This window comes from Pogona vitticeps, chromosome 3 (assembly GCF_051106095.1).
Source record: "Pogona vitticeps strain Pit_001003342236 chromosome 3, PviZW2.1, whole genome shotgun sequence".
In the NCBI taxonomy this organism is placed as follows: Eukaryota; Metazoa; Chordata; class Lepidosauria; order Squamata; family Agamidae; genus Pogona; species Pogona vitticeps.
In genome coordinates this window covers 96,841,569-96,913,657 of record NC_135785.1, presented here as the reverse complement: position 1 = coordinate 96,913,657, position 72,089 = coordinate 96,841,569, and the positions used below count along the sequence as shown (strand labels likewise).

The 72,089-nt window shown below is 41.7% G+C and overlaps 1 long non-coding RNA gene across 1 annotated transcript; it reads left to right on the top strand.

The window, feature by feature from the left end:
* The first annotated feature begins 35,699 nt into the window (after positions 1–35,699).
* On the top strand, positions 35,700–66,308 carry LOC144588314 (uncharacterized). Its single transcript, XR_013543819.1, has 2 exons — positions 35,700–38,194; positions 64,627–66,308. It is a non-coding gene; the product is annotated as an uncharacterized LOC144588314 (long non-coding RNA).
* The last annotated feature ends 5,781 nt before the right edge of the window (positions 66,309–72,089 follow it).

Below are 72,089 nucleotides of genomic sequence, written 5' to 3'. Positions count from 1 at the left end.
AGCTTTCCTTGTGACTTGAAAATCCCACAGCCCTTATTACTCTTAATTCTCTCTTGCAGATGGAATTACACTCCAGAATCTCTCAAAAGCCAATAACACCAAATTTGGTATTGAATATTTTCATTTCTTCTAATGTCTCTCTAAACACGTATCAAAGATAAAAAGAAAAATGACACATTTTACCATATTTAAGTGGGGAAATAATGAAGAGTTTTGTGGTTCCTGTGAAAATTAACAGCTGTGTTATGGCCTAACTATTTGTGGATTACAGCCTAATTCTTCAGATACATGAAATGTTACAGAAAAATTAAAGTATATATTGTATGCATTTTGGAGGCCACTCATTCCTATGGTTGCTATAAGTCAGAAGTGATTTAATTGCACATAAAAATAACACGTACCTTATTTTTCCATGTATAACACCCCCCTATGTATAAGACCCCCCCTTTTCTAACTCATATTTTTTTCATTGCGAGAAAGTGAAGGGGGAATGCAGGGATCAAAGCGCTTTGATTCCTGCTTTCCCTCTCCACTTTCTTGCGAGGAAAGTGCTTTCCCCCTCCACTTTTTCAAACGAAAGTGTAGGGGGAAAGCGATTCATGCTTTCCCCCTACACTTTTGTTGCAAAAAGCTGCTTTCCCCTTCCATAAGCTGTAGGGGTAAAGCAGCTTTTTGCAACAAAAGTGTAGGGGGAAAGCAGGAATAATTAAATTAGGTTAAATTAGAAGGAATTAAATACAGAAAGCAATGGCAGTGACAGTTCCATTATTTTACTACCTCAATGAGATTTTCCATGAGACTGAGGGTGTGGCTATATTGGAGAGCTGAATCGGAACAATTCAGCTTTGCTGCTCTTTGATTCACAGCTTGTCTTATATCTGAAATTACAGATATTGCCCACGCAGTGGCTGCAGATTGATTCAGGACTTCCCAGTTCATGCCGGTTGCAATGCAAGTTGCATTCTAGCCCACAGCACCCCTGTTCCTTCCTTCTTTCCTGGTCCTGCCTCTGCTTATCCTTTCATGGTTTGCCAAGGAGTCCTGTACCCTAGAGTGGCGGGAGTTGCAGCTGAGAGCCAAGGAAAATGTTACCTCCAAAGGGACACCCACACAGGACAGTGAGATTTTGCCCAAGGGTTGGGGTGAAGTACTTGAAAAACAAACTGAAATGTTTCAGAAATCCCCCAGATAGGATATAATTCCTATATGTGCAACCAGGGAAGAGCCACAGGAGGGTTGGTGGATATGTTGGCTGAATTCCAGGATGCTGAGATATAGTTAGGGTTAGAGTTAAGGTTAGAGTGTCCTCTGATATGGTTCAGGAGAGAGGGGATCAGTACCAGCAGAAATGTACCAGGCATTGTTTGCAGACAAGACAGATAGAACTTAACTGACTCTCAGACAAGTATTTTCTCTAGGGATCCTCCCTACTCAGACTTCAGACTACTACATTTCTGAAAAACCTTTTTACAGAAATAAAAAAATAACATGGAAAATGTACTTCATAGCCTCAGAATACGGAACATAAAAAGTTAGAATAGTAATTTGCAAATACATCATGATTCACAACTCAGAATCATTCCATTCAAGATCACTTCCTTCTCATCACTCATCAGTTGCTACCTTCACTTACTTTCAAGTAACACATGCAGGAAGTACTGTACTGATCTCTGGTGATACAGTATATAGTTTTAAGCTAGTGTAAATGAGTGTCAGAGGCTTGCTATAACATCATATGATGGAAACATCATGTTTCACTGCTGCCCCTGCTCTCCTTATTTTGTTACCCAGCAATAGTCTGCATGCTCACCTACATTGTAGGTTCTACATTGTATCAACATGCTGGACTAAAACAAAGAAAAAGGTGCTGCAGTTTGGGCTTGTACCACAAGTTAGATTACACCCATTTGCCACTAAACCCAGCCATTATGCTTTCCCTGATTTATTGCAATAGTATAATTTCAGCTAAAGTTGTGATTAGTGCTCAGAAAAGTTGCTTTCTTGGATTGTACTTATTTATATGTCCCAGCCAGCATGGTCAGTGATCAACCCAACTCCAAGAAACCATAAACCTACACTGCATTGAAGGGAAAATCCATTTACAATACAGTGGGGTCTCGACTTACGAACGGCTCGACATACGAACGTTTCGACTTACGAATCGCTCTCATAGGAATATATGGATTCGACTTGCAAACTTAGATTCGAGTTACGAACTCTTTTTTTCCCTTTTTTTTAAAGCTAAGTCATCTTAGGTTAAAAGGAAAAAAGAAAAAAAATATCCCCCTCTAGTGGCAGAAGGCGGAATAGCAGCTTCCCATTAGTTTCTATGGACAAAAAGAGCAGATATGGATTAAATGGTTTTCAATGCATTCCTATGGGAAATGAAGATTCGACTTACGAACTTTTCAACCTGAGAACTGCCTTCCAATACAGATTAAGTTCGTAAGTCGAGACCCCACTGTAAGATGAAAGAGCCTGAAAAACCCACAGAAGGGCATGCTCGTTATGCCTTGATTGGTCACAATAAAATATGCTCATTGCTGACCCCCAACTTTCCGTAACTGAAAATGCTTTGGAACCAAACCCATTTTAGTTCTTGCACTTCAAGCACGTATATAGCACTTCAAGCACTCTAGATTTAATTTTCCTGGTTTTCACAATCATGGAGAGCCACTATTTTTTCATGGGATTATTTTGGATATTATGTCAGGATAAATGTAACAAAGGCAAACAAATCGGTTTTAAATCAAAATAAGCCTGAACTATCTCTGGAGGCAAAAATGTTGAAACGGAAGCTGCCATACTTTGGGCACATCAAGAGAAGGGAGGATTCTCTGGAAAAGACAATAATGCTGGCAAATGCTGAAGGCAGCAGGAAGGTCAAATATAACATGGATTGACTCCTTAAAGGAATCAAAGGCTTGAGTTTGCAAGAGCTGAGCAGGGCTGCTGAGGACAGGACATTTTGGAGACCATTCATTTATGGGTTGCCATTTGTTGAGGGTGATTTGATGGTACATAGCAACAATAACATGTCAGGATAAGATGTGCATCATTACAATGGGGAAAGATCAGGTGGTGTAGCCCTGGAAGGCAGCCCATCTAGGAGAAGGAAAATTCTGATTTCAAACCCCCACTGAGGCAACGTCATCGTCCTCCATGCCATGAGGGAACAGGCTGGGTAGGTGGGACTCGTTCAGCCCTGGAAGGTAGCCCAACTAGGAGAAGGAAAACTCTGATTTCAACCCCCCACTGAGGCGCTGTCATCATCCTCCATGCCATGAGGGAACAGGCCGGGTAGGTGGGACTCATCAGACCTGGAAGGCAGCCCATCTAGGAGAAGGAAAACTCTGACTTCAAACCTCCACTACCTTGTGGCTATATCCACCGATGGAAAAGGCTTCAGGAGTCAACCTAGAGGCAAAATCCAGAGCCGGAGTCCCGGAGGCAGTTTGTGTCATTCTGTCAACTCCTGCGACATCGCTGAAACCAGTTGTATTGACTCTTGCCTTTCCATTGGACTATTTCAGTGATGTGGAGAGGTGGGATTTGCTGTTGCTTGGATAACAGCCTATCCTCCATATTATTTTACCCAGGCTTTGTGCCCTGGAGAGGACACTCCAGCTCCACGTACAGCATCGAAACGCTAGACGCTGTTCCAAGTCCTCCATAAAGAGCACGTTACCATAATCTCTCAAGACTGAAGGATCCCTATTACTGTTCTGTTTCTATACACAAAATTTAAATATGATGAAACACCCATCTAGTTTTCTGTCTGTTACTGGTTACTTGACTCTGGATCAAGACTAGAGATGGGCGTATTCGTATACAAATACAAATAACCCTGCACAGGTGGACATAACGAGGGTCCAGCCCCCTGAGGCCAGACCATTCACTTACCTTCCGCTGTTGCCATGGGCTCCATGCTTCCTTCCTATTGCTCTGGAGTTCGTGGTCTGCAAGCCAATCTTCAACCTTGCCGCGAGGCTTGTCCTCCCGCATCTTGCCAGGAGTGGCTCGCAGATCATGAACTCCAGAGTGATAGGAAGGGAGCGCAGCGCCTATGGCAACAGTGGAATGTGAATGGACAGTCCGGTCCCAGGAGGCTGGACCCTTGTTATGTCCACCGGTGCGGGGCTATTCGTATACAAATATGAAACCCCCCCATCTCTGATCAAGACTACTAGGAGACAGGAACATAATAGCATCTTTTAATATGGTAGGGAGATATTGGGATATTTTGGATTCCACATTTCTGTATGGGTTGGGTACAGAGAGGTATGACTGAGGGAATAGAGCATAGCACTACCGGGAAGAAAGCTGAAACATTTTGTGCCTGCCCTCCTTTCTGACTCTTCTTCCAGCCAAGGCATCTTGGTTGTGATAGATACCTCTGCCTCTGAAAGCTTTGTTGCTTAATGCTAAAAGTACTATCCTCCAGCGTGTAATCCTGTTTGGGTGGGCTGCTCTGTCATGCATCCTAGAGACCTGAGCTTAATTTATAATTAAAGAATGAAAATGAAAATTTATAGGTGTTTTAATTAATTAGAAAGAATCTGAGCAGCCACGATAAGGAGCAGAGGTAGAGTACAAATTATACTCAGGATAACTGGTCTCTGCATATAGACATGTGTCTTGCTACTAATGAATACCATGAAAGTTGATTCTGAGTGGGTGAGGAGACAGAGGATAGACTTATTCAGTTGTGCAGAAAAAGTTCTGTGTATGTTCAGAAGCACTCAAAATATTTCTGATTAAGATTTCTCCACTCTCAATGTACAATCCTTGAAAACACTTATTGTTGCACTGGCTCAGCATTCTCTGACTAAATATATAATCCTTCATTGAACCCTTTCAGTCCAGACATACAATCCATGGTGTTTAAAGGGTAGGTATGGGATGGAATGGAAAGAGGGAACAGAGATGCAGATCAGTAACAAAGCTTAATTGAACGGGTTCTTAGATCAATGTTTAAGGAAAGCAGGCTCCAACCTGGTGCTTTCCTGATGTGCTTTAATGAATATTGTACCATTGTCAATCAGCAAGTGAATTGTAAGATTTGTGGTCTGAGGCATTTGGAAAGGACCTGGTTGGGGAAACCAACTAAACCCTAACATTGCCTTCCACTGAAAGGGCCAGTTGTGCTCAAAATTTTTTATATGATTTTTAAAAAATGAACTCAAATATTGCCTACTTGGCATATGACAGAAAGTGTCACTTTAACATTGCCGGGGAGTTCTGATGTTCTCCCAGATGGACTCATCTTCATCTTTTAGGGCTGGGGAGGGCAAAACCCTGCCTCCTCCATCAAGCCCAACACCCCTCTCAGGTGTGCAAAGCATGAAATGTTGCAGTATGGATGTTGAATACAAGCTAGTAGACTACCTTCACTTGAGTAGCTTCAGCACTCTCCCTACCAGGTCCTGGATGCTCCTCTGAGGTTGTGGGTGCAGCCATGACCTGATGCACGTCCTCTAAGATATGCCCAAAGGCCAGCCAGACCCAGAAGCCTCGGTCTATCAACGTGGTGGTGGTGGTGGAGGTCAAGCCCATGGGTTCCTTTGTTGGAGTCTGACACTGGGAAAGGGCATACCTCGAGTTGTTTCTGCCAGTGGCATCCCTGACGTTTATTTCCCCAACTCCTCACCTCTCATCGCCTCGCCCACTGCACCCTGGCAGCCTCCTCTGAGGGAACACAGAACTCCACCCAATGACCAGAGTCTGCGTCCTGATGGTAGATTGTCTCCCAGCCCTCTTTGGAGTGTCCGGCCATTGTGATTTCCTCCTGGACCTCAGGTGCAGCAAGAGCATCCACCCAAAAGTCATCCTCCTCTGATTCTGTCTCCCCCTTAAATTTCTCTGCCCTGGTGCTCACCTGCAAACTCTCATGGGCGTCACTGGTTTCTCCAGATGAGAGCTGCAGGTGTATAGGCATGCGCTGGCTTGTGCAGTGGTTGACAACTTACACTCCTCAGCAGCGACAGAGCTATCAGGCTCCCAACCATAAAAACAGCCCATTTGAAGGAGTGGATAACAAAACGCCAGTAGGGAGAACAGCGTCAACACATGCCTTTTTCTCTTTGGGTTTTCTTTACGTTTATAAGCTTATTGTTTAATTTTATCTGTTCCTTAATTACACATTTCACCTGCAAATGTTAATCGATATTAAGTTAGGTTTTTGCATGCTTTTACTAAAATCTTAATCAGTGAATCCTTTGTATAAATTTTCAAAGCTGTGTTAGAGACCGATTCAGACAGAGCAGAAGGGGTCAACGTGTCTGTTCCTGGTGTAGTAGCCAGTTGCTTTAACCAAGAGGACTAGAGAAGTGGGCTTAGAGTAGTCGTTCACACCAGCTCCTTGTTTGTGGATTGACGGTTTATGCACAAATAATTTGGGGAAAGTGTCTGCTTCAATGTAAGCAGAAGGCAAAAATTATTTCTAAGAATTTATTTGGCAAATTCCGAATAATAACATTCAACAATCTGTCAACTGCTAAACAACAAATTCTGCCAACAGTCCAAAGCGATAAATTCATCAGATGAATTAGTCCCTATAAATTATTTACACAGCTCTGTTAAATATATAGCTTCCCTCCTCTCCACGTTTATTAACTTCTTTACAGCGGCTGTGTTCAAAATGCCAGCAACCGGTACACAATAAATATTAATGGTCCATAAATTAAGGCATTACTCTTCCTGACACCCTACCATTTCTTTAGGGTTCAGTGAAAAAGGCACAGGAGGTTGCTTATCAAATAAGAAAGAATGATCTGCACACAAAAATGGGGGGGGGGAGAGAAAGAAAAAACAACACTTAAAATGTTTGATGTATCAAGATTTATCAAATGACATGTTCATGAACCATGTTTCCACAAAGGGCAAAGAATATGCATGTTAATGTGATTTTTAGATACATTTATTGGTCAAAATTCCTCATATACTGTAGCCGTACAAAATTAAAAAAATGTTTGTGTGAATTTCTTAAGCTGCTCTGGGACAACATGGCATGGAATGTTTATTATTTAACACAGAATTCACAAACTGAAACAAAAGGTACCCTATATTAAAATACCTCAACACTAAGCAGATCTTTGCAATGCTAGCTAACAAATCCTCTTAGATTTGCTCCTAAATTAGCATTTGCCTCATTGGACCTGCAGCAGTGGATGACTCATGTGGCAGCCCCGTCCCAAATCAATTTACCCCAATTTCCTGAGGGGCAGAACAGGCCATGTGAGATGTTTCCATATGCAGCAGGTCATTTCCCATCATCCCACTGGCACAGGAACGAGAGTCCCTGCAGTGCTCTCGTGCTATCCCCTGTCTAAGACTGTAACCTGCAATACAAGTCTACACTAATGAAGGAGAGTATGTGCGTGTGCCCTTTTGCATGTCCTTGTGTGTCCACTTTAGCTCCAAGATAATGTAGACATCTAAAATTCAGCATGGATACTAAGTCAACCCTAAAGATGTGCAGTTTAGTGTTTTTCAATTTTTTTTTCAAATAGCTACTAAAACCCTGTCTGTAACCAGCAGTGCCATCTTTACTCACTAGCTGAGAGATGTCCCCAGCTGGCTAAAAGAGAGGAAGTTGCAGTCAAGTCTGGCATATTCATCTCTGCAGAGGAGCTACATGTGGACCAGAGATGTGGTAAAGAAAAAAAAAATATCTGGACACAACTTTTTCTTCTCTCTCCAAGATCCCAAACTCTTCAAAAAGTTAAGAGGTAAAGAAAGATAGCCTTTTGTTTCTGATCATGGGGCATTCTTGGCAAAGATACTGGAGTGGCATTGCCAGTTCCTACTCCAGGTGGATTGCGTTTAGTCGGAACTCTCCACTATGTCCTGTCCGTCTTGGGTGTCCCTGCACGGCATAGCCCATAGCTATGCCGTGCAGGGACACGAAGATAGGAGGGCCTGGCGTGCTCTGGTCCATGGGGTCACGAAGAGTTGGACACGACTAAACGACTAAACGACGACGAAAGAAAGATAGAATGTTCTATCAATAACTAAAATTTAGGAGAGGCATTTTTGGAATGCCCACCAAAGATATCCTCCTGCATAGGAATTGTTTATGTTCATGGTATAATTTATTTCCTTGAGAACTGGTAGTTTTAACAAAATGCTATTGGGTTTTCATTTTGGTACTTTTGATCTTATCTGGCTTTGGCTGTTGGGCTAAATCTTCAGTTCAAGGGCAAAATTGTGATATAACAAATAACGTTGTTTGATAATTAGCTAATTAAAAAAAGCAAAGTAACACCAAAAAGAAAAGAAAGAATGTTCTGCTGCTTATAAGAGGAGGGTAAGAGACTCAGCAGATGGAAAGGCTGAATGAGCATTGGGATGGAGAAGAAAAGAATGTAAGAACAGGGCAGGAGAAAGAAGTGGAGGACAGCAGAGAAAGAGCAAAAGGAATAGGAAGAGAATAGGGGGAGGGAACGGTGACCTGGATGTGGCTGGATTATAGGCAAGAAAGAACACCTGGATGAGAAAGGAGAGAGAAATCTCATTTATCTCTCTAGAAGATAATGGCTGAAATCCTATTGCTCAACACACAGTAAGTTGCAACTAGCATGGGCTCATTAAATCAGTGGCAACTTGGTGAGTCAACTCCTTCATAAGTTCCATTGATTCAATGGGCTAATGCAACTTGGTACACTAAGCCACTGGTTCTTAACCTTGGGTTACTCAGGAGTTTTGGATTGCAACTCCCAGAAGCCTTCACCACCAGCTGTCCTGACTGGGGTTTCTGGGAGTTGCAGTTCAAAAGCATCCGAGTAACAAAGGTTAAGAACCACTGCACTAAGCAACAGGATTTCAGCCAAATGTATACCAGGATGAGTGGAGATTGATATTGTAAAGATGGATGGGTGATTGAGAGGAGAAATGTGAACACCGGGATAGGGTGTGGTCTCTAGGAAGTACAGAAGGTGCTAGTGCATTGCCCACCCGCTCTGCCCAACAGCTACAAAGCAACTGTTGAGCAAAGAAAGGTTGCTGGCAATAATAACACTTATAGTAAAAAATCACAGCCCACTTGTTTGGCCACCTGGTCACATCTTGTCTGATTACTGTCAATAGCCAGAAGAGATTTTTTTTTTTCCTCCCTCTGTCTCCACCGTCCTGGAAGTCTGTGTCTTTCACATTAGGGGTTGGTTTTAGAAACGCTGTATGATCCATTCATAAATGCCAAGTTCTGGGTTAGGCCATACCACTCATTGTATCACAAGAAGGTTGCAAAAAGTTCTCCAGACCTCCTCGTTATTAGGCAAAAGTGGTATAAAACTTGGGATTCATGCAGAAGGTCCCGAAACTGAAGAAGATGTGATGACCATGGCTTCTGCAATCAGACAGCCAAGAAGGCAAAACACAGCTTGAGATTCTATATGAGACAGTAGTCTCAGCAGTATCAGTTTGCAGGCTTTCCGTCTCAAGACAAAAGCTTAGCTTGGCTCATCCAAGATCTGCTAGCTGTCTTTGGTAGCACATTTGGAGCAGAAAAATATGGACCTTTGTACCAGCAAAACAAGAGAACAAATGTAAATTTCATACTAGGTTAAAAAGTCCCCAGAGCCTAGTTTGTTGAGTACACAAGCTAGGGCTTTCTGTCCAACAGCACCCAAAGGGTAAGGACTAAGCAAACTTAACACTGGATGTTTTAAAATACTGTAAGTTGCAGCTTGACTGTCAACACACAAAACTGTATGGAGAAGTGGAGTTCATCCAAGCCAGAGCTAGGCAGGTGTAATTCTGTTTTTTCTCTCCATCCTTATTACTGGGCAATGGTATCAGATAGCGTGGTCTCCTGTGGGAAGACTGGTCCTGCATATCTTTGAGGAACAAGAATAAAGAGAGTGAGTGGGTGAGCAAAAATGAACAGATATAGCTTTCCTAGCAATTGACAGCAACATTGAAATCATAGCCACACAAGTCAAATTCCCTAGTCCTGGCAGCATCTCTATTATAAGATGTTTTACCAAAGATGGTCAGGCTGCCTCTGTCCTGATTGAATTTCTGCAGTACTCCATTTGTCCTTTAGCTTTATTGGCTGAAATCCAGTAGTATGTTGCAACTAGAGGAGGCCCATTGATTCAGTGGAGATTTTTTTTGAGCCAAGGCCTTTTAAAATTCCATCCATTCAATGAGCATATTCTAGTTGTGATTGACTGCTGGATTTCAGTCACTGGTTTTTAAATTATTTAAATCTGTTTTAAAAAATTAAAAATATTTTTTGTACATTACTTTGTGGGTCCTGGTGATTGAAAGGTGGCTGAGGAATATTATTTTGCTTACATTGTAGGAAGAAAGGGAAAGATATTTCAACTATTCACTGGCAATGCTATATTTATTTTAATGAATTACTTTTTGTCATGTGACTAGTTAAGGGGAACATCATTTGTAATAATGGGGGAGGGGTCCACAGTGAAAAGCATTAGCTGCAGTTTATGGCTTTGAGTTATGAGGGAAAATATGAAGATTAACAAAAGGGGAGGAGGTCAAGCCATCCAATATACAGGGCGTATTTCTGTTCTTCCAGCATTTATCACCAGATGCTAGCCCTCAAATAAATCTTGCTCTGAGAAATGGTTTTTAAGGCCAGCTTAGATCTGACAGCTGTAAATGTCCCTTGTGAACGATGAAAAAGCAATCTCAATCCAGCTGGTAGTGTTTAGGGCAACACAAATGAAAAGTGCTGTAAATGACACAGTCTTTTCTTGTTTTTTTTTTCCTTTTCCTAATAGGTTTGACAAACAGCAGAGCTGAGTGGGCAAATGATGGGTACTTTTTCTGTTATTGATTTGCCAGCAGGAAGTGTGTGTGTGTGTGTGTGTGTGTGTGTGTGTGTGTGTGTGTGTGTGTGTGTGTGTGTGTGTGTGTGTGTGTGTGTGTGTGTGTGTGTTTAATGGTGGAAGTTAGACACAGTGAATAGTAGCAACACAAGTAGTGCAAATAGGTAAGCAGGGCTTGAAAATGTTTAGAATGGCTCACCAGTCAGTCAAAAATTTCACCAGTCAGCACGACCGGACTATAGCCTTACAATTTATTGGGACTGGGAATCACTGATTTATACCCTCAGATTTGGGTTGCTTTGTTTGTTACCTGCGTGCTTGTGGGGTCATGAAGCTTGTATTTTGAATGCCTTTCTTTTGAATGTCTCCAGCAAAAATAAAACTGAAAGCAAAAGCGCCCAGCCTCTTAAGGAGCCATGGTTCCCTCCCACCCCAGGATGTGTCCTCGTTCGGTTGAAATTGGGAGCAGGGAATCTCCATATTCTCCAGCATGGGGCTACTTTACCTTCTCCTGCAGAGCTATATCATGAGAAGATAGCAGTTTTCCTTTTTCAATGTGAGGATGGAGGTGAGGACTGCAGGATTAGAGAGAGAGAGAGAGAGAGAGAGAGAGAGAGAGTTGGAGGGGAAGGAGGCAGGCAGGAAGGGGGCTCATTGAGCAGTATTTTTCACCCGTCAAAGTTGAGTGGACGAGTGCATTTTTCTAGCCCTGTAGATAAGTAATTATACATATATTTATAGAATAGTAATACAGTATATATTCTATATTATATATAGAATAGAATAGTAGTAGTGATATAGCCAATATATATTGGATAACCAAACAATTCAGAGAGGGACTACAATTAAAGGCAGAGAACTAGATGCCACAGAACATCACTTTTTCCTCATGGTCTCTGTGCACCCATACAAGTGCTGCCCCGTAAGGTGGACCTTCCTAGATACTATAGTGAGTTTGAGTAGTATTCCCCACTTTCCTACCTAAGTTGATAGGCTGCCTCTTAGTTCCTTTTATCTGCCACTGCACCCACACTTAGTGGGACACCAGAGGCAGAGCTTTCAATCAATTTGTGGTTTTGTTCTGTTTCTGTAGGGAGTAATTTAAACTAAGAAGGAATACTGAAGTCAGGATGGCAGACGTGGGTGAAACATCTAGATCAGAAGTGGACAGATGGCAGCCCTACATATGCTCTTACACTGCCAATGCCCATAATTTCTCACCATGGCCTATGCTCACTATAGCTGACAGGAGTTACAACCCAACATTTGGAGGATCATACTTTGTCCCCCCTCCCATTTCCTCCCCTGCCAGCTTTTCAGGAGGAACCAAGAGCATCACCTACATGTTCTGCTTACACTCCGTGGTTCTTTTGACATATTTCTCACTGCAGAGGGCAAGGAACTGATGGTTCTGTCTCCATATTGAAAGCTTGGAGTTACAACATTCTCTCCCTTTAGCTTACTCGGAGCCTGCATGTCTATGTTTTCTAGAGATTAAAAAAATTAACTGATCCTTATGTCTTCTAAAATGGCCTGTTCATCCATGCTGTGATATGAAAGGGTTATCTACCCTACCAACCTAACACTAGACGCTGCTGCTGTCTGATCCTATGAAATCTAGTTCAACAAAACAGCCTAAAATGGGAGAAGTTAGGTTTTTTTTGCGAAAACCTCCAGAATCTCCTAGCTGCTGGTCACAATGACTGAAAAATTATGCGATTTATAAAAATAAATGCCTTCTTCAGCTCTACTACTATGGGGTAGGGGGCTGGGAGGCCAAAGTATGGGTGCATGTTATGCTTAACAGGACTTTTGGGGAGAAAATATATATATGAACTTATTCCTAAGAAGTTTAATTTGGAGGGCATGAAACAGACAAGATGGCACAACTCCTTCAGAAATAGTTCTAAAAGGAAGGTTTTACCACCAGTTTTGTTTCTACCACAAATCATTAGATCAGTGATGGCAGGGTTAACACAGATCTTTTGCAATCTGACGTGGGCTGTGGGCTTACCTTTTGAAATGGGTAAATGACAAATACCCAGATAAGTGGTAATAATTACGCAGCATGAACCTTTGCTAGAGTGTCTTGACATTTTTAGATGCATATCGTTTCAGCTAGTTTGGGAAGTAAATAAGAAGCATCAGCCTTAATGACGTATTGCCTCTTGTGCTGGTTTTGTACTATGGCTTTTAAAACATATTTATTGCATCCCTCCTCCTTCCATGCTGACTTGAACTTTGCAATAAGTCTGAACAGAAGACAGAAAGGGAAAAATATTGGGTGAGAGTATAATTACCTGGTCAAGCCATTGACAGAAAAAAAAAAAAGTACCAGGTTGGCCTGTGTTTCCATCAACAAGTCCGAAAAATAAAACAAAACCACTGTAGATTATTTCTTTGGTCTGTCAGGGACAAAAGTTAGACTGCGGGATTCAGACTTTATGACAGATTATGGATGGCATTTTGATGGTTTGTTTAGTTATTCAGGAACATTTGGCAATGTACTCCAATACACTGCCTTGCCCTCATCTCTAAAGAGTTACTGCTGCATGCTAACACAGTCACGTACAGTCATGCAACAGTTTTGAGAAGTGTCTCACAGAAAACACTGAATCATCTCTTGCCTTCTGGGGCAAAAAGGTCAATGTGACATTGGAAGCATGCAAGATCATTTAGCATTTACCTGTAGTGCTTGTCTCCACATGGGGATGATAAAAAAAAATTCAACTGGACAGTGGAAGTTAGCATGTTGATCACACTAAATGATGTTTTACAAATCTATGACATTTTTATTTTCTGTTTGTGAGTGTGCCAGAACATGTTTTTTCTGCATGGTATTTCATCAGCTCATCCTTTGTGATGTTATGAAGCAGTAACACATTCACTGTGAAATTAGAAACATTTGTGTAGTTAATGGCTTTAGACTTGGACAGGTGTAATCCTGAAGATCCAGTGCATTCAATAGAAGACCTGATGGCAATGTTAAAAAACTTTGGTGATATGGCAGGAATGAGAATAAACCAAAAGAAAACAAAAATACTTACTAAAAACATAAGAGAACAAGAACGGCAGAAGTTAATAGAGAAGACGAATTTCCAAGAGGAAAAGAGAATTCGATATTTAGGGATCCAAATTACAAAGAAGATGAGAACACTATTTAAAGATAATTACATGAAATTGATGAAGGAGATACAGAACAATTTGGAGAAATGGGATAAATTACAATTATCGTTGTTGGGAAGGATTGCGACGATTAAAATGAGTGTCTTGCCAAAAATCCTATTCTTATTTCAGACAGTTCCTATCATATTAAAACAGTCCCTTTCCCAAGAACTTAATAAGATAATCATGAGATTTATATGGCAAGGTAAAAAACCAAGAATTAAAATCAAGGCAATGCAAGATGCTAAACAGAGGGCTGGCTTTGGTCTTCCAGATTGGGTTCTGTATTATACTGTAGATCCTGTATTTTAGATTGGATAAAAAAATGGATAACTTTGGAAAATGATAGATTGCTTAACTTGGAAGGACATGATTTACAATAAGGCTGGCACGCTTATCTATGGTATAAAAAGGATAAAGAGCAAAAACATTTTAATTTACATGTGATAAGAAGAGCTTTATTGGGAATGTGGAGAAAGATTATACAACAAATTTATCACAGAACACCTGCATGAGTGTCACCTATAGAAGCCTTTACACAACCTAATCTCATGACAAAAGCAAAACTTTTAAGATACCAAGATTTCTTTAAAAAAGGATGGTGAACTAAGGTCTAAAGAAGAGCTAGAGACACAGAATATCTGTATAGACTGGTGGTCCAGAGCACAGGTGAAATCTAGATATACAAAAGACAAAATAGAAGGTTTCTACTCAGAACAAACGATGTTTGATAAGCTTTTATTAGGTTCAAAAGATAAAGAAAATGTTAAGAAAATGTATAACTATTTGTTAGAAATTAAAATGCAAGATGAAATGGTTAAAGAATGTATGATTAAGTGGGCACAAAACATAGGGCATAATATTGATATTGATCAATGGTTGAAAATATGGCAAAATAATATAAAGCTCAGAAGATCGGTTAATTTTAAGGAGAATATATATAAGATGTTTTATAGGTGGCATATGACTCCAGAAAAACTGTCGAAGATGTATACAGATGTATCAAATGTGTGTTGGAAATGTGAAGCACAAGTGGGAAACTGTTATCACATGTGGTGGTCATGTAGAGTAGCGAAACAGTATTGGAAAAGAGTACATGCTGTGTTGCAACAAATATTGCTTTGTAAGGTGCCATTAACCCCAGAACTGTTTTTATTGAGTATGATACCTGATAACATAGATAAGACAAAAGAATATATAGTTATATACATAGTTACTGCAGCCAGAATTCTCTATGCCAAAAATTGGAAAAGTCCGACGGTACCGAAACAAGAAGACCTTATAGAGAAGATACGGGAAACAGCAGAAATGGACATTTTATCAGAAGTGATGAAGGACTGTCCTTTACAAAAGGCAACAGAAAGATGGGACTTATTCTACAAATGGACTGAATCAACAGGCAGCGTATGAAGAGCATATATTGAAATGAGAACTTAAACCTGGAAGGCAGAAAATAGTAAAAAGAATAATTTGGAATTTTTTGATATGGCTATAGGTATAGAATGGACGTTAGCATGTTATTGTTTCTCCTCTTCCCTATTAACCTCAATTCCCCTTTTCCTTTTTGTCATCCCCTTGTTAAAAAAAAACTTGGACAGGTGTAATCCTGTGGAGTCTTTTTTTTCTGCTAGTGCGACTTCATCCTGCTACAGTATTTCCTCTGCAGCTTCAAAATGGAATGTAAGGCAAAATCTTGACAGGTGAAACAGTTCCTGCTTTTTCAAGAGCTGCTGACTCCTTTGTAACATCGATGACTACTGTGTTGAATACTCTCTATTAGTGGAATAAAGTACTATGAATATTCTCAGGATATGTCTACAGCATGCAAAAAAACATGCTTGTTTGATGTCTTTCTACTGCAATGCTGCAATTGAGCAATGATTGTAGTATGGGAGAATATGTTCTCCCCAATTGTCTTACTAGAGGTGTGTGTGTGGCTGCAGTGAGTGGGGAGGTGGGCAGCAAGCATGATATCCTTGTTGTTGTTGTTGTTGTTGTTGTTGTTGTTGTTGTTGTTGTTGTTGAGCCTTTAAGTCATGTCCCACTCTTCATGACCCCATGGACCAGAGCATGCCAGGACCTCCTGTCTTCTGCTTCCCGGAATTTGGGCAATTCACGTTGGTAGCTTTGATGACACTTTCCAAACATCTTGTCCTCTGTCGTCCCCTTCTCCTCTTGCCTTCACATTTTCCCAACATCAGGGTCTTTTCCAGGGAGTCTTCTCTTCTCATGAGATGGCCAAAGTATTGGAGCCTCAGCATCAGGATCTGTCCTTCCAGTGAGCAATCAGGGTTGATTTCCTTAAAAATGGATAGGCTTGACCTCCTTGCAGTCCAGGGGACTCTCAAGAGTCCCCTACAGCACCACAATTCAAAAGCATCAATTCTTCGGCGGTCAGCCCTCTTTATGGTCCAGCTCTCACTTCCATACATCACTACTGGAAAAACCATAGCTTTGACTACGCGGGACTTTGTCAGCAAGGTGATGTCTCTGCTTTTTAAGATGCTGTCTAGCTTTGTCATCGCTTTCCTCCCAAGAAGCAGGCATCTCTTAATTTCGTGGCTGCTGTCACCATCTGCATTGATCATGGAGCTCAAGAAGTAATATCTGTCACTGCCTCCATATCTTCCCCTTCTATTTGCCAAGAGGAGATGGGACCAGTGGCCATCATCTTAATTTTTTTGATGTTTAGCTTCAGACTATTTTTTTGCGCTCTCCTCTTTCACCCTCACTAAGAGGTTCTTTAATTCCTCCTCACTTTCTGCCATCAGAGTGGTATCATCTGCATATCGGAGGTTGTTGATATTTCTTCTGGCAATCTTAATTCTAGTTTGAGATTCATCCAGTCCTGCCTTTCACATGATGTATTCTGCATATAAGTTAAATAAACAGGGAGACAATATACAGCCTTGTCGTACTCCTTTCCCAATTTTGAACCAATCAGTAGTTCCATATCCAGTTCTAACTGTTGCTTCCTGTCCCACATATAGATTTCTCATGCGATAGATAAGGTGGTCAGGCACTCCCATTTCTTTAAGAATTTGTCATAGTTTGCTGTGGTCCATGTAGTTAAAGGCTTTTGCATAGTCAATAAAGCAGAAGTAGATGTTTTTCTGGAACTCTCTGGCTTTCTCCATAATCCAGTGTATGTTATCAATTCAGTCCCTAGTTCCTCTGCCCCTTCAAAATCCAGCTTGTACTTCTGGGGGTTCCCGGTCCACATACTGCTGAAGCCTGCCTTGGAGGATTTTGAGCATAACCTTGCTAGCGTGTGAAATGAGTACAATTGTACAGTAGTTGGAGCATTCTTTGGCATTGCGCTTCTTTGGGATTGGGATGTAGACTGATCTTTTCCAATCCTTTGGCCACTGCTGGGTTTTCCAAACTTGCTGGCATATTGACCTTAACAGTGTCATATTTTAAGATTTTAAATAGTTCAAGTGGAATGCCATCACCTCCACTGGCCTTGTTGTTAGCCAGGCTTTCTAAGGCCCACTTCACTTCACTCTCCAGGATGTCTGGCTCAAGGTCAGCAACCACACTATCTGGGTTGTCCGGGATATCCAGATCTTTCTGATATAATTCCTCTGTGTATTCTTGCCACCTCTTCTTGATGTCTTCTGCTTCTGTTAGGTCCCTACCATTTTTGTCCTTTATCATGTCCATCTTTGCACAAAATGTTCCTCTAATATCTCCAATTTTCCTGAACAGATCTCTGGTTTTTCCCTTTCTATTATTTTCCTCTATTTCTTTGCACTGTTCATTTAAGAAGGCCCTATTGTCTCTCCTTGCTGTTCTTTAGAAGTCTGCATTCAATTTTCTGTAACCTTCCCTATCTCCCTTGCATTTTGTTTCCCTTTCTCTTCTCTGCTATTTGTAAGGCCTCACTGGACAGCCACTTTGCTTTCTTGCATTTCCTTTTCTTTGGGATGGTTTTTGTTGCTGCCTCCTGTACAACAGTTCTCTAGTAGAAGGCAAAAATTCCAAAGACTGACTAATCCAGTAGTTTTTTTCTGAATAAAGAGGAATCTCTTGTTTCATAACCAAGAAAGAACGGTTTGGAGCATTTTGCAAGATGAGGAGAGAGCTGTTATAGTGTGTCATGTCCTGTAGATAACTTTCTGTAGAACAATGAAGTTAAATTAAATTGCATGCCTCTGGAGTGACACTGCTCTCAGCAGCTCGATGGGGGGAGAAAAGCTTTTTGCCTCCCTTGAGGAAGGAGGCAGGACCTAACAGCAGAACTAGCAGTGCTGAGTTACCCACAGTGGGGATGGGGATAGCACCATCTCAAAGCCTTGCCCCACCACAACGTAGTGTGGCTTTAACAGAAGTCTTAATTTCTGTTGTATTCCTATCACCCACCTGCCCTGTGTATCCACCGTGAGGTTGTCTGGTTGCTTTGGGGAACTTAAGACATTTTTGGCCTGGTTTCCTGATTGATGTAGTGGAAGCAGATAGGAGCCATTTCATTAGGAGTCATATAGTTGGGGAAGAAAGGCAAGGTGTTTTGTCATAGGTAGCAAGCCACACATGTGAACAGGAACAGGAAATAATACAGAAGGGGAAAAGCTGCTTTACAATTGAGTGTCTGACTTTGTTGGAGTCTGCTTAGAAGTAATTTTTAGCAGATTATAAACTGTTTTCTTTTAGATAAGGAGGCACTGCTTCCTCGGCTTAACTAAATGGGAATTAAAAGACCATGTCAGCACCCAAGGGGGTGGTGGGGAGATCCTCACTTGGAGTGGTTCTGCTTGGTAGCTGCCTGGACAATAAGCTACCTTTCCAGAAACCTTATATTTGGTATCCACTTCTACAGTATGTCGATTTGTGTTGGAAATGGACCCAGGAAAGCCTCCCCAGGTATTGCTACCTAGCACTAGGCTGAAATTTACAGCAGGGCAAGAGGACAGGGGTTTACCCTGGTTTGTTGGGAGAGGAGAACAAGATTGAACCCTGCTCCTTGACATAGGTTATGCACTACTAGGTGTCTCCACTGTAGGTCAGGGGAAGCTGAGGAGTCAATAAAATGGTGGCACTTTTACCTCAGCATTTATGTCTCATGTCTCTATTTCTTAGTGGGGAAACATTTTGATCTATCATTGCTAGTACAGTACTGCATAGGAGTAGAGAGCACAGCCAATTTAATATGGGTTTCACTTGAATTTCAGACTGCAAAGAGTAGCAGTTTGTCCTTCTATACCCTGTTGTCCAGCCACTGTTTCTTCAGGAGGCAAAAAAAGTACTGGTTAGGGCTAAATAAAAAGAATGGACTCTTTCCATCTGGAATTGACTTCCACAGCACTAGGTCCATTTGTTATCTGAGGCTGTTTTCAGCGAAAGCAAGATCTCATGTAATAATGGATTGTAAGATGAAGACACATGAAACAAGGAATTGAAAGGAACAGTAATACAAAATAGTCTGGGTTAGCAGAGCACTTCCAGCTATTATTCCCTGTAGAGTTTGAGTTTAATACAGAAGTGAGGAGAAAATATACATTGAATTCTCATAGCCTTTTCTTATTGCTCCTCTCCACATGATTTAGAAATATAAAAAGTTTCTATTCTTAATATATTTTTCCATTTATCCATAGTTTAGTGGAAGGAAGTCTATTAGTCTTGTTTTACACAACATTACTTTGTTTTAGGCTGGTTTTGAAATGAGAAAAGTATTATTTTGAAATGCCCAACCAAGATTTCTAGGATGAAGCATGAAATCAAATGGTCATCTTAAGTTAGGCTGTGACTACATGTTGATGTGATCTGATTTACAGGCTGTATTAAGGCTGAATTTGCAGTCGGTGATCACAAGGGGCTGCGGACTGATTCGGGAGTTTAGTGTTCACACTCAGTGTGATGTGATTCATATTACAGTCCATGCAGCTCCCTTTCCTTCCTTCCTTCTTCTGTTTCCACCTTTCCTGATCCTTTTATGGTCGCTGCCAAGCCACTTGGTTTTTAAAGGGTTGCACAGGGTTAGAAAAAAGACCAGTTTCCCAAAGTTCTATATACCATAAACAGAAGGACACACCACAGAAATATATGCAGTCTTCTCTATTTTGTTGTTATTTCTATTTCATTCATTCATAGATAGATAGATAGATAGATAGATAGATAGACAGACAGACAGACAGACAGACAGACAGACAGACAGACAGACAGACTGACTGACTGACTGACTGACTGATTGATTGATTGATTGATTGATTGATTGATTGATTGATTGATTGATTGATTGATTGATGTGGAGGTGATCTAGTGCTAAACTGGTGTATCAGTGCAGTGACTCAGTATGATACTCATTTATTTAAAAACAAACAGACAAGGATAACTTGGGACATGCTGGTGGTTGGGTGTACTTGAGGTCCCTAAACATCTCACTCTAACTTCCTACATCACCACAACACCACCCACAGACATGCTCTCCCCCAATCCTTTTGCAGAAAGTAACAACTGATCACCCAGAGAAAGACTGCTCCGCGAGGTGTGGAGCTGCTAAAGCCGAGACCCTTTGCCTGCCCACTCGGAAATGGCAAGCGCAGGCTGATGATGTCAGCGCTGATGAAGGGGCCGAGCAAGCCAGCCTTCTAAAGGCTGAGCCTCCCTTCTTTGGCCTCTCTTCTGCTGTTGATCGCACAGCCTGCTCGCCCACCCTTGAGTGCTAAGAATGAGAATAGCTGGTCACTTCAGAGCCTTATAGGAATTTTTGACCTGTTCCCAAGGTTGACCATATAGGGAGCAGCTGTGTTCTTGCCCATCCCATTCTTACTCTCTAGGGCAGGGGTGGGCAATTAATTTCTATAGGGGGCCACATGAAAAATCTGAACTGTGTTCGGGGGCCGAACCAACTTTTCTTAAAAATAAAATGAAACAGTGATGTTATGATTTTGTTTTTATTTTAATCTTGTTAATTTTCACAAATACTAAAGAGGTTTTTTGCGGTATGTTAAAGATAAACAACTGATCAACTTGATTTATAGCTATCAACAATAAGTTATAAATGGTTTTGATGTTCAAAACTGTCTGGGGGCCAGACAGGAAGTCAGAAAGGCTGCTCATTTTCTGAAGTTTAAATTCCTGTTCCAAGAAGTGAACAGAGAAGAGTGGTCCTGTATGTATGTGTTCCAGTGCCCCCCCCCCCCCGGTAGGGAAAGGAACAGGAGAAGAATCAGCATAGCACACTGGAATTCTGCACAGAGCATCTTTTGAACTAAGAACAGTAGCCTGTATTAGACTCATGCATTTGTCCTATCAACATTATGTAAACATTAAAATGCTTAATTCCAGAGTGCGTGCACATGAACTACAGCAATACTGGTGAAAGAAATCAAGAACGTAATTTCTCTCTTTCATACTAGTGGATGTGTCTTTAGTCGTTACTGATGTCATGCAAATCTTGAACTCTTTCTCTGCCTACTCTCACTTTGGGGGCTTTCATTGTTGAATAGTCACCAACAATGGCCCTTGTCTGGGAGCAAAATTAGCCTCTGTATTATATTTCTCCATTTCACGACTTCACACTGGAAATTCTTCAAGCAGCCTTGTACAATCTGAGTGACTGATTGAGAACACAACAGGGATTTATTTTCTTTGGCTCAGACAGTCTGTGGGAAGCTATGAAGTGCGTTTTGAACTTTTTCAGGCAACAAATAGCCATTTGTAATGGGGGCAACAATCAAAAGACTTAGACGCTGGGATCTGATTAAATATTTCAGCTGTGGCACAGTTCATGCTGCTCAAAGTGCAGAGACAGAAGAACTGGTATCTAAGAAAAGTAGAGAGAAGCTAGTCTTAATGAGAACCTTCAGAATGCCCCTCCACCCCATCTTCCACTGGTGAGTTATTAAACCCTGAGGGTTTAATAGTAGGTGATATCCACTGCTATTGGTTGCCATTAGTTTCCATTGGTCAGATCAAGCCACTCACTGCAACACAATTGCTCAATCTTTGTTGTTGTTGTTTAGTTGTTAAGTCATGTCTGACTCTTCGTGACCCCATGGACCAGAGCACATCAGGCCCTCTTGTCTTCCACTGCCTCCCGGAGTTTGGTCAAATTCATTTTGGTAGCTTCGATGCCACTGTCCAACCATCTTGTTCTCTGTTGTCCCCTTCTCCTCTTGCCCTCACTCTTTCCCAACATCAGGGTCTTTTCCAGGGAGTCTTCTCTTCTCATGAGATGGCCAAAGTGTTGGAGCCTCAGCTTCAGGATCTTTGCTGGATCTACCCCAGGGTTAATGCAGGAACATTACAGGGAAAAGAGGGTGAAGGAGATAAACCCAAGAGAGGAAGGTGAGCATATATGGTCCAGAACACACAAAAATGGATTGTGTTTTTCAAGTTTAGTTTAAAGATGGGGCCAAGACATGGAAGGTCCAAAACTGAGCATTGCATACAGCATCTAAGAGGCCTGGATAGAATCTAGAAAAGATAGCTGTAATGGACATCTCCAAGGTTTTGATATAATTGCAAAAAACATACCTAGAGTGTAAATAGCTTTAGAAAATGTAATGAAATGAAAGGAGAGAGAAATCGGACCAGCCACAGCCTGTTTAATTTTTCAAGAAAGCAAGCTGGCATTGTGAGATCCTAAATTAAAGTAAAATATATTATTAGTCTCCCTCTCCATAGATGTCTTTAGATTCAGCACACAATTCAGCAGGCAGCAAAAATATATTCAATTCTCTGTTTTCCAAGTTTACTATTTTGTTGCTTGTCTGTGATTTACTTGTTTATACTAATGGTGTTATTTTGGATTGCTCCTTAGTAAAGCGAATTTTAACCATTTTCATTTGCCAATATAGGTTATTGAATAAATATATACATTGAAGTAAAATGTTTTGGAAACAAGTGTTAATAAATTAAAAGTGCTAATATAAGACATCTTTATTGCAGCTCTGTACATCTGAGGTGTATTGGATAAATGCTGAATGTGTCTAGATGTTCAAATTTCTGTAACTATATTAATAGTGTGGAATAATCAATGACACATTTGAAGGAAATAAAACAGTTTTTTGCCACTTGTCAAAGGTAATGGGATGAAAGAACAAGGGTAATCGGATTCAGCGAAGGAACTAACAAGGGAAAATAAGAGTAGGCTGGGTTGAAAGCAGAACACAATTTATCTTAATTAAAGTGTCTAGAGTTTCGGTATGTGGAAAGGAAAGAAAATGAGGGTCAAGCTAGATAAGAGGCTGGAAGATCCATGATTTTTATCTCCCACTTAGTCCAAAGTAGCTTTGTAGAATAATGGGGACGGGGACAGGGAACTGCAGTCAGGGTAGACACTGACAATGTAAGAAAGTAGTTTAATTTTTTTTCTTTGTCATGTTTCCATTTAAGATTATCCTCCAAAGCTGCTATTTAACCCACAAAGGTAATATACAAGTACTGTACAGTGGTGCCTTGACTTACGAACGCCCTGACCTACAAACGTTTTGAGTTACGAACAGCTCTGGATGTGAAATATTGCTTTGAGTTATGAACAGTGTCTTGACTTATGGATGAAAAAAACACTTTCCTGCCCTTATTTTTTGCCCTAAGTTCATCTTAGGTCAAAAGAAGAAAAAAGAAAACAATTCTCCCCCTAGTGGTAGAGTACGGATTGACTTAAGAACCATGCCTTGACATAAGGACAAAAAACAGCCGGAACGGATTAATCGGTTTCCAATGCATTCCTATGGGAAATGCTGCTTTGACTTAAGAAAGTTTTGACTTTGAGCCACCATTCCAATACGGATTAAGTTCTTAAGTCAAGGCACCACTGTATGTTAATGGAGCTTGTAGGTTTTCCTCCTTCACTTCAGAGTGAATAGCTATTTTGAAAGTATGATTTAGATCAAGAAGCAGCTGGTAGGTATGGGTGTGGGAAGAGTTAAACAGTCCAACTTTTTGGATTAGAATTTATGTTCTAAGTATTTTTTGTAACCTAAACAACTAGCTTGGTCCTTGAAACCACACCCATTTTTGCAGGGGTGGGGTGCCTAGAAAGAGGATGCACACAGACACAAAAACCACATGACTACTACGTGGCCTTAGACTGCATTTAAAAACCCCAATCCATTATCCATTCATTGGTCTAACTGTGAAAAAAATTGCTGTTGTCAAATTACAGTCCTATGTAAGAAAAAGCGTGCTGGTTATATACCGCCCTACATCGCTTGAAGCACTCTTTGGGTGGTTTACAAGTTAATTATGCAGGGTACACATTGAAAAAAAGAGAGCCCTACCTTCGCCAAAAATAGATAGCCAGGAAGACTCCTGTGATGGGTTTCAGAGATTAACCACACACTCTTGAAATCACTGTCTAAGAGGGAGCCCACTGATCTGGATTAGTTAAGCAAACCCATTGATGTTACATCAGATTTGAATAAATCCCTCCCTCCTTTCCTTCTGTTTTGGGATTCCCCCCCTCCCTCAACTTGGGAATTGAGGTGCATTTTGAAGTAGAGTTGATTTCAGATTTGTTATCTCCATCTGGTTCCTTGACTCAAATCATCCTGGATTCTGTGGGGGTGTGTACAGTTAGAGTGCCTCCAAAATCATCTATGATGTCAGCTATGGGGCTGGTCTCCCCAACAAGGAGAAGACTGGAAGGAAGAAGGCAGGAGGGTTTATTGCCTCTCACCCTCTGCTTGATGCCTGGCAGGATCAATATACCTGGCAGGTTCAAGGATGTTTTATCTTTCAAGATAAAAAAGAGTTAACAGCTCTGGGGAAAGTTTGTTAGGTAGGCAAGCATACCTCCTCCTTCACAAAAAATTAGAAGCTTCCACTCCCAAATAGGGGAAGAAAGGGAGAAAAGAAACAAGGGGGGGGGACACAGAGTGGAGAAAGGGGATAACAGGAGTGGGGAAGGAGGAAGGTGGGAGATGTGTCATTTGGAAACTCAACTCAGAAGAAGCTGGCTTATACACAAGAAACAAATAAAGCAGCTATAGATGATTGGACTGAGTGATTCTGAACATATGGGGGTCATTCCAACCCACTTGAATCTGAGCTACACATCCTCTTCTGGATAGGCCCTCAGTCAAATATGTCACTTAGTCTGTCTCAGCAGAAGAACAGGTGTGATACTGAGTGTAGAGCATAGATCACTGTTGTGTGTGTGTTTGTGTGTATGAGAGAGAATGGTTTTTCTTGTCTGCCAGTGGAGTCTATTAACATTGCACTGAAAATATTTTACTTCCTTGTCAGTGAACCAAAGTTATAATATTTGCTTGTGATAAAATTGGTCTGTTCATGTCTGTTTTTCATAGCATGCAGTCTCCCTAATGTACTTTATCTTACAGTTAGCATGATTCATTTTGTGATTGGTCACTGGAAGGTAAAAACAGGCTTAATTTGAGGTCTGAGGCCACAATAGGTCTTCCACTTGGATATTTATTGTGAATGTGCTGCTGAATTATTTAGTGTGACACTATCACTATGGAACTGTCATAAAGTAAAGCTGGATAGTCACTGTTTGGAATTAGACAATGGATCATTAATGGTTCCAGATGGGTGGCTGATGTTTCCTCAGTGCAAACGTATGATTGGACTAATGGTAAGAAATATCTCTTGCATGTTTTTAATGGGAGAGGCCAAGAGGAGGAGTCTGACAGAGGGTTTGTATGTGAAAGAACAACATAATAGCACCTTAAAGCAAAAAAGTAGGAAAATCAGTAGGCAGACATTGAACAAGGGGGCCAGCTTAGATCTACTGGGAACAGAGACAAATAGTGCATGGGAGTGCAGGGCTATAAAAGGTAACCAGACAGCTTGCTGGACCATTCATTTCACCCCAGAGGCACACAATTTTGTTTATAATGTAATATAACAACGAGAAGAGGGAAGTTGTTCCTCAGAATTTCTGGCAGATTTAAAAATGAAAAACAAAAACTTGGGTCTTGGACTTCTGCTCTGAGACGCTTTTTGTGTTTAGTCATTTCAACATAGTGGTTTGAAAAGCAGGGATGGATTATTGATGACATATTTTTATTTTGCTTTGGTACATGTGCCATCACTTGCATCTGGTATCAAGGAAATATCTGGGCTCTCTGCAAGTATGAAGAATAATAACCCCATTTGTTTCCTGCTCTTTTCACTGAGAGACAAAGGGAATGACAAAATTTAATTAGCTGCTATTATTATTATTATTATTATTATTATTATTATTATTATTATTATTATTATTATTATTATTATTATTATCATCATCATCATCATCATCATCATCATCATCATCATCATCATCATCATCATCATCATCATCATCTAAGGAGCGTGGAGTGGTGCAAGTGGAGTTATCACAATCTCACTCACATCTAAGCAGAAATTCTCAATCCAGGGTCCCTTCCATCCATACCTCATTTATTATAGTGCACTCATTTAAGTTTCCTGCTGTTAGGTACACACGTTTTATAGAAGAGTGGTGCTTAATGAGAAGGTTTCTACTTTGCTTGCTGACCTGGACTGAGTAGACTGGAATGGAATGTGTTCACTAACCTACAGTAATTTTCTTAGAAGTGTTTGAATGCAGAGAGAATGAACCATCTGTCATTATCTGGTGGGAGCTTCCTCAGAATGTACACAACTGTGTTAAAGTACAGCAATTTACCTACAGAAAATGAACCCATTTTGCATTTAGCTCGGAACTCAACTTCCTTTTTAAAGTCTCACTCCTCTTATGAGTTACCACCTGCACGTTCAAACTGATGTGAATTTTTGCCAGTTACTTATGTACTTTTCATACATTTATATTTCAGAGGCTTAAAAAAATCACATAAAATAAAGTACCTCTGCCTGCAAGTAAAAAACCTCTAATATCAACAGATAAAAGGAGTATTAAAATGTATGCAGTCTACATTTTTCCCCTTTGACCTTTTTCTGTCTAATTTGAAGTTATCAAAATGATTTTGTCCTAAAAAATGTACCAACCTGAGTAGATAGTAGACCATTGAACAGACAGCATATAGGTAAGCTTTCAAGCTATAGTTCATGATGAAGTTTTAGGATCTCTGTACACCTCTTGGTTTTATTGCCTTCCTCACTTTGGATATGTGGATAATTAAAGAGCCAAGAGTGGATTGTGAGTGCAGGAAGCTCACTCATAATAGGACAGGCTTCTAGTCCATCTGACTTTCTATTGGCTATGCTAAGGAGCAGCAATTGTTCAGAGTTCCTGAGAATGGACTATCCTAGCCCTACCAGAGATTGAACTGTGGACACTGTGCTGTGGAAAGCACATCTCTGCCAGTGAGCTAAGATCTTTCTCCAAGGGACTCTGACCAAGGTATGCCTCAGTGGCTTGTACAGCAAATTGTACTGGCTTGCCCTAGGACTTGAAGGCACTCAACTAGGAGATGTTGTTGGATATGGTTATATTCTTCAGGTCTTTGCTTCCTTCTTTTTCTTTGTTTTTTGCCACTCACTTTCTTCAGTCTCCCCAGCAGGCACTCTAGGTAAATTGCCCTCCCACATATACCCTTCTTCTAGGGACTAATTTCCAGGCATTTATCTGACTTATGACGTGTTTGTTGACAGAAGTGGCTTTGGGAATGATGAAGAACTCTGAGAGGCACGTGTGCATCTGCACACTCTCACAAACACACATCTGACTTAGCAAATGCCAGGGTACATCACATCAGTGAATTGTTGAGGTTCACTGCTTAGGTTTAGGAACGAGCATTTTTGTGTTTAAATGAAAGACTCTAAACATGAAAGGGGCTCTCTTTTTTAAATGAATAATTCATTTTATGAAAGAGGGGTACACAACAATATCACTTTATATGTTTTTCATCCAGTAGCGTAAGTAGCGCTGTCAGCAGCCAGCCAATCAAAGAGTCTGGTCCAAAGAAGGAGTAATTTTGAACCTGTAAAACGGCCTGGAACTCAGTGAGCAGTGTTCTTTCCTTCAGTCATTCCTTGTGGAATTGTGTGTTAAGCTCTTGGTGCCATGGATCTTATATCCCTGCCTCCTTGCCTCTGTGACTCCACCTTGGATCCTTTCCTCTTCTTTGCCTGTGTTTTGGGAAGATGTTTTCCATTTCTTGGGACCATTTTTGCTGCGACAAGACAGCCTGTCTGTGCCAGCGTACCTCCTTGGGAGTTCTTTCTTTCTTTCTTTCTTTCTTTCTTTCTTTCTTTCTTTCTTTCTTTCTTTCTTTCTTTCTTTCTTTCTTTCTTTCTTTCTTTCTTTCTTTCTTTCTTTCTTTCTTTCTTTCTTTCTTTCTTTCTTTCTTTCAATCCTTTCCTTTCTTGGATTTTTTTAAAAATCATGCCTAGCCTTCCTGCTGCTAACCTGCTGGACTCAATGAAGAGAAGAGATGGCATCAATTGGCAGGGATGGGGACAGAAATCTCTCCATATTTTTCTAGTTATGCTGGCAGAAAGCGGGGCTTTTACTGTATTTCCCACTTTATTTTCTTTCTTGGTTTTATGTTCGTTTGGGAGAGGGGACTGTGTATATGTGATTTTTCTTATTGCTGTTTTGTTTGTATGCGTTCCCTGTTTCATGGATTTAAAATGTTATTTGGTTAATTTGCTGTTTATTCTGTTAAAGCTGTATATCTTGGTGGGGGTTTGGGGGAATCTTTTGTTTCCATCTGTGGGGTGGGCGAGCTGGAGTGTGGACTTTATGACTGTGCCAGTGTATAAGTGGGCTGTGTGGATGGTGTTTGCTGTTGCTTGGGTACATCTTGGGGCATTTCTCTCTCATCTTTCTTAGTGTTGTGTTGTTATTGGTTGCTTTGGTGAGGGGTTGTCTCTGTTTACCAGGCAGTCAGTGTGTCTTGTGTTTTTCCTTTTGTACTGTGACAAGGTTGGGACATGGACTTACTCGGTCTATATTGAGGCTGGAGTGGCTGCTGGGTCCTGATGGTGGTGGCCAGGAAAAAAGATGGCAGCTGCCACATGGCGAGTGGCAAAGGAGCCTCAGATGGCCTGTGTTGTCCCAACGACATAACCCCCTATGGTAATTGCCCAGCACAGGGGAAAGGACGTGGGGCTGCTTGCTGGCAGACCTGAGAGACAGGTTTTTTTCAGTCCAGTCTGCTGGCACGGTTAAAAAGGGAGATCTGAGGCAGGGAGCCTCTGTTCGCCAGATCATATTGGGAAGGATCCAACCAGATGTTGGATAGCAAGAGGCAACCTGCATGTCTGGGTGGGAGAGAAATCCCTTTGTGGGAATCTGGTGGGGGGCCTGGATCTGCCCCAGCTCGGGGGGGGGGAAAAAGAGATTTGCCCCCACCCTAGGCAGGGGAGCCACGGAATGGCTTACATCCGTGTGGCCTCCCAAGGGAACCGCCACCCCAGAGGTCCTTCAAGGAGACGACGGATGGCATCAGGAGGCATTTGGGTCTCCCGATGTGGTGGCCAGAACGACTGCTGCTGTGATCAATAAAGTTGTGGCCTCTTCTCCTCCAATTATGTTGTGTGTTCTGGGGATGCCATTCCCAAGGTTGCTAAACTGCGGGCTTAATCTACAGTAGAGGGCAAGCCCTCCTGGATGATGTCACAGCTGCTTCCTAGGGCATGACTGCCCACCATTCTTCTTCTTTCTCATAGGTGCTAGAGAGCTTGCATAGAGCCTTTCCTTAGGCCAATTATAATGGCATGATGTAACTATTGTCCTATCTGAACTCTGTAACCTATCTGTATACTGTCCACTATCTGTGAGCTTGTAAGGTTAATAAAAGCACAGTCTTCCTCTGGGGGCAGGGCAGAATTCATTGGCAGAATTCATTGGGAACCCATTCGGTGTTATACTGCCTCTTCTACTAGCCGTCCACCAGGAGCACTGCTGGCAGACATCCCTGTGTGTGTTGCTGACTCCCTCCTTTAACCGCTATCTCTTAGAGACTCTTTGCTATCCTAATTATCTGGTGATCACCACAAAGCCCATCAGCCTGCTAAGTTCATGACTCCAACAGTGTGTGTCAGTTAATTCAGGGTCAGCCAGCTCAGCAGTAGGCCATCAAGAGAAACCAGTGCCTGCACAGGCCTGATGGTGATTTTTCTTACTCTTATATTATTGCCTGCTTTTGGAGTACTGTAGATTGATCAAATGTTGCCTTCCCTTGCCCCCCCCCCCAGCTCTTTTAAGGATTCTTTAGGGATTTTGAGATGCCAGAAAACCCAAATGGGAAACCAGAAAGACGTTCTCCCTTTCACATAAAACAAAAGGAACAGTACCTGAAAAATATAAAAGAGTGAGCCTTCCTTCCGACTTGAAACAAAATAAGTATCCTTATTTTGGATAGTGTCAGTAGACTGTTGGGTGAGTAGAAAAATATCTTACAGACTTTTGAGGAACGTTTCATGGTACTGTAACTGGAATAAACTTATTCATCATAAAATAGGCATTGATTAAATTCAAGTCATATATGTGTACATATGTACTGTAGGGTTTACCATATTTAATAAAAGATTCAAAATGAACTGGGACAGTGGCAAGAAAACGAACACAAGTTTAATATCAAGGACATTTTAAGTTAAACACTTCATGCTAGGAGGCACAATGGCTAGAATCCAAATGAATAATACAACTGTGGAATATTAGTAACACCAGCAACACAAGCCAGTTTGTCAGCTTTTTGTTGCATGCCCCATAGTCCTCAACTTGTGCAATTAGGCTGCAGCAAATTATGAAAAATGCTCCATTTTGGTTGCAGCAAATTATGAAAAATGCTCCATTCTATGCACAGTGTTTTGCAAAATAATTTTGGCTGATGTCGTTTCGAGACAGACAATACAGCTAAAACTAATTTCCAGCTTATAAGCATGCTACATTATATTAGTTGAGAGCAACCAAGCTGTGAGCCGAGCTGCCCCTAGTTCAAATCTCATCTCCAGCGTGAACTTTGGTAAGTCATTCTCATCTATACAGTGGTGCCTCGCTAGACAGTTACCCTGCATGACAGTTTTTTCGCTAGACATTGAGTTTTTGCGATCGCTATAGCAATTCGCAAAACAGTGATTCCTATGGGGGAATTTCGCTGGAAGATGTCTGTTACCCAAACCTTGGGTAAGCCATTGCTTTGGAGTGTCAGATGTGGGTTGGTTTGGCCAAATGAAAAATTGAGGAGCCAGTCATGGTAGATCCATAGCGGTAAAGGCCTGTCCAAAACATTTTGCTATGGAAAACATAATGACTCCTGGACCCCAACCTGGCTTCCTCCCTCCCCAGAGGGGAGATGCCGGCCACAGAGGCTGGCAAAACATCAGGAAGAACAACCTTCAGAACATGGCCAAAGAGCCCGAAAAACCCACAACAACCAAAGCCATGTTAGTTTGTAGTTTGTTGAAACAAAAACAGCAAAGACTCTCATAGTACCTTAAGCTAACAAGTTTTCCTGAACTATAGGCAGAGATGGAAAAGTTAGTCAAAAATGGTTAACGGTTATCAGTCTATGAGATTAACAATTTCTGTTCAGTTAAAGTTAAGTTGGGGGCATTTTTAATAGTTATGTTTATGTTAGGTTGCCATTTTAATTTCAATAAGGTTACTGCAATCTTATTTGGAACAAGTAAAAAAAACACCTCATCCCAGAAATGTGGATGCTAGCTCATGTAGAAAGGCCACATGGATACAGTGGCTTCTCTCTCCTCAGACAGTTATTTTTCAATGCTGAGAACAACGATGGAGGGGACAGGGATAGTATGCTTCTCTTAGTGTGGTGACTCCTCATGTTTACCAAATGGCCAAATAGGGCACCCCTTTAAAATAATTATGAGTGAACATATAAAATGATGGGAAACAAAGGTCCTAAAATGCTGTGATGAAAAATGCAAGGAAAATTCCATGCATTGCATTTAAAAGTTAAATTAACAGCCTTTGGTTTGGGATTTTTTTTAGTGGTTAATAGGGTGGATCTGATATAAATCATGAAATAAATTTTAAAAATGGATTTTTTTCAACTGAATTATGATTTAAATCAATTTGATTTTTAAAAACTCATTGGCTTTTATCCGCCCTGGTGGATAGTTACTAACCCTGCTAAATCTAGTGAGTCATCCATCCTTTTGCTGTCACCCATTTCTAAAGATGCATCAGAATTGGAAGAAGCGGAAAACAGCCTACTAAAGCTTATGCTAATTTAACCTTGCTAGTCTTTAAGGTGCTGCAAGACTTGTGTTTGTTTTGACGGTCAGTGGAATATTTTTGCCCACTTTGAGGAGAGGACATCATCTTCCAGGGCAACTCTGTGAAGCAGGCCTGCGGGATATGGGATGCAAGATGCAGGCAGTGTAGAAAGGTCCACTCTACAGGTACAGGAAGAATGGCTAGCAGGGCTGTGGCTGCTGCTCCCTCAACCTTCTTGATACAACCATAATAGTTTGTAGCATAGACCTGCAAACTTGCACTTGCCAGCAAGACAGAGGAAGTGACCTAGAAGCCATTTTCTATTTAGTTTATATAGTAGTGTTCACACTGGGTCTCATAAGTTACAACAAAGCTTCCCCAGTCTGCGCTTTGGGTATTAGGGGGACAATGATTTGAAGGAAAACCTTCCAAATGCATTGTGCAAAGAGCTGAACAATGCACCAGTAAAGAAAAGCATGCACACAAAAGTATGAAACTTGAAAGTATGGGAGCAAGCTAGCTATGTTATTATTTAGAATACAGATAAAGGATGTGATTTTTCAGTCTTTATTTCCCTGTTCTTCTGTATCAACTTTTCAGGGGAACATCCAACTTTTGAAATGAAATGTGCAGTGTGCATAGAACAATGAGGGACCAGAGCTACGTCAGGAAGAGGATTAAAGGTTGGGACCTTACTGTGTTTACTGTGTGTTGCTTTTGTTAATGTGATTGATTTTTCCTAGATTTGTTTACTTGTCTCCTTCTTTCTTGCTTTTATACTAAGATGCTGGGTGCTGCTATTTTGGTTTCCTATTGAATATACTTCTTTTCTTCTGACATGAAAGTGTTGACTTTATTCGCCTTCACTGCTTAAGAATCAAAGAAACAAGCGATCACAACAAAACTGCAGAGCAAAACAACAAGAGCAGCAATATATACATTTATTTTCAAACTAATCATTACTCTCTCTGCCCCCTCCCCCTTTAATGGGGCAAAACTTTGCAAAGAACTGGGTCATTCCATGCAATGTGTTCCGCCCCTGTGCCATCGAGAAAAGCGTATCATATCAGGCCTTTAATTAAAGCAACCAACCAACCACAGTCTTCAAAAGAAATATTTAAATGAGTGGTATTCCTTGGAATTTTTGGAAAACAAAGGAATGAAACACTACTAATGAAAATGGGAGTGGGGATGGCAACTTTGCTTAGGAGATTCCAGACTGGAAAGATGATTTATAGGGATGGATGGCCCAAGGATTTGGGAAGATATTCCGAATTGCTGACCTGCCCCAATTTAAAGGAGCTTCACACACTTGCTTCCCCATGCTTTCTTTATCAAAGGCCTGATGTCAGCATCGTAAGGCATCCGGCAGGTCCATAATCATCTAGTGCAGTGGTCCCCAACCTTAGGTCTCCAGGTGTTCTTGGATGACAACTCCCCAAAATCCTGGCCAGCACAGCTAGTGGTGAAGGCTACTGGGAGTTTTAGTCCAAGAACGTCTTGGTTTAGGAGTCAGTGGTCTAGTGCTACCTGTTGTTAAGGGGCCTGTATCGCGAAAGCCTGCTGCTGTACTATCCCACCCCTCCTTCGTGCTGTAGTGCTCAGAAAGTGACATCCACAACACATCCACCACTAGGAGAATAAGTGGTGCATGTTGGGTCAAATGAGCAGAAGGCCAACAAGTATGTAACTCAGCCTGCTTCCATGACCCAGCCTCTGCTACATTTTTTTCTATGGGTAAGAAAGAGGCGCTACCTGCCAAGGAAAGTACCTATGTTCGCTCCAGATCAGAGTTTGGAAAAGTTACATTTTTTGACTGCAACTCTCAGAGTATTGCAGTTAGAAGAGCAACTGCCCTGCTGACTTAAAAGGGTCTGGGAGCTGTAGTCCAAAAAGACATATTTCTATCCTTTGCTATGGAGGACTGAGCTCAGAATAGGCAAGTGAAAGGAGAGGAGGAAGAGCAACACTAGTCTACCATTAGGCCAACTGAAGTAGTTGTCCCAGGCAGTGCTCCTCTGCTGCCTCCATCACCTCAGACTCTCTGGAGAGCTGTAGCCACAGGCAGATCTCTAGACCTGTTTTCCTCCTCCTCCTCCTCCTCCTCCTCCTCCTCCTCCTCCTCCTCCTCCTTCTCTGCTGTGGGTGCTTCTGCAGAGAAACAAGAGCAGGGTTGGTGCTTCCAGAACCAAGAGACCAGATCCAAGTGGGTCCAAGACATGAAGATAAACAATGTCTCTGAGATAGGATTTTTCAAAGCACAGAAATCTCTGCTCACCCCTCCAGACATGCCTTGGCTCCAGCTTGGATCCCCTCAGAACTGGTATTCAAGAAACACTCTAGCTCTGTGGAGAGCCAACGACATGGCTCTTTGGGAGTGCTGCCACCCCCACTTCTTTCTCCTGCACCGCACAGACGGTGTGGAAGGAAAAAAGAATAATAAGTAGGCATTCAAGCCTCAACAAACAGTGGCTTTGATATTCTAATTCACATTGCTTCCATTGCCTTTTTCCTTTTCCTGCTGCACCAGTGATGTATGTATCTGTGAGGCATCACGCGGGGTATATCATGGATGGCATGTGGCTTCCTGCTGCAGGCAGGAAGAACAGATCATATCTGACTGTTTTCACAAGGTTCTCCCATTTCGAAGGCAACCTGAGTTAGCCTGCAGCTTTCTTCAGTGGCACCCAGATGGGGCATTCGTCATTTTTTTAGGGGGGGGATAACTCCTCTGTTACCAATGACACAGTTGAAATAGGCTTCCTATCAGCTCTCCGACCAGTTACGTCTAACTATCAGGTACTTCCGAGTGACTGTGTTTGAGCCTTGCTGGTCTAATAGTTTTATAACAAGAATAAATTGTTTGTACTTTTTTTTGTGAAATGCACTAGGTACCTCTGAAACATCAGTGCCATGCTATAACTTTTTCATCTGAAATGCAGGATAGAATGCATCAAAGGCCAAAAAGCCAAACTGAGAGAGAGTCTTTCAGGAAACAGCAAACATATGAAGGATAGCAGTTCAATATTCCCCCATTTCCTAAGCAGGCTCCGCATTCCCTCAGTTGTTTTGAGAGACAAGGAATTGCTTGGCTGTCCAGGAGCTGAGGCCGGAACTAGACAAGTTAATATGACAAATGGCAGTGGGGAAAAATTATAGTTCTATCTAGAAAATGTACGTGTGTGTGGAAATCTAATATATTCTCCCAAACACATTTTAGCTTATAAGGACTGAAAGTGGATTGCATCATTTAGTCGTTCAGTCATGTCCGACTCTTTGTGACCCCATGGACCAGAGCACGCCAGGCCCTCCTGTCTTCCACTGCCTCCCGGAGTTGTGTCAAATTCATATTGGTTGCTTCGCTGACACTGTCCAACCATCTCGTCCTCTGTCGTCCCCTTCTCCTCTTGCCTTCACATTTTCCTAACATCAAGGTCTTTTCCAAGGATTCTTCTCTTCTCATGAGATGGCCAAAGTACTGGAGCCTCAGCTTCAGGATCTGTCCTTCCAGTGAGCACTCAGGGTTGATTGTTTGGCACTGCCCTTCTTTGGGATTGGAATGTAGACTGATCTTTTCCAGTCCTCTGGCCACTGTTGAGTTTTCCAAACTTGCTGGCATATTGAATGTAGCACCTTAACAGCATCATCTTTTAAGATTTTAAATAGTTCAACTGGAATGCCATCACCTCCATTGGCCTTGTTGTTAGCCATGCTTTCTAAGGCCCACTTCACTTCACTCTCCAGGATGTCTGGCTCAAGGTCAGCAACTACATTGTCTGGGTTGTCCAGGATATCCAAATCTTTCTGGTATAACTCCTCTGTGTATTCTTGCCACCTATTCTTGATGTCTTCTGCTTCTGTTAGGTCCCTACCATTTTTGTCCTTTATCATGTCCATCTTTCCACAAAATTTTCCTCTAATATCTCCAATTTTCCTGAACAGATCTCTGGTTTTTCCTTTTCTATTATTTTCCTCTATTTCTTTGCATTGTTCATTTAAGAAGGCCCTCTTGCCTCTCCTTGCTATTCTTTGGAAGTTTGCATTCAGTTTTCTGTAACTTTCTCTATCTCCCTTGCATTTTGTTTCCCTTCTCCTCTCTGCTATTTCCAAGGCCTCGTTGGACAGCCACTTTGCTTTCTTGCATTTCCTTTTCTTTGGGATGGTTTTTGTTGCTGCCTCCTGTACAATGTTACGAGCCTCTATCCAAAGTTTTTCAGGCACTCTGTCCACCAAATCTAGTTCCTTAAATCTTCTTCACTTCCACTGTGTATTCATGAGGGATGTGGTTTAGATTATACCTGGCGAGCCCAGTGGTTTTTCCTACTCTCTTCAGTTTAAGCTTGCATTAAATAAATAATTATTTATTTATTTAATTATTATTAAATTAATAAAGATTGTAGTGAAGTGCAAAAGGTGTAACTTTTGGAGGTGAATTGCCTCAAGAAATCTCTGTAGCAATTATCTGTTGCACTCCAAATTCTGTGACTCAGTATGCAGCCAATAATGTCTACAGAGGCCTCTTCACTTGAGGCAACACACTTCCAAAAGTTAGCCCTTTTGTGCCACTGTGCAACCGAATGTCAGCCTAAGTGTCCCATGTGACTGTCCACTTTGCATAGGTGCTGAGTGGTCCAGAGTTCCAGCAGATGCAAGAAGGCAGGCTGTTAACCTTTTGAATAAAACATATGTTTCATTTTACTGTTTTCATATGCATTAATAAGCATTCTGATATACACATTGTAATGAATTATCCTTTATGACATGTTTGAAGCACTCTGAATGCACTTGAAAGGCTTGTTCCCAGGAGAGGAATTTTCTGAAGCTCTTGCCCTACATTGCTGGGCCCAAGTCACTTTATTTTCGGAAAGTTGGTTTAAATTGAAACAGGCTGAGGAGAACTGCCCCATAAAACACCTGTGGACATTTATTGATGGTTTCCTATGTGCTGCCGAGTTAGGAAGATAATAGAAATGTTTTGTGAAATGGCTTGAAGATTTCTTCTGACCCTTTGCCATGTAACAGTTACCCCAAGAGTTCATTTATTTTTCCTGTTCTTCTGTTGGTTTTATATTACCCTGTCTTTCGTTGATAAGTGTATGATGGAAATTTTTTTTTTGAGGAAAGATTTAGTATAATGGGGCCTTTCTGTTAGAGCTAAACAGAGACTATATTTTTTGAGCAATTTTATAACCAGCCCCTTCCAAAAATGTCAACGACCTTTTCTTTCTTCCATTTTCTTTGTTTTCAGCTGGGGCGCTGCTTTTCAAAGGTGAAGCAAACAAGTGCTTTATTTGTCTACTCATGATGAATTGGTTCTCAGATTTTGTCAAAGATGGCTCATGAGACTCCTAGGGTAATTGAAGTAACGGGGGCAAGAAGGAGACGTGAAAGAATACGCCAAGATTCTGTCAGGAGGCAGGTGTATTTTATAGTTTCATGACTGTATTTTCTCAGCTATTGGAATGGCGTGGGTTGGAGTTGGTGTGCCCAAGACATTGGGGAAGGTAATTGTCATGAAAGTACAACTCATCCATGTTATTATGCAGTAGCATACATACCTGGAATAGAAAGAGGTTAATGCCTAGAGAAAGGTATCTGTTGATGCCTCACAGGTATCAGCCAGTCAGGACCTCTGAAGCATTCTGAATCTTCCAACAGAGGACTTTTAGACCTCTTCTCTCTTCAGCTGGCCATGTGGGAGAGTTGATCCCAGGACAATAGTGAATGGGGGGAAAAATCAAAGCCCAACTAGATGGCTTGGAATAAAATCAACGTGCTAATTAACTAATTTGTGTTAGGGGACTGTGATTCTGTTTGGCTGTGCTGCCTAGCTAAAAATGCCTGTTTACATTTTCTTGTTTCTTGTAGCACTTCTGTATTTTTAAAGTTTTGCACTCAGAGATGTATCTCTGGGGGTTTTCTGCCTTGATTAGATTGTTACTTAGAATCTGTTGTAACTCCTTTCCTGAAGATATAATAAAGTTTAGTTTCTTTTTGGATTTAATCCAGACTGTCCACTGCCTATCTGCTGGGTCTGTGCCAGAAGTTTCCCTAGGTAAAGGAAAGAGAAAGCAAGGACTTAAATTTGGAACTGGCTTTATTGTTGTTCATTGTATTTTCCAGATCCAGTGAAGGGAACAGATCATACAGTGAAAATTCTCTATTCTGTTGGGTAAGTGGGAGTTCATTCTTCTTGAATGGATGAAGGATGGGAGATGGTAGTGGCAGTGACTCCTTCAAGGTGATACAGTGGTGCCTCGCTTAAAGATGATAATCCGTTCCAGGAAAATCACCGTTAAGCGAAAACATCGTAAAGTGAAATAAAAAACCCCATTGAAATGCATTGAAACCCGTTCAATGCGTTCCAATGGGGTAAAAACATTTCCTGGCCTTTTGAGTTGTGGACAAAGAAACCCAATATCTCACATTCATAAACCAGAAGGTTTTTTTTTTTTTTTTAAAAAAAATCTGAATCATAGATACAGTTGGAAATGGTGTTGCTTTTTTATTTTGAGAAGAAATGCTTGAGGATTCTATTTGGTTCACATGTTTAATTCTGCAGACCTGCTTTGCAGTTCTTGGACTAATATGCAAATAGTTTTTTTAAATTTTTGCTGTTCTCTGAATCCCGAGATCCACTTCTTGACTCAAAATATCAAAATACATATGACCAGCCTAAAAGGCACATCAAATGCTAGTTTTAGGATAAAATATATGTATATGTAAAATATGTAACATCAAAGAGTGACAACTGTAGTTTCATTTGGTTGAAGAGCAATGCTAGAGGTTCTTTCTTGATTGTTTTGTCTGAATTAATAATTTGCCCTCATTTAAGTATGAGTTATTGCCCTCTGGATTCTATTGACTTGTTACTTACAGTGTTTTTCAATGGGAATTTAATATTTCAAGCATTTAATTTGGTAGCTTTTAACAAATCAGCTTCAAGGATGTCTGAAAGTCTGCATTAGTGAAATACCAAATGAGAAAACAGCAGAATGCTAAGCTTCACACATCTGTGTACTGATATTTGAAAATGATGTTACTAATTAAAAAGACATAATTGCCCCCAAGCATGCACTTTATGGTGTATGGTGTAATGAAAAATTCTTTTGCCCTAGTGTCAACATTTTTCCTGAGCATGGAACTGGTTTGGGATAAATATTTCATGGACAATATATACTCGTTTGGAGATAAAGTCCTCAATTCCAATTCTCATATGGCTGACAAAGGTAGATTCGATAGTATTGATCATATGAAATGACTAGCAACCCCACAGATGTAGAAGATCATGTAGGATATATAGCTATGTGAACCAGCTGTTAGGTGCTATGTGAGTTAATTTGATCTAGCATGGATCAGTGCATGATCATGCCTAATTTCAGGTTTCATTTTGTTTTTTAGTTCCTCCATACCTGCAATTGTATTAATCAGGGGCATCCTGCCTTGGATCCTTTTTAGGAGAAAATCATCATCATCATCATCATCATCATCATCATCATGATGTAGCATCAAATCAATATATGATGCCCCTTTTCAGGGTTTTCCAGGTAGTGAATACCCAGAAGTGGTTTAACATTCTCTTTTTCTGGGGATTCCCTAGGACTATGCAGCTTGCTCAAGGCCACACAGGCTGGCTCTACTTCAAATGAGGCACAGTGGGGAATTGAACTCCCAACCTCTGGCTCCGTTGCCCGATGCCTAAACCTTTGAGCTGTCCAGAAGTCTGTTAGACAAGGGCAATGACATCATAAGTGGCAGGGAGAGATAGGGCTGACAGTGTCTCACATGATATGTACTTCAGACAGGAATAAAGATGTAGCTGAATGAAATATGCAATAGGGCTAAATAAGACTTATGAATATAACAGTATTACGACGCGATAGTTATTTACCAGAGAAAATATGTCTGTCATACCAAATGTCTAAGCACTAAAAGTCATGTTATGTTTTATAGATGTTTATAATTAATAGAAGTTATTTCATGTTTTAACCAAGACACAAGGGATTATTTGAATATCAATTGCTGGCACAAAACACACATATGGGAGAACAACAAATTACTCTTTATAAAAGTGGTTTTTTCTATCTAAACATTTCCAGCTGCTATATGCAAATTCTGCTAAGTTATAGGTTATGATTTATTATAAACAAAAGCCAACAGGTTTTAGGAGAAATGCAGAATATAAGCATGTTAAACAAACAAATGAAATTGCCACTGGATTGCATCAGCAGCTGTTCCTATGACTGGGATAGCTTGGCCATTGTGTTCCCTATATTGATAGCCTGAAGACCGGACTATTATAGTCTTATTTATATAAGGCTGTCCTTTAGGCTGGTGTGGAAGCTGCAGTTGGTGTACAATGCTTCTGAAACAAATGCTCGATCCGCTGGCAAGCCACGTTTCGTCAGCATGGGTTGCTATTGCCTCTTTTCTGGGATATTACAAGATGCTGGGAGTCTTGTGAGAGTGACCTGGGAAGGGAGGGGGAAGGAGCAAGCTATTTAAGCAGCTTTCCCCCCTCCCTCTGTCCTCTTCCTTGCTGGCAACAGATGAGGATGGAGCTCTGCTGGTCACGCTATTTTTAACTGCATAACTCTGTTTTGTGGCTTGGGAGATCTTGATATTGGCAAACCCTCCCCCCCCCCCCCATGGTTTGATTATCGGTTTTCAGCTCCTCAGTTAGGAGCCATTCTTGACAGATAATTTAGATTTCTTTGAATTTTTGTTTTAATTTTAATGGGCAGGGAGTGAAGATCGCATTAGTTGGGGAGGTGCGGCTGATCAGGCTTGGCCTGGCAGGGGCCTGGGCACCCTCTAAGCCCCCTATATAGCCCCCCAGACCAGCTGGTTCAAGTTGGATTAGCCCACGCCTGGGAATTGATTCTTATAAATAAATAAATACATAAATATATAAATTAATTTGCATTCATTAATTAGTCAACATTTTCAAAATTTTAGATTTTCTTGATAATTGATTGACCTCATATTATGAGTGGGGGCAAGTTGCAGTTGGTTCCGCCCATTGGGAGTGGGGCAACTTAGCTCAGAGGGCATTGATCTGTTTTTTTAAATAAAGAAATAAAATAAAGAAATAAAAATAAAACAACAATCATAGACAAATTAAAATAATAAATAATAAAATTAATAAATAAAAATAAAGTTAAATTACAAACTAATTAAAATTATTAATAAATAATACAAAGTGATAATCCTTATAATATTGAAAGGAACTATATTAAATATAAAGGAAGGGGCTCAGAAAAAGGGTTTCTAGCTGCATTTTCTAGAATAATCTTTACATTATTAGCTAATCTATTGGTTGACACTTATTTGTGGTAGTGTAATATAGTTCATAGGTAGTTTAAATTTGAGGCAAGCTTAGGCAGTTGAATTCAAGCTGCTTGGGGAGGTTGGGCACACAAAGTGTTGAGTAGTGTGAACAATGGCTTCCAGGAAGGACCAAGGCAATAAGAAAAGTAAGCAAGCTGCTAAGAACTGTGCAGTTCCTCAACTTTCACCCCTTCAGTCATCATCTGATGAGGAGACTTGGCATATTTGGCAACAGTTGAAGGACAAGAGTTCAGCTTTAGAAGCTGAAAGAGCGGCACAAAGAGCCCCACAGCATAGTGAGCTGCAACCATGCCACTCAGCTAGGGAGGCCAAGAGCCATAGGAGATCTAAGCTTAAGGCCATGGTGGAAAATTTAATGTCTCGCTTTGCTGCTTTAGAGGTTGATTGGCAGGCCACTAGGCCGTCCTGAAGAGAATCAGATACATCAGCACCACAGTGAGGATGAGAAATGGGAGATGTTGATTCCAGAGGCTGCTGGATCATCTGCAGCAGCAAGAGGTTGGCAGGAAGGAGTGGAAAAGTCAGCAACAGGTTACCAGCATGGCAGGGAGGAACATGATTCGGCACTGCATTTGACATCAGGTGAGTTGGTGGCTGCACCCGTCAATCTCCCCATATTGCCTGCCTGGCCATGGCCAGGCAGTGGACAGGGTAGTTTACCATTCCACACAGCACATGACATGCACGGGCTTAGGATTCCAGCCACTCCTTGGCCTAGTACAAGTACGCGAGTAGGAAACTGGGCAGCCCCATATCAGCAAATTACATTCCCAGCACCACTGGTTTCAACACCCGGTGTAGGGGTTTGGCCCTACCTATCAGTACCCGATACTGGCTATAACTCTGTCACTTTAAAGGCTCTGCCTTTCGAGGATCATGCAATGCCAGTGGGCGATCACCTTACTCCAGCTACTAAAGAAAAAAATATGAAGAGGTTACTATGTGGATTTGGTTGAGCTTCTCAATAGAAATGTAGACAAGAAAAGCTCAAAAAAGAGGATGAATGGGAGAAAGATAAATGTAGAAGGCGTAGGCCAGAGTGGGCATGGGCAAACTGGCTCCCTGGCTTCCTAATTTATGCTGGGGTGGTGGTGAAGGCACAGCCTTGGAGGGCTCAGTCCATGTTGCAGTACCTTGACCTCGTCTATAGGACATACATAGACTTTGCAGGGCAGGCTTGGTTGCTTTATGATTAATCATTCCGTATGAGAAGTGCGATTCATCCGAATTTACATTGGACGGGCATTTGCCAGGCCTCTGGCTGCAATATATGACGCCAGTCAGGCCGAACTCAGGTGACAGGTTTGATAGTGGGCATCTTATCTGCAAGGCTGGACAAAATATGAATCCCCGTGTAAGCACGGGGCAGGTGGTTCAACCCCGCTTGCTCTGTTGGAACTATAATGCAAAGGGCACATGTGCATGTAAAGCATGGCATTTTAGACACAAGTGTGTGGTGTTCAACACCCCACTGCCTTGTGTTTTAGGGCCAGAACACAGAGAAACAACAGTAAAGACCCTGGAGGTAGCAAAAATACAAAAAGTGGAAGGGGTTCCCTTAACAAAGGGCCTCAGCCCAATTAAGATTCTGGTTTTTAGAGGCATGGTTGCAGGGCTACCCCAAGGGGTCAAATGCAGCTTATCTTTTGGAGCATTTAAAAAGTGGGTTTTGGATACCAGTGTTAGGAGAATGCAAGGTGTGTTTTTTGTGAAAAATTTGGAATCAGTTAATGGAATGGAAAGCATAGTCAAAGAAAAAATTGGAGAGAAAGTGAAGGAAGGTACAGTGTTGGGTCCTTTTCCTAACGCCCCACTGGAGAACCTTTGAGTGTCACCACTGGGTGTTGTACCCAAAAAGAACCAGGGAGAGTTTAGGCTCATCCATCTTTTGTCATATCCGGAGGGGGAGTCAGTTAATGATGCCATTCATCCTGAATTGTGCATGGTGCGCTACACCTCATTTGACAAGGCAGTGAGGATGATCTGTAGGTGTGGAGTAGGGGTGGAGCTTGCAAAATGCAACATTAAATCGGTGTTTCGTATTCTACCATTTCATCCACAGGATTTCGACTTATTGGGCTTTCACTTCCAAGGGTCCTATTACATTGATCGGGCATTGCCTATGGGCTGCTTTGTATCGTGCGCTGCATTTGAGCGTTTCAGTCCGTTTTTGGAATGGAAGCTCCGGTGTAGGGTAGGCTGCAAGAGCATGGCCTGTTATTTGGATGATTACCTTTTTGTGGTGAAAATAACACCGGGAGATGCAAATTTATTCTAGAAGCATTCCAATCAATGGCGCATGAGCTAGGTTTACCCTTAGCTGAAGAAAAACCTGAGGGACCAGCCACTTCCCTTAGATTTCTGGGAATAGAGTTGGACACACAAAGGCAGACTTCCAGATTACCAGACAGCAAACTGAACAACCTGAGGGTTCAGATCAGTTTATTGCTACAGAAAAGAAGTGTTGCTGAAAGAACTACAGAAGATTGTAGGTCACCTGAATTTTGCATTTAGGGTAGTTACGCCAGGTCACACGTTCCTGCATAGATTATGTGACGCGGTGAGAGGTCTACATTGCCCTTTCCACAGAATGAGAGTTACAATGGGTATGAGATGGGATTTACAGGTCTGGAATCAATTTTTAGTTGAGTTTAATGGGATCTCTTTTTGGAGGTCTGTGACAAACCTTAGGGCTGAATTCCAGGTTCAGACTGATCTGGCTGGCTCCTTAGGTTTTGGGATCTATTTTAGAGGCAGATGGTGCACTGAGCGGTGGCCTGAGGAATGGCACCAGTTAGGGATCACTAGAGACCTCATTTTCCTGAAATTTTTTCCAATAGTAAGTGCTCTGTGGTTGTGGGTGCACAAATGGGCCAATTCAGTAGTACACTTCTGGTGTGACAACCAGGCCATTGTTTATATAATAAACAACCTCACCTTGCACTCTGAACGCGTTATGGCGCTGGTGTGTGCATTTATATTGAGCGCTTTAAAATATAACATTTTGGTCCAAGCAAAGCACATTTCTGGCCTTGATAACAGTGTAGCTGATGCATTATCACGCTAACAGATCAATCCGTTCAGGGAATTAGCAAGAGCCAACAAATTCCCAGAGACTCTTCCCCCAGAGGTTTGGCAAATTGGTATGATGATGTGGAATGAGCAATAGCTTTGGCCCTGGCCCCGAGGATGGGAAAAGGGTACTCGACAGTGAATATAGAATTCCAGGAGTTTAGAAAGCTAGTGGGTTTGGAGCTGATATGGCCCGCTCTGGTGGAACAACTTCAACAGTTTATATAGTGTATTTACATAGGAAAGGCCTGTCACCAGGATCTATACAGGATAGGATGCCAGCACTAGCTTTTCATGCCAGAGTCCAAGGGTATCAGGATTATACCTCCAACTTCCGTATCAGGAAGAAGATCAAAGTTTGGAGTAAAGAAAGGTCCAAGGTTAAGGATACAAGGGTACCCATATTCCCAACATTGTTGGAAAAAATCTGCCAGCAATGGATTGCCATTTGTAAGGACGACTATGAGGCAGTGTTATTTAAGGCATCGTTGTTGCTAACATTTTTTAGTGAGCTAAGGATTAGTGAAGTGGTAGGTAACAGGCAAAAGTGATGCGACCAAAGTGGCATTGCAATGTCAGGATGTCAGGATAGAGGACAATACGGTGAGGATTCACATTCGCCAACCCAAGGCTGACCAGCGTGGTACAGGTGCCAATCTTACTTTAGCAACTGGTTCCATAGTAGAACTATATCCAGTGAGAGTGGTAGGTGCATATTTGGAAATCAAGGAGCAGGTACAAGGTTACTGCTTCATACACAAGGATGGTTCCCCGTTAACGAAGTATCAGTTTTGGAGAATGACCAACATGGCACTGCATAAGGTGGGAATTCAAGGTTTAAAGTTTGGTACACATTCTTTTAGAATCAGTGCTGCCTCAACTGCAGCTGCTTTGGGTTACCACCCTGATGATATTAAATGGCCGGGGCGTCGGTCATCTACAGCCTACCACAGATATGTCAGAATGCTCCCTCACGTTTAGGCAGGTGCCTGGTTCTTTTTCTGTCATTGCAGGTCCAGCGAGAACATGGGGCCAGGGACTCGCCCACTTGTTTGTAAGGGGTCTGTTGAGAACTCTGTGCAAAACCTGATCCTGCACTATGGCAGGATCCCCCTTTTATGGTGGGCAATATTGATTATTCAGTAAAGTGTGGCTCATGTTTATCCCATAATACTTGTCTCGCATCATTATTCTGGGATAAGGGGGCAATGGCTTCCATCATAGCTTCACTTGAAGGAATTGCACTGGCTGCCTGTTTCTTGCTGGGTCACGTTTAAGCTTTGGTGCTAATATACAAAGCCCCCAACAATTTGGAACCTGGTTACCTGAGAGACTGTCTTTCCTTGACAGACCCATTCACTCCATAAGGTTACAGTGGGGTCTCGACTTACGAACGGCTCGACATACGAACGTTTTGACTTACGAACTGCTCTCATAGGAATATATGGACTCGACTTAAGAACTTAGATTCGAGTTACGAACTCTTTTTTCCCCTTTTTTTAAAAGCTAAGTCATCTTAGGTTAAAAGGAAAAAAGAAAAAATATCCCCCTCTAGTGGCAGAAGGCGGAATAGCAGCTTCCCATTAGTTTCTATGGACGAAAAGAGCAGATACGGATTAAATGGTTTTCAATGCATTCCTATGGGAAATGCAGATTCAACTTAACTTTTCGACCTGAGAACTGCCTTCCAATGCGGATTAAGTTCGTAAGTCGAGACCCCACTGTATCTGGAAAGGCTCTTCAGGTGGTACCATACACTCTTGAGGTCTATTCTGGTGTCATTCGATGTGCCCCAGAGTATGTTCCTACAGGGTTTTTTTAAAGACATTTGTTCAAGATAGATCTATCTTTGTAAATCCAAGTGTAGTTCCACCTGTTTTACTTTTAGGAATACTGTAATGTAGCTATAACAAGTTGGCAAAAGAGCTTTTTTAAAAAGTCAAAACATTGTAGCAGTTTAATGATTAACAGATTTATTTAAGTATGAGCTTTCATGGAATAAAATATATTTCTTAAGACACAGTATAATATAGCTATTAGAAATATGTAGTTTCTGAACAGTTATTAATACATGACACTAAACTTTTTTTTTAATATATATTTATTTAAGAACAGGGATAAAGGGTACAAAAGGAAAGAAGGGATAGAGAAGGGAAAATGGTTTGGGGGGATAGGAGAGCATAAAGTATAACATCATCCAATCAATTCATATTACTAATACATATCAACTTTTTGCTTTTTCACGGTTTGATTACCCTCCTGCTTTAATCTTATCATTTAATTTTAATTTTATTCTATGTTATTCCAACATTGTCTGGTAGCTGCTGCCATTTATACAATATATCCCATCGTTCATTTTCTTTTTGAATTGAACAGTCTTTCAGCCCATCTGACAGAATATCCATTTTTTTCACTTCCCATATTTTCACCATAAGATTGTCTGGTTTCAGTATCTCTGCCTCCTTAAGATTTTTGTCATAATGCTTTTTAATTTTGGAAGCTGCATGGGTCACTGGATAACTCTCTACTGCATTCATATTACCTGGTGTCATATCTAATACAGACGATTCTAAAGTTTGTACAACTTCATTTAAGTTTTGTTTGGCATCTACTGTCCCCTCTTTCGTCCCTTTCATCAAATCTTCTATTTTGCTAAGACCTGCATTCACTTGCTGGAACCCTGTTAATATTAGCCTTTGTATATTAATCTGCCATTCCTTTTCTATTTCTTGCACCACTATTCCAGAACTTTGGGATTGAACAGACCAAGTCTCCATTTGTTCTTTTGAATTTTTGGGGTCTATCTCAGGCTTTGGGGTTTGTATAAATACCACAATAATCACCCCCTAGAAATCCTTCCACAGTTTCCACAATTTTATCAACAATTCAAACCCCTCATCATAATCCTCCCCTTATCCCTCCAATCTTTATCCAAATATTGTAATATAAAAATCAACTTTTAGCCCAGCAAATACAATATCAAATAGAACCGTGACGCAGTTATTTCTTCTTCTCCTGGGTTCAGCAAGCTTCTGTTATTAGACACACGTGGTCTGCAGTCCGGCAAACAAAACAACAATCGTAGAGTCTCAAACTGTCCAGTAGATTGTCCTTGGAGCTCGTCTTGTGATCTTCATTAACCCCTTAATGCTCCTTAGTCCAGTCGGCCACGTCAGCTCCTTCTCCCGAAAACCACCAAATTCTATTATTTATAGTTCCCAAAGTCCAGAGAAGGCAAAGAGTAACGTATCGCAGCCACACTGCATCCACCGAAGTCTCTTAAATCCAGTCAGACGGTGTTGCTATCTGGGATTCTTTTCCAGAAACATAAGATTTATTTTTCCATCTCAGACTCTCGGCTTTAGAATCAGCCTGGCGTTTTAAGAGTTCACTTGGAGAAGCTTAGTTTCGCTTTTGAGTCAGACTGATAAGATAAACCCGCCGCTGCATTTATTCTTTCAGCCAAATATTTTCATTCTTATTTCAGCTTAATGAGGCTGTTTCATAAATCAGAGGCTTCGGCTTACTTACTTGTTATATATTATTAGTTTATATTGATTGCTCTCCTCTCCCCCGGTAAAGGGTTCCTCGCGGCTCAGTGCCAAAAAATGGCGCCCGCTCCAGTCCGTGCACGGTGATTTCTTCAGAAGAAAAAAGTCCGGGTCTGCCTCCCTTTCTTCTCCTTCTGCTGCTCACCATCTGCTTCAGAGAGACTTCTTCTAGACTCTCCTTTGATCCCCATTTCAAAAGGGGGATCCCGGGCCGGAGGGTTCCAGTTTTTTCCAGAGAGCTCCTCTCTGGAGTTGCTGGCAGCACCGCAACAAAGCCCCGCCTCCCTTAATACATGACACTAAACTAATGAATAATACAGTATTATATTGTAATATATTATGATTATTGTAAATAAGTTATCTATTCTGTATATCCATTGGGCATATGCTATTCATGAAAACCTCTGTGTATGATTATGTTAGCTATGACTTGATTATTGTGTAGAACTGTGACACAGAGAAAAAAATATATATTTTAGGGTGCATTATGGAGCAACTCTTGGAGTTTGATTTGTTGGATTTAGAAGAATTTGTCTGTATTGGTTTGGGCCTGAATAATCATCTGCTTCCATTCTCATCAGCCTTCTTGATTTATTTACTTGTATGATAGCTGAATGCTAGTTTCACCTTTTGCAGCTTGTAAATAAGCCTGCAAAGAAAGGTGTACTTTTCTTGAACAGCTCATCATGTCTGCAGTTAATCTCTTAGCTAGCAGCTATGAACAGATTTCCATGTGCAATTATAATGTGAAAAATGACTATTGATTAAAGGTCAATAATTATCTGTGCAAGGAAGAACTCCTCCACAAATCTTAAGACCTATTTTCAAGACAGTTTTGAATTATAAATCTCCTTTTTAAACAGAAGGAAAGGATAGAGTACAAAATGTGAGAAAAATACTGTGGAGGCAGAGAAATATGACAAATAACCCCAATAAAATATAGATAATAACTTGAACAAACATTATGGAAACTCCTTTCCTGCAAGATGTGGCATAAACAAGGCCTTGTCAAGTGTGATATGATGTCTTGTTTTTCCATTTGTTCAGAATGGTATCATTAACAGAGTTTTCAATCATCATTTTTTTGAATGTGATTAATGGTTGTGACATTCTATATTTACACGCTTGGTTCTATGACCTATCTCTTGTTTTCCACTTTCTTTAATTTTGGTTTCAGATTTAAATTTTTTTATATATCTTAATTCACTCACACAGTAGGATTTTTACTGTAGGACTGAGCTATTTGCTTACATTGTCCATTCAGGAGTCTTATCATGCTTGGTGCCTGTTTTTAATATATTTGAAAAATATTTAAGCTGCCTTGAGACATAAGGTACATAAATATTTTAAAACAAACAAGGAACAAACCCTATGCAATACAGCCCTTGGTTATTAGTATCATGCATTAAGTGGCATCTGAAAAGAACAACAAGTTTCATGTACTTCTTTGATTCTGTTTATGATTAAATACGGTAGTTTTCTATACATATGAACAGAAAAGGCAGAGAAAAAATGCCTTCTACTCCATCCCCTTTTTATCGACAAAATATTTTGCTTCTTGCTCAAACAAGGAAAATGCTTAATATGAATACAGTGGTGCCTTGCATAGCGATTGCTTCCTATAACGATGAAATCGCTTTGCAATGAAGATCTTGCGATTGCTTTTGCGATTGCTTTGCGATGTTCCCTATGGGGGAATTTTGCTTTGCGATGATTGATTCCCTGCTTGGGGAACTGATCATGGCAAAGCAATGCTTTTTAAACAGCTGATCAGTGCAGCACGCTACCCCCCCAGAGCTCCTGCATAAATAGGGGGTGGTGGGAGGGGGAAGCGGGGGTGCTCTGGATTGGCGCCTCGGGAGGAGGGAGGGAAGGAGGGGTGAAGGGCCTGGCCCCGATCTCCGCGTGCACCCCTGGGGCGCCGAGCCAGAGAGCCATTGCGGCGGGAGGCACTGCAAAGGAGGAGGCACCCACCCAGGACCGGGATCAGGGGGGCAGTGGCTGGACGGGGTGGTGGTGCACCAGAGACCCCTTCCTCACCCTGTCTGCGCCCCACCAAGGAGACCGGGTGTCCGGGGTTGGTTGGCTGGCTGGCGGTGGGTGGCGCGCCCCTTGCTGCCCCGGGCGACTGCCTGCCTCTAAGCCCTCGCTCGCTGGAGAAAGCGGCGCTCCCTCCCCCTTGCTCTTGGTCCTCTCTCTCGGGACCGGGATCAGGGCAGCAGCGGCTGGACGGGGGTGGTGGTGCACCAGAGACAACCTCCTTGCCCCATCTGCGCCCCGGGAAAGCCCCGCCAAGGAGACCGAATAGCTGATTGGCATGGCCTTTGGGATGATCGTGGGGAAGCGCTCCCCTGCAATCATCCCAAAGGCCCCATTTTTGCACAGCTGATTGGTGGTTCCAAAATGGCCGCCCCCTCTTTTGCCTCGCTTTAGAGGCACCGAAAATGGCCGCCCCATGGAGGATTTTCGCATAGGGTGAGTTTTTAAGCCCATAGGAATGTATTAAATGCATTTTAATACGTTTCTATGAGCTTTTAAAAATCGCTTAGTGATGAAATCGCATAGCAGTGATTTTTGCTGCACGGATTAACATCGCTAAGCGAAGCACCACTGTATGTCTGAATATGTCTGTAATATTGAAACTCATGTGCCAATATTGCATGTTCGGTTGTATCCATATATGACTTTAAACCATATTTCAGAATTGAATGCATAAAGTTCAGGCTCATATATTTCCACCTCCCTTATCTTGCACTTACACATTGTAGGAAACCAGAAGATTTTTGCTTCTGTTTTCATTAAACCATAGTGGCTGTTTTCAGTGAAACATAGACAAATTCTAGTCAGTATTAACAATTGTTTAGTGAAATGAGCCAGTCTCAAGTCATTATTAATTATTGTGTGGTTTGTGGGGTGCCCTGGTAACTGAATCAATGAAATATCCAAGCAGCATACACCTGACTATTTGTGCAGGCTCCCTGCTGTTTTCATGGCTTTCTTAGAACAGAACAGAGCAACTCTGCCTGCTGTCTCCCAAGCAATTGCTGACACAGGCACCCTGCTTGTTTTTCATTGGAAGCCAGCCATGATTGCAGCCTAACCTGCTGAGGCAGTTCTGCCAGCTGTCTCCCCAGTGATTGCTGATGCAGGCACCCTGCCTGTTTTTATTGGAAGCCAGACATGAATGTAGCGAATTGGCTGCCAGCTGCTTCTATCTGTATTGTAATGTGTGTGCGCGTCCACATGTGCATGTGCACGCACGTGTGCAGCTTAACTCATTGTGATGGAGAAGAAAGGAGCAGTGCAGAAAAACAAGGTAGTTTTCTTTTTTACTTATTGTGTATGTAATGATTTATATATGTGTGTGGAGTGGGCGGCGTGAGTCAAAAAGCCAGTAGTAGAACATGGTGGGGCAAGTGGCAGAAGGAGGTGGGACACGGGGGTGGTTTGCACACACTACCTGTCAGGCGCCTCTCTCTGCCTCTCATTCCTCTAAGGTGTGATGGGCTCCATGTTTCGTCACTTGCTCTAAGACCACATTTTTGACTAAATAAGTCCACAATACCATATAAGTCAACTCAGGTTTTTTTAGGATCAATTTTAAGACCTACACACAAGTATACAGTATACGGTATTTGTTCATTGTCTTCTTTTTAATTTTTTTTCTATTTTAAAATTAATTTCAGAAATAATTTTACTGTGAGTTCCTTGGCGAAAAAAAACGTTGGCAGTATTCTGTGGAATACTTATCGCTACGGGCGAGCGCGGAGCTCGGAGCGCAGGACGCCGGGTTGGTGAGCGGCTGCCTGGAGGAGCTTGGGGGTCCCTTGTTTGCCTGGGAGGTGTCCTGCCCCGGTGGAGTTGGTGGAGGAACGGGGCACCTTTTGGAGTCTGGGGACCTCGGAGGCTCGGCTGGACGGATTGCTGGACTTGGGGGCAGTCGAGAGGGCGCAGGATCCTGCAAACATCAGGGGGAGCTGGGAGGTCGCCGGAGCGTGGGAACGCGGGCGCCATGTTGGAGATTCCCCCTCCAGCTCCTTCTTCCCTCGCCTGCCTCTCTCCCTCAGCCTGCTTGTTTCCAACTGATTTCCCCCCAATTGGTTCTCTAAGGGGGGAAATGGCAGGGTCCAAACTTTTTACAGCTTGCCTGCTAGTGCTTTTGACCCTGTCCTGTGACCATATTGAGACCTCTGAGCCCGTTCTTGTGACTTGGGACTCCTGCCCTGTTAATGAAACGTCACGGACTTCAGTTCCATCTAAAGGGTCTTCAGTTCCATCTAAAGGGACAAAATCAATTGGCAGAGTAAAACAACTTCTGGCTATAAGTGGGGGATAACTTCTGGGGGAATTCTGTAGTTATATCGTGATTTTTTTTTTCTTTAAATGTTTGATCAATTGATATTGTTATTATTTTTTGTTAGATTACTTTTATTTATTTTATAATTGTATAAGTTATTTATTGTGGGTTAATTGATTGTACTGTTTTTTTTTCTCTTTCTTTAAATGTTTGATTAATTGATACTGTTATTATTTTCTGTTAGATTACTTTTATTTATTTTATAATTGTATAAGTTATTTATTGTGGGTTAATTGATTGTTTGTACTTTTTTTTTCCTTCTCCTTTGATATGGTTTGGAAGGCCTGCCTTCCCAGCGAGGGGCCCCAGAACATTTCTGTGATTACGGGTAGGGGGAGATATGGCGTTGGCTCCGTCTCTGCTCGTGTTAGAAGAACTAGGGACAGATGTTTAATGGCTGTTCCTTGTTCTGAGACGGAGACCAGCCCCCAGCATCGAGGTAGCCAGACCAGCCAGCCTTCCACTCTACGCCTGGTGTTGTTGAACGCCAGGTCTGTATCCAATAAGGCCCAGGTAATTCAAGACCTTATACTGGAGGAGGATACAGACCTGGCTTGCATAACCGAAACTTGGATTGGCGGAGAGGGGGGTCCCCCTCTAGCTCTCATCTGTCCGCCCGGTTATGCTGTCCAACACCAGGGTAGACTGGAGGGTTGGGGGGGGGGAGTAGCCATTGTCCATAAGTCCAGCTTGGAGGTCACTAGGCGCTCCTCGGTGATAAAGCCGGGTCTGGAGGCCCTCCACGTGTCTATCGGGGCCAGGGATGGTATTGGGATCTTGCTGGGCTACCGTGCTCCCCGCGACCCAGCCACCTCCCTACCGGAGCTGGTGGACTTCGTCTCCGCGGCACTGTTGGGTTCCCCGAACCTTTTGGTGCTGGGGGATTTCAACGTGCATGCGGGGGTGGAGACCTCTGGTCCAGCTCTTGAGTTCTTGGAGACCATGGCCTTCTTGAACATGTCCCAACATGTCAACGGCCCCACTCACGTGGGGGGTCATACACTAGACCTGGTTTTTTCTACCAATGGGAGTGAGAGTGGTCCGATGGTGACTGACCTTGAGTCGGTACCCTTGTCATGGTCGGATCACCACCTAATAAAGTGTACCATTAAAATGGCTCTCCCCCCCCCGCAGGGAGCAGGGATCTATTGTTATGGTCCGCCCTCGAAGGCTACTGGATCCTGTTGGATTCCAGGATGCCATGAGAGGTGTTACGGTTGACCTGGCTGGCGCTCCTGTCGAGGCTCTGGTAGATGGCTGGTTTGCCGCTGCGACTAGGGCTGCTGACATGATCGCACCTAAACGCCCTCTCCGCCGCAGAGATCGCCCGGCTCCCTGGTTTAACCGGGACCTCCGGGCGAGGAAGCGGGTCAGGAGACGGCTAGAGCGCAGATGGAGAAGGGCCCCGACGGATTTTAATAAGATAGCTGTCAGGGTCGCTACTAACCTTTATCTAGCTAAGGTAAAGGCTGCTACTAGATCATACCTCGCTAACCGGATAAGCGAGGCATCCAACCAGCAGGCGGAGTTATTCCGTATAGTACGCGACCTCTCCGGAGTTGGTCCGGGCGATGGGCCTCCCCCTAGTTTCTCGCCGGACCAATTTGCAGCATTTTTTAAATCAAAAGTGGAGGCCATCCGCCAGGACCTCTCTCCTTTTTTGAGTACAGTGAGTCGAGCTGAGATGTCCAGCGCTCCGTCTTGCCCGGTGATCTTGGACACCTTTCAGCCTGTTACGCCTGACACTGTCTCCAGGGCGCTTGACCGCTGTCGTGCCACCACCTCCTCTTTGGACCCTTGCCCGGCCTGGCTAATCAAGGCAGCCAGGCCGTTAACAACGGAATGGGCCACGGCTATTATAAATGGGTCTCTCCTTGAGGGCAGATTTCCATCTGCCCTGAAGGACACACTCATTAGGCCCATCAGGAAGAAACCTAGTTTGGCGGCGGACGAAATTGGCAATTACAGGCCCGTCGCCAATGTTTCCTTCCTTAGCAAGGTAGTCGAGAGGGTGGTGGCCGACCAGCTTCAGGCGCTCCTGGAAGAAACAGATGCCCTGGACCCATTCCAGTCGGGCTTCAGGCCCCGCTATGGCACAGAAACGGCTTTGGTCGCCCTGTATGATGACCTACTGAGGGAGGCCGATAGGGGCAAAGTGTCCCTGCTGGTCCTCCTCGACATCTCAGCGGCCTTTGATACCATTGACCACGGTATCCTCCTGGGGAGGCTCTCCGAGCTGGGAATAGGTGGCCTGGCATTGTCCTGGCTCCGCTCCTTCTTGGAGGACCGTCCCCAGAGAGTTCAGCTTGGGGAGAGAGTCTCGGCCCCGTGGAGCCTCAATTGTGGGGTTCCACAGGGGTCGATTATCTCCCCAATGCTATTTAACATCTATATGAGGCCGCTGGGTGGGGTCATCAGGAGGTGTGGGGCTTCATGTCACCAGTATGCGGATGACACGCAGCTCTACATCTCCTTTTTGCCAACTTCAGGAGAAGCCGTCCTGTGCCTCCAGCGCTGCCTGGAGACTATACTGGAATGGATGCAGGAGAACGGACTTAGGCTGAACCCGGACAAGACGGAAGTACTGAGGGTGGGCCCCCCCACAGTCCGGGATCTGGGAAACTTCCTCTCTTTTGGGGGGGTGACCCTCCCCGCAAAGGATGGGGTACGCAGCTTGGGGATCCATCTGGACCCGGTGCTCTCCATGGAGTCACAGGTGGCGTCGGTGGTCCGCACCGCCTTTTTTCATCTCAGGCGGATAGCCCAGCTGCGGCCCTACCTGGAGGTAGGGGCGCTCACCACCTTAGTACACGCGCTCGTAATCTCGAGATTAGACCACTGTAATGCGCTCTACGTGGGGCTTCCTTTGAGGTTGCTGCGGAAATTACAGGTGGTGCAGAATGCGGCGGCCAGATTACTCAGTGGAGTGAAAAAATTCCAACATATTTCGCCCACTCTGGCCGCATTGCATTGGCTGCCCATCAAGTTCCGCATTGACTTCAAAGTGCTAATGCTTACGTATAAAGCCCTAAACGGTTTAGGGCCTCGATATCTGGCGGAACGCCTTCTCCCACCAAGTTCTACCCGGGTCACACGGGCGAGCCAGGAGGTGAGGCTGAGGAGCCTAACGCCGAGGGAGGCCCGGAAAGAGAAAACAAGAAATAGGGCCTTCTCGGCGGTCGCTCCTCGCCTGTGGAATAATTTACCTCCTGGTATTCGCGGAGCTCCCTCGCTGGGCACTTTTAAGAATCTACTAAAGACCTGGATGTTTCGGCAGGCCTTCTCACCAGATTACTTCTGATTTTCTTATCTTTTATTGTTTTTTACTTTTATCTGTTTTGTAATCTGTTGTCCTATTTTTATTGTATTCTTCCCTGTTGTAAGCCGCCTAGAGTAGTCCTTTGCGACTAGATAGGCGGGATATAAATAAAATAAATAAATAAATAAATAAATATAGTTTCATTGCATCTCTTTGCCTATGTGTTTGAACTACATGACTACATTTTCAAATGAAAGCATGATGCCAAGCAAATAGAAAATCCATTTGAATATCTTGCATTCAGAGAAGACCTATAAACCCTTGAATTTCTTCAAAAACCTTTGAGAGAATTTTGAGAGAAGGCCAACACTGATATCAATTCTGACTCAAATGTCACATAATTTAGACAAGGGTCTTGTTGGATCATACAGAATTAGTAAGCTGATCGCTAAAACTGGAAATGCTCCCAATATTGGTGAGTCACTTATCCTACCTTCTGTGTCCATAATAATATTTGATGTTATGAATTTGAGTGCCAAAGAAACAATTCAGGCAATTCCTTTGAGTAACTCCACTGCTGCCAGAAGAATCAATGATACGGCACATAACATTGAAGAGGGATTGGTCAGTTCAGCCCAATCCAAGAAATTCTCTTTACAGTTAGAGGAAATTACTTTACAAGGTAACAATGCTCTTTTCATGGCTTATACTGGAATTGTAACAAACCGATGGAAGAGATGTTTGCCAGGAGGAATTAAAACTCAGAATTGTAGGGGTTATGTATGCAGAACCTTGGGCCAAAATGGATGAATATGTCTGTTTTGTTTTTTAAAATTCTGTTTGTTTTTTTAAATTTTTACTATGTCCATCTAGTGACAAGCCCACTACTCTGGGTGGCTTACAATTAGAAAATCAACATAAACAGAAAAAAAATTCAGTAATGGTTTAAATCTCACGTTTTTTCAATCCTGACTGTGAATGGTAAACTCTTATAAAATTAAACCGAACATGCAATTTGCACTCCTCCCTAGGCAAAGCAAAAGTGGTCTAACAGAAGACATAACCTCCAACATATCATAGCTGCCCATAAAAAATGATTGGCTGTCTGGAACTCATGTAGCCTGATCTGGTGCTTGATTACTCAGAGGAAAAAAGGCACCACTTATTCCAATATCATCAGTTCCCAAGTAACTATTTAATTAACTAATCATTCTCAAGAAAGCTCACAAAGGATCAGATAGAAACTTCGTCACACATGCACACAACCCACTAGTTGGTGGGAACACACTTCTGTTCTGCAGCCTGAGAACAACCGGTAGTCGCTGCCAAATATTTTTTTCTAAGTGGGATGAGGAAAGTTTCCTGTAGCTGCTGCCTCCGAGGCTGGAAGGTGGACCAGGCTGTTTTCTCACTGCTCATGAGGTAGTCGTGCATTTTTTTTTTTGTTTATATAAGAATTTATATTCTGTTGCCTTATAACAAGATTCTTGGATTGGGCTTCTACCAAAGTGAAATACAGTGGTGCCTCGCATAACGATTTTAATTGGTTAAAAAAAAACGTTATGTGAAACATCGTTATGCGAAACACCATTTTCCATAGGAATGCATTGGAAACCGGTTAATCTGTTCCAATAGGCACGGATTGCCGTCCTTAAGTGAAAAAACCCATAGGAAACATTGTTAAACGATACAATGTTTCCTCCATTGGAATGTATTGAAGCTGACTCAATACATTTCAAAGGCTTTGCGAAGTCAATTTTTGCAAAATTAAGTGTGTCATAAAAGGGTCAAAAATGGTTTTAAATGCTTGGATTAGCTTCTGCACCCTCTAAAACGGATGCAAAAGTTAATTTGGCTTTGATCTGACTTTTCGTTAATTTATGGTGAATTTTTCCCCCCCAACTTTTGACAGCTGTCAAAATCTGACAGCTCCATTATTTCCTATGGGGGAAGAAAAAATTCACAAAAAATTAAGGAAGACTCAGCAACTGTTCTAAATGCTTGGGTTCATTAGAGGACCCCCTAAGTCGTGTGCAAACCTGATTTGGCTTTGATCTGAACTTTTGTTAATTTATGGTGAATTGTTTTCTCCCCCATAGGAAAGCATGGAGCTGTCAGATTTTGACAGGTCCATTGGTTCCTATGGGCCGAAAAAAAAATTCACCATAAATTAATGAAAAGTCAGATCAAGGCCAAATCAGGTTTGCACATGACTTAGGGGGTCCTCTAACGAATCCAAGCATTTAGAACCGTTTTTGACCCTTCTAAGACACTTTTTAAATTGAAAAAAGAAACATCGTTAAGTGAAGCAGGGGACCTAAAATCGCATTCATTATGCGAAGCATGGTCCCAAACTTCGCTAAGCGAAAATCGCCCATAGGAAACATCGTTATACGGTGCATATTATTTTCTAAAAAAACACATCGTTATGCGAATTCATCGCTAAACGAGGCAATCGTTAAGTGAGGCACCACTGTATAAATTTAATACACCAGGGTGGTTTAGTGGACAGGACTCTGGAGAACAGGGTTCGAATCCTCACTCATCCATGGAAACTGACTGCAGGAGCAGAACTGGTAAAACTGCTCCTTAAATATCTCACTTACCTTGAAAAGCCTGTTAGGGTTGCTATAGGTTGGTTCTGACTAGACAACATGTAACAACATAATAAAAAATGAACAATAAAATGCATGATGTGGCGGCATAAAATTCAATGGCAAAGGTAAGCAAAGGCAGGAACAGAAGGGGTGGCTTGTGTATTGAGTGGGGAAGCACCACACACCTTGGTCAAGTGCTGACTATGGAAGTGATGGTGAACCTTTTTGAGCCCAAATGCCCAAATTGCAACACAAAATCAACTTATTTATTTCAAAATGCCAATACTGCAATTAAAATCCAAATGCTGTGGTTTTAGTTTAGAAAAAAGAACAGCTCCTGAACTGTAAGGGTTAAATGCTCCCCCCTTTTCCTATGGCCATTATTAACAAAGAAATACTTACTGGTCCTCCAATCCCCCATTGGGCTAGACTGGTCGCCATTGCACCCTCTGCTGGACCACTGCACCAGCGGAGGGGAGTGCCAAAACCCGGGATCGGAGGATGGGTAAATATTTCTCTATGGAGACCTATGGCTCGTGTCCCCACAGAGAGGGCTCTGTGTGCCAGCTGTGACACATGTGCCATAGGTTCGCCACCACTGGCCTATGGGAACAGAATGGAAAGCCTGGAGGGGAAAGGGGGACGTCCTTGGTACTGAGACAACAGCAGACAGACTCACTGGAGAAAAGTGTTCTGCAGTTTTTCTGCCACCACTGAAAGTTATTTCCTCAGCTGTGCCTCCAGTACTTCAGCTTATATACTGCTAAAGGCTCCTCTTTTCTTATTAAACACTGTAGTCATTTGCTTGATTACCATGCATTCTGCACTGGCTTCAGAAGGGGATTTTAATAAACATGCCATATGGCCCCATATTTTTACCGAAATGTTTAATTTAACAAATGATCCTGTTGTGCTTAGGCTGATAGGGCCGCAACCCAGTAGCATTAGATTTGCATATGTACATCATTTGCTTTAAACCTGCAGGGTTCCTGTTATTCAGTTCCTATATGCTTCTAGAATCTGGTGATTTAATAATGCTCACATAATTAAAAATAGTGGCATATGATGTAGTGAATTCTAGATGTCTAGACCATAATCCTATTAAGCTGCCCCATTGTGGGTCTAGCCCAGTGCTAGCTGACTGCTCTGAATAGATGCGGGCCTCAGGCAGGGGCTTCTCCTCCACAGCTCAGAAGAGTTGGGTTGTTGGATACAAAACTCAGAATCACTCGGATGGGAATTTTGGAAATGGTAGTCTAAAAATCATGTTTCAAAGTTCTGCTCCTGCCCTTGCTTTCACAGAAAATATTAAAGACAATAGCTTGGGTTTTAATGCATTGACAGAATTAGCTGCAAATCTATGCCCCCACTTTTGGCATTCATCATCTCACTCACCCTTTAAATAAACCTGTCTTCTAGTATTATTGACCAAGATTCTATTGCTTATGTGTGCTGCCATGAGTGTAGCTACATAAATCACAGTACAAATTGCCACTAATTGAGGAGTTGCTGACTATATTTCTTGCTCTGTGTCAAGTCACATGACTGGCGCTCTATGAAGAATACAAACAACAACTCCTTAGCTAGCAGTAATTTGCTGCAGCAACTTATGTCATTGCCTTTACACAACTGTACATAGCCAATAGGATTCTGGCCACTAGGTGAATACAGTACTACATAATTGTCTAGTTTTTCATAGTACATAGTCTTAGCATTATTATATTTGCATTACAGGGTTGGGGGATAATCATGCAGCACAATGTTGTCTGTTGTTTTGGGCAACTGGAAACACCATCATAGTTGACCTGTGGTTGAAGCTGGGTAGGCTCACCCCAGAATTTACATTGGAGATCCCCACCCTGCTCAAACTGTGAGTCACCCCAGTAGCTCTGTGTTGTAGCAAAGTTTTAAAATCATTTTCATTAATGTGACTCATCTCTGGAAACAAAACACCGTAGAGTTACTTCTGTGGTGCAGTTATGATTTCACAGCCTCAGATTAGCTGTCTGAATAAATGATCATAGTTGTTCTACATTCTCCCCCCTCTCTCCCCCGTAAACATATAGGTGGAGGCCACAAAATGTGCTTGAGACACCTTGGCAAACTTCCCACTTGACCAGTTAGTTGTATGAAGCAAATTTATATCAACAATCTGTCTGTTTTGCTGTGTAATTAAGCAATAATGACCAAAGCTCAATGTTTTTCTGGGGTTTAATGATGGCTTTGAGAACTGATGGCCTGAAGTGAAAACTGAGGGCCATTAACTGCAACCAGTCATTAATATCCCAGGTAAAAAAATGGACCTGAGTCATTATTCCTGCTGCACTATGATTATTTAATGGTGTTTTCCCTTTTCTGCCTCTTTATTTATTGGGAAACTAATTGGTGTTCAGGCAACATCCTGAGGGAATTCTCAACAGTAAGTAAAATGGAGTTTCATCAGAAGCACCTGGTCTGTGATGTGAGCCTTGTGGCTGGTGACAGTAATTGTGGTTGCACTTCTTAATTTTCTACAAGACAGAAAAGAGACAGCAGTGTAAGCACACTGGCTTCCTTATGCATCCTATCTATGTTTATCCAAAAGTAAATCTCATTGAGGTCAATCAGAGATGCTCTGAAATAGATGTGTAGTTTTACAAATGAACAAACTGAGATCTTTATTTCTCCCCACTCTACAGTGGATTTTCCCCTCACCCTGTTGGAGGGTAGAAATTGCTTATTTCTAGATCTCACATAATATAGGATGTGGTGCCACAGGCATGGCTCAGCTTTTCTGTGGCTCAGCTTGCTCAAGGGAAATGATGCAGAAATAATACCAATGTCAAGGATTGTGTTTCTTACAATCTACACTGTTGTTTTTTTAAATTCCTGCTATTTCTTGGATTCGGAGCCATGTATTTTGTTCCAATTACTCAACAGGTTCAAAGTTTTGAAGAGTTAGTTCGTGTTGCTGCTTGAATGTGGATCAGGAGTGAGCCGTATTTGCTTCTTGCTTGTTGTTACAGATGGATCCATTTTTTGAACTGCTAGTGTTGCCTCGAAAAGTATTGATCATCAATGTCTAGAGGGTATTGTATTGTCTGTCTGTCTTCGCATCCAAAGAAGGTGGGGAGGGAGCATGCTACCATTTGCTGGCCATACACAGACACTGGAATATACCCTAAGATTTTATGCCACAGAACAAGTACACTGAGTCTTACCTTTGTGCTTTAGTGCTGAGTCTTAGACAACTGAGTCATATATATCATGCTGCCACAGTCAGAGGCTAATATTGCCAGGAAAGAACCAGAGCATTTTCACCAGTATGTCAGTGTCTCATGACAACGGTGGTCCAAAGCAAGGTGAGGTCGAAGTATCTGGCGAAGGAGGCTTGAACTTCAGTTTGGGAACAAAACTGGCCAAAGAAAAGCCCTGTGAAGTAAGAGCAAGCAACCTGTTGTCCAAGTGCAAACGCAGGGCTGTCCAGGTAATATTTGCAGCTTCTAATTCATTCTGTAGGCTTTGGCGTCTTTCTGCCATGCTGGTACATTTATGACTCTACAGTATTCCTAGCAGAGCTGAATCCAAAACTGCCCTCGCAATTCAGAGTTGGTAATAACTGGCTCCCTTTCACACAAGCCATGCAGGTGGAAGGCCTTTTCATGAAAAGTTGCTTTCTTGCAGTACAGATCCTAGAATTTCCCATCCAGTATGTTCACTGTGGTAATTCTGCAAGCTGAAGACCAGCATGGTTTGAAAAGTAATTTTTCCAAGATTTGACCATGATCAGAAACATTCACACCTTGCTACTATGCACTTATAAAACAGTACTATGTGCCATATGGATGGTACATTTAGCAGAGTTATCTGGCTGCTGATTGATTTATAACCATAGGATAAGTGTATGAACAATAGGCCAGAATGTATTTCACCATACTGGGAATGTGCATCCATCCTGCTCTCTATCCCTTGCCTCTTCCTTTGTATGGCCAATCTTGCAGGGTGCATTTGCTTCATCTCTGGATCAGTGACAGGGGACAAGTGGGTCTTTTACAGTCAGTATGGCTGAGCAGAACTGGTAGTTGTCCTTCACTTTGGCAGCAAATTGTAGAAGGTTAATCAGTGAGTCTTGGCCAGATTCCTTTCCTTTGGGGTTCAAAAAGATTTTCACTTGACTTTTCCAACCCTCAGTCTCTATGCATTTTAAACCCAATTAATTAGGCTGCTCTGTCACTCCTAGGCAGAACAGCTAAGGGCCAAAGCAACTTAGCATATATTTTGTCACCAGCACATTCTACAATAATTTCTCCAGAGAATATTGTGTCACTGCAATACTGATCCTCATTTCATGTCTTGGAAACAAATGTCATCTCTCAGCTCACGCTTAATATCTGCTTGTCAGAAACAGTGGCCTCTCCTTTTCTAGATCACTGGTTCCTGCAGCTATTATCATTTTTTAAATCAGGGAATTGGTCTTCTAGTCAGATAAAATTATCCTAAGGCCCCATCCCCATGCATTCATTACTACATGCAACATTTGTGAGTCCAAGACGATACCGTGGGCCCAAGCCAGAGAAAACTTCTTAGCTGCGTGAAGGAACAGACGTTAAAACTTTTGAAGTTAGAATTCAAACACAGAATTTTCAAAGAACCAGCTGCAGGTTTTGTTGACTGGATAGGATCTTTCCCATTCATTTTGCAGCTGGGGGTGTATCCAGATGGAGCATTTGTTCCCGCAAAACTACTAGGTTCATCATTGATGGTTAAGGCACTTTCCTCCATCTAGATGGCGCAAGTTACAATCCAATATCCCCCCATGCTTTTGTGTTATTTTCCTGGGTTTTTTTGTTCCTTTGGTAGGCATTGGTTATTTTGTTCTCTGAAGTAGGGATTAGTGCCATCATGGTTTCCTATATACTTGTTTCTGTGTCAGAAGCTTGATAGAAAACATATAATTAGCACATAAATATGTATGCATGTGTGAATGAATGAATAGTTTCAGAAGTGGAGTTTTAGCAGGGCATGGATTTCTAAAGATTTTTTTTCTCAAGGATTTTGATAGGAAGTGGTTCTTAAAGATATAGTAGTTAAAAGTAGTACAGTTTGAACCTGGTGATGTCCCACTTTCCTCCGTAACCAATCATGATAAACTGGGGCAGGATCTTCCTCAGCCTGCTTTATCTTTAAATAATCATTCATTTTGACAAACATTACCTCACGCTGTATTGTTAGGCAGGACTATGGTAGATTTTGGAGTTACTCTGGTGGATTATCTGCTTTTGTGCATGGATTGTTACTTTCCAAGTACTCCTCAGTTATGATAAATTTAAGAACAAAATGGTTACAAGAGCAGTTAAAAGGTGACTCAGGAAGCTGAATGCACTGCACCAGTCCTATACAGTGGTGCCTCGCTAGACGATGATAATCTGTTCCATTGAAATTGCTGTCTTATGAAAACATCATCTAGCAAAAAGCGTTTCTTCATTGGAATGCATTGAAACCCATTTAATGCATTCCAATGGGGGGAAATAGTCATCGTCCAGCAAAAATTGCCCATAGGGAAGCCATTTTGCGAAGCGCCAATCAGCTGTTTAAATCGCTGTCTTGTGAAGCATCGGTCCCGAAAACACCCGTTTTGCGAAGATCACCCATAGGGAAGCCATTTTGCGGAGCTGCCAATCAGCTGTAAAAATCATCGTCTTGTGAAAAAAATGGTCTGTGAAGCACGGGCCAAGTCATCGTCCAGCGAAATCCCCCATAGGAAAAATTGTTTTGCGAATCGCAATAGCGATCGCAAAAAGTCAACATCTAGTGAAAAAAACCTTTTGCAGGGTAATCATCTTGCGAGGTACCACTGTATTATGATCTGCCAGATAACTCCTGTTTTTGCAGTCATAGCTAGGTAGCAAATAATAATAATGGCATGCCATCAAGTCAATGCTGAATTATGGCAACCTGTTTTCAGGGTTTTCCAGTACTCAGAAATAGCTTAGCATTCCCTTCTTCTGGGGCATTCTGGGGCAGTGCAGCTTGCCCTGGACTAAACAGGCTGGCTGTACTGACAAGGAAGCACAGTGGGGAATTGAACTCCCAACTCTGATGCCACAGCCAGATACCTAAACCACTGAGCTATCCAGCAATTAAACCAGTATCTTTATAAAGGGGTTAGAAGTAGCCCAAGACACCTTGATGCCTAATGGTGCCCCTCCTAATTCACGTACATATGCCAACTGGACTGGCAGTTGAATTGAATTCTTCACCTCTCTGTATCATGGCATGACTAACTCTGTTTTGTTTTGGCAGTAACACATTGTGTAGCCCTGTTCTAGTTCATCTTCTTTCCTGCTGGAATCGTTCATCTCCTTCCCATCCTATGCTTGCCATCTTTGACAAGTGGAGGATGGGTGCCATGTGGTATGCATTCTTGTGTCGTTCCAGGCTTCAGAGTGAAAAGTTTGCCAGCAGTGATTTGCATGTTTGGAGGGGCAGGTTCAGTTTGGTTGCACCAAAAGTAAAAGAAAAAGAAAAAAGAAAGAAAAAGAAATAGTGAGGTCTGTTTCTTCAGTTTGGTGAGTAATTCTTTTGTTCACTGAGACTGGTTGTTAAAAAGCTTTGTGTGACTCAGTTGCTGGATATTAAAGTAATAATTTACCCTCAAACAATTGGCAAGCACTCTTTAAGGGAACAGTGACTCCATGAGGACATTACTTAAAAGCAAAGTCTCTGAGATCTGTTCTTTTGAGGTGCACAGCTGTTTGTGTAAAAAGAATAAGAGGACTCAACTGGGGGAGCAACCTTACACTGATTCCCACCATAAGTATTTAGGTCAGTATTTTCCATTGTAACTAGTGGTGATTCTCCTAGGCCTCAGGAGGGAATGTTTTCTAGCCCTTTCTGGAGCTCTTTGGTATTCCATGGTTGACTCCTATCCAACTATTAACCAAACTCAACCCTGCTACCTTTGAAACCCCATTGGGAGCCATGTGTTCAGTGTGGTTCAGTGGTCGCACCTGGATTGACTCCGCTGAACCGAACAGGTCTTTCCGTGGATCTGTTTATGTGTGCAATGACACGTAAGAGGATGAGTTTTTTATGGCACTGTGGCTCCTTTTCCTTTACTAGAAAGATCACAAGATTTAACTGTTCCTTGCATTGCAGGCCTGTTTGAAAAATCTTTGAGCAAAATTAAAATGAACCGACAGGCAGATGTATGTAGTACACGGTCTCCATTCATTCCACTAATTCTGTGTGATAGGATGCCTTCTTGGTAGACTGTGCATTAGAAGTACATGAAATACGCCTTTACTGAATTCTGTTTCAGGTGCTCTTATTTACTGAGCAAAAAACAGACGTTGGTGCTACAGTTTTGCTCACAGCAGATGGAAACACCATCTGGAGAGGAAGATAGTTTCCAAAGGCTCTCTGGTTCCTGCCTAGGCTTTACTCTGCAGTCCTCTGACTTATATTCCCTGACAATTCACAGTTTATTGCATTAGACAGAAGCTTATTTCATTCCTCAGAATATTACCATCGCCATTTAATAATATGTGTCAATTCTGTCCTGTATTTTCAAGCCAAATATCAAGAGCACATATGAAAGTCAAAAATTTGACATTTACTGGTAACCTGTGGCTACTGCCCATTTTGGCAAGAGGTTTTGGGATTGCAGTCCATAAAAGAAAATTCCATCCATTTCAAACTCTGATGAAACTTCCTGCTTCAGGGATGTGTATAATGGATTAAAAAGCATTGGATAATCTACTTTTTTTCTAAACGTTATAGCTATATATGGACAGATGTACAGAGCCAAAGTAAAATAAAGTGGATCCAGTTTCCCTGAAATGAGAGGAGTCAATACTTGTTATTTGTTTGGATTTATATAATCTAATCTTGAAAGAGGAGTATTTTTATTATGGTGTCTGCTGGCTTCTGTCTGGGTACATTTCACATCCTTTATGGCATTTTAATGGCTATCAAATTTACTGTGGCACAAGCTTTCAAAGACTAGCTTCCACTTAATTAGATGCATGATTTTTCTAACTCTGGTCTTATTTTTAAAAATTGAATTTTTCAAGTAAAATTTGGAAAGAAAGAAAGAAAGAAAGAAAGAAAGAAAGAAAGAAAGAAAGAAAGAAAGAACAATTCTGTTTCCCAGTGTTCCCAGTCCAAATCAACATATGTAGCCATTTCTGTTCCACTTGCCAAAGATAATTTCTGCAAACCCCACCACTGCTCTTTGCAGTGTTCAACAATGTTTGAAAGATGAGAGACCTCATTATAGACCTTTACCTGACAAGTCACATGGATGTTATAATAAAGCGCTATGATACTGAAAAAACACAACACATTCTTATGTACTTTATTTGTTGATCTGGGGCTTTATCCTTTTTTAGATTTTTAAAAATTTCATTTTATGTGTTTCATGTTCCAGATAAAACTTTGCTGGAGAGCCTGATGCTCCTTGTGTTCAGCATTAGTGGTATTAGATTCCAAGTTGTGAAGATTTTCTTCCATTGTGTGTAGACTTCAATATCTCATTGAATGTGATACTAAGAAAGCAAGGATGTCCACTCTCTCACACAAGGAATATTAACAGGCATGTTAATTATGTCCACTAGGCACACAATTATTCTTACATTTCAATATGCGGCTTTGTCCAAAGTGAACCATTTCTGTGCACTTGGTTTGACTAGTACTAAGAGGTTTTGTATGATCAGCAACCATATGCAAATAAGATAAAGGTGAAGGTTCCCCTTGACAATTTGTCCAGTCATGTCTGACTCTAGGGGGTGGTACTCATCTCCGTTTCCAACCCATAGAGCTAGCGTTTGTCCGAAGACAATCTTCCATGGTCACATGCCCAGCACGACTATACAGGGAATGCCATTACCTTCCCACTGAGGTGGTACCTATTTATCTACTCGCATTTTTGCATGCTTTCGAACCGCTAGGTTGGCAGGAGCTGGGACAAGTGACGGGAGCTAACTCTGACACATGGATTTGATCTTGACGACTGCAGGTCTTCTGACCTTGCAGCACAGAGGCTTCTGCGGTTTAACTCACAGCGCCACCACATCATTGTTAATAATGCCTATGTTAATAATGCCTTCTGTATTTATTTCTTTTTGACTTCAGTACTTACAATCCCAGAATTTCAAAATGTTATTGTTTTCGAAGATAATTCCCATAATCACCCAAGTTGGGTGCAGGGTTTCAGGAGTTGTAATAAAAAAATTAACACTTCCAAACTGTGTTAAACTCTGGGTGTTACGTTTAACCAAGCAGTCTGCAAACAGTGTGCTTGCCAAACTCAGTTTAAGCTTTCCAAAACAACAGGATAAAATGCCAAGCTTTCAAACCAGCACAGGGAGCAGAGCAAAAGAGGAGTAAAACTGATGTCCCAAAGAGCCAAGAGTCAGTCCAGAAGTCACTTATAAGGAGCAAGTAAAAGAGGAGCCGGGTCAAAGCCCAAGGAACCCAGAATAGAGACATCTGAAATAGGTTAGAAGATGAGGCATTCTTGTTGCTTCCAGCAAAAGAACTATGACTAAGATGACTCTGTATTGTTCTTGGCCTGAGCCCGTTCCTGAGCTGCATCCACTCCAATCAAAGGTGTTGGAGATCTTCCCTGGAAAAGCCCACTGATCAAGCAGTTTTGCTCCAACACCTTGAGCCAATGGCACTTTCTGGGCAGAAGGATCTTACACCTGCCCTGCTTTCCTCTTCCTCCTCTAGCTCAGCATCACCTTCTTTCTTGTCCAGCTGGTCTGGATCCTTCTGGTTTTCTTCTCCAGAGGAGGACACATGAGACACATGAGGCAAGGCATGAGAATGGGCATCAATTACCTACCAACCAAAGCTGCTGTAAAGAGGCAAGTTTGAAATGTGGATTTTCATCTGCTCAGCCAGTTGTGCTCCCAAGAGGGGTGAAAATGTTTGTGCAATTAGCGTTCCACAATCATGTAAGTGAAAAGAGTTCTGTCCCTAATATTTCGATGTCAGGTGTATCTGATTAAGTAGGTTGTTGTGAATGCTGATGCAAATATAAACTTGTTAACCTTTAAAACATTGCAGGATTTTTGTTTTGTTTTGTCTTCTTTTTAGGGACATTGAATTAATCTTGAAGTTTTGTATACTTAACCAAAACAAATGTGAAACTTTTCTTTAGAGTCTTGACGGACAGGGTAAGTTAAGATACCGAAATAAAGAATAAGGCTGTTGAAATATTTATTCAGGGAGCCTTAGTCCACTTCCAATCTTTATTAACAAACCTCATAAACTTCAGCCTTGAATGATTGGAATATGGAACAAAGTGTATCATCTTCTAATAATTCATTCCTTCCTGAGCCATTTATGCTCTGCTTAGCCAATTTGCTGAGTTAATCCCTATGAAGCTCTATTAAATGTGCACTAAATAAATATTTTCCTCATGTTTGCTTGGTTTGGCATCCTTCATAGCAAGACAGGTCGCAGAAGCACCATATATTAAAATAAGGGACAAATGGGAAGTCACTTTAATTTCCACTTAAATCCTTAGAGTTGAGTTAATTATGTTCAGAGCTGCATGCTGATTTTCATGCTGTACATGGAAGGAACTTCAACATACTGAAACATATATATATATATAAAAATGAAGATTGCATTTTCACTTATTCAATGAGATGCATTAGATTTATATTTACAGGATGAAATGGAACCTTGAATAGTGCTCTTCCATTCTAATTTATTTCTTCTGCATTTTACAATTCCAGTGTCTAAAAATTAGGTATTAAATTGGGCTGTACAATGCCCACGTGTGTATTTTTCATGTAAGTGCCTGCAGAAATGATGAAAACAATGAACACTGCCAAAATACAGACAAATTATAATTATTATTATTTTGGTGTGTGGGCCAATCAGCTTTACAGTTAGTATTACAATTGCCATAGCATCTTCATTTTTTTTCCCAGACAGCTGTTTGAAATCATTTTAGCCTCTTCAGAGGGACCAACCTTCAGAAATTGCAGATAGGGCTTTTCTGTTGTTCACCAGTAAAATTTGCTTTAGTCCGTTTGCTAGGTCTGCTACTTTTCTGCACAATGATAATGTCTGTGAGGTACATGTACGAATTGTGCACCAAGATGTACTCTAACTTGTACAGAGAGAATACAGGCAGATACAAGAAGAAAAGCATCCATGAGAGAACAAACAGCACAAAATGAAACCCAGACCTAACCTAAAAATAGGGCTATATTGGAGGTACGATGGTGGTGGTGGTAGTAGTAACAAAAGAAATGCTACTGAGTAATATAACTAATATTAACATACTATAGCCAACAGACTCACTCAAATAATCAACAAATTTAAAATAAAAAAGATTGGGGCTGGTTTTGGAAAGGATTTCTTGCTTGTCTAAATAGTATGCAATAATAAAATAAATTAGTGTAATAGCAGTATGTTTACTATCTTAACCTATTTTGTATTGACATTGGTACACTGAAATATACAGTATATATATAGGGCTCATTTTGTTGAATTAGGCACAATATATCTGATACCGCAGAAGTTTGCATCCTCCTTATGAACAGAAGTACTTTTAAAAATCTCTTACGTCACAGTTAGCACTTTCAACATTTGTATTTATACATTATATTACTGATTTTTTCTTGATGTTTTTGATATATAATTGCAAAAAAAAATCCAGGGTATAAATAATTAGAACCACCATCTATGAAGAACTCTGTTATCTCTGTGGGATATTGGGATACACAAATATAAATTTCTACCACGCTTATATTAGGAAGAACCTTGTTTGTGTGTTGTCTGTTCAGACTTGCTAATACTGATCTCCCTTTTCTGTCCTATAGAAGAATGCTATGTGTGTTTGTTCATAAGGAATGGAACTTCCTTTCCAGATAAGCATAAGTGTAGCGGGCCACTCTGAAGCCTCTGCCAACTCAGGCCTCCAGGAGTGCTCACTACTCTTCTTCAACTGCTGCCACCACTTATATTTAATATTCAGAAAGGACAAGTGTTTCTTCCAAACAAAACTTGTTTATTGGAATAACAAAATTAAATAAGTAAGTCTCAGGTAGTAAATCAAGCTTTAAATCACTGTTTCTCATTCATTAAATCACACAGACTTTTCCTCACTGACTATTTCGGCTCACAGGCCTACTAACATGCTAATCACTAACTCTCAATCTATCAATCTGTCCATCTCCCCCTCTCACACCTCACACACCCCTTTTATATTTCAGGTCCTCCCCCTTCTGCACCACCTTCTGTCCCCTCATTGGCTGATGTTCCACTGCCCAGCTATGACAGACAGGTGAGAGCAGGGCTGTATGTTACAATAAGCATATGCCACTGCCCTGTTTTCAAAAGGAATGTTTTAAAAAGACTTTCTTAATATAGGAATGAATACAAAAAGTGAGTGATTCATATGCAGCTGGATCGTTTAAGTTAGTTTTTCAGGTGGCAGTATTTGCACAGGCAAATGAATAGCACATCAAAATATATTTTTAACTGTATTATATGTACAAGAGCTATCTTTTCTTGAGTTAGTGGAATGCAACAAATTATCTCCTATCTTGACTTCTTTAGAGCAACACAAAAGTGTGAGTGCACATTTAAACAAATGTTGCTAGAGAGATAAATATATATGCATCTAGGCCCATTTACCTAAATTCTTCTCGTGCCTATTTCCACAACCTGCTGGTTCAAGTGCATTTTTGTCCCTGCTCCCGAACTTTGTCTGCTCTGCTTTAGTGCCTTTACAAGGACTACTTTTTTGACATCACAATGATCTGGTCTCAGGTTTTAGTTCTGAATTCACAGGTAGTGGCATGTTGCTGGTCTGGCAAATCTATTTACACAGACCTTGTCCCAAACATCTGGAATTGCACTCCAGACATCTGGAGCAGGCCACACTGAGGAAGCCTGCAAACCTTGGGGGGAAGGAGGTGGACCTCTTCCTGTTGCTCTTCTTTCAATACTTGCTCCCAACCTAGCCTTAGCCATGGATCACAGTCAAGGTAATTGGGCATGTTTTGACTACCCTGAAACAACTGTTTAAGTCATAAAATGTGCCCTGACTTCCTTTCATTCTGGATATGGGGAGTCATGTTGACAGTAGGTGTCTGGTTCTCACAGTAAAGTATCCATCATGGCTTTAGGCTACCTCAGTGGCCCACAATCTGAGCTTCTAACTACTGAATAATTAAAAACCTGATCCTAAGAATTTCTCATCACACACGAGCCCAGTGCTGTCAGAGTGATTTACTTCCAAGTCAGGGAGTTTGGAATCACTGACTTAATATTTTAAAATTTAAACACTGTGATCTCCCACCCGTAGGCAGTAACCCTATATCCTGCAAAGATGATTTCTGTTGGTTTCATAGAACGCAGAGTTCTACAGAACTGTCATTTAAACCTGGAAGGAAACCGATTCCCTGTAGGGACACAAGGGACAGGGTGGGTGGCTAAAAGTCAGCTTGTATTAGTAGCAGAGGACATCTTTTATTCATGGACATGTGAAATAAGAGGGAACTGGAAAAGACAGGCTGCCGGATTATAATACAAAAACATTATGTGAGGCACTGACAAATTGGCTCCTTGACAAAATGTCACTTGCCATTTGAACACTGCACATGGTGTAACCTAATTAACAGCTGACTATCAAGTTTGCTCTCTTACAGGTTCCTTTATTAATTTTTACATCTATACGAGTGGCTTTGTTGCATCAGGAAGGCAGGGCTACCCAAAGCTTTGCTGTCCTTAAAACACTGATTAGTCCACCTAATCTTTGCTGCCCTGCTTGCCTCATTCCAGGTAAGACTCTCCACTGTCAATGGGATTTTCCAGTTGGACATGGCAGGTTCACACTGGTAGCAGCAAGAAGAGTTTACTTTCAGTGGAAA